Source organism: Pristis pectinata, chromosome 8 (assembly GCF_009764475.1).
Source record: "Pristis pectinata isolate sPriPec2 chromosome 8, sPriPec2.1.pri, whole genome shotgun sequence".
In the NCBI taxonomy this organism is placed as follows: Eukaryota; Metazoa; Chordata; class Chondrichthyes; order Rhinopristiformes; family Pristidae; genus Pristis; species Pristis pectinata.
This window is the reverse complement of record NC_067412.1, coordinates 78,715,769-78,787,857: the sequence shown is the minus strand read 5'-3', so window position 1 is coordinate 78,787,857 and position 72,089 is coordinate 78,715,769. Positions and strand designations below refer to the sequence as shown.

Genomic DNA, 72,089 nt, shown 5'->3' with positions numbered 1-72,089 from the left:
CTTATGTTTGCAGCTCTAGTGGAGATGACAAAGACAGCCAGGGATGAGACTACAGAGAGACTTGCAAATAAGGATGAGAGTTTAGAAATAAGTCATTTTTTAAAATTTGGAACCAGTGTGGGTGACTAGCAGTGGGTGATAGGGGAATGGACTTCACTCAACAAAGACAGAACTTTGGATGACTTCAGATTTATGGAGAACGGGACAAGGGCATCTAGACAGGTGGAATAGCCAACTCCAGAAGTAATGGCATGAGCATGGGTTTTAGCAGATGATGAAATGGAGTTGGAAGTCATTGCAGAGGTGACAATAGATAGTATGGATATAAGGTCTAAAACTCAACTCAGCATCTAATATGACACTATGATTATGAACAGTCAGAGAGTCATGAAGACATACAATATGGAACAAGCTCTACAGCCCACCATGTCCCCACAGACTACAACAACCCACTCACATGTATCTACATTAATTCCATTCTCGTCAACTTCCCCAAGTTCAATCACTCAGACACCAATTAATGGCAATTTACAGTGGTCAATTAACCTACCAACCTGTACATCATTGAGATGTGGGAGGAAACCGAAGCACCTGTAGAAAACCCACATGGTCACAGGGAGAACAAGCAAACTCCACAAAGACAGGATCCGAGATCAGGATTGAACCATGTCTGGTGCTGCAAGGCAGCACCTCTGCTAGCTGCACCACTGCTAGCTGCACCACTGTACCTTGTTCAGTTTCAGAGAACTGAAAGAGAGAGAGAGAGAAAAAGAGACAGACAGACCGAGACAGAGACAGAGGATTAGAGTCAACTGGTAGGGAACGGAGTTGGGATGGGGGCCATAGGCAATGTCTTCAACCCTCACATCGTCTATTGGAAGGAAAGTTCTGCCCATCCAATGTCAATCATCAGAGAAACAGTCTGATAATGCAGGGTATTGGAGGATCAAGAGTTGTAACCACTCAATTAAGATAAAACATGGAAACCCCTCAAAATTTCTCTAGTGAAATTTGGGTTCTGAGAAGTAATATTAATATCTAAAGATAGCTGATTATGAAGTTTCTCTGGAAGAAAAGGTAATAGAAATTTCTCCAAGGAAGCCAACAGCCAGAATTAATAAATAGATTACATGGTGCATCATCATTACCTTCTGAATATATTTCTCCCATCAGTTCTCTTCAGGTCTTCATCCAGTTGTTTTTTGAACCCATTTATAGTGTTCAAATCAATTCCTTTTTCTGGTAATTAATTCCATGATTGAACTATCCCCAATTTCCCTTCATACTACTCAAAACCTAATTTTGAACTAACATGCTGTGGTATATGAATCCGTGAATATGGTGAAAATTATGTTTGCGTGGGTAGGATTTGTCCATTTCCTTCTATTAAGCTCATATCAACATTTCCTTTCATTGTAAACTATATCTAAATTTCTTAATCTTCCCTTCTATGTGGAATTCCTTGTACTTGGCATTGACAATTATGAGGGAGAAGTTCACAGTCAGTGGCATATGAGTAGATGAAATACAGTGGTGCTAACAGCAATGAGAGAATGATATTAAAAGCATAGAATAAATTATAGGACATAATTTAATTCAAAGATATTATGAAATTAAACAGTAAAAGATTAAGCTCAAGTGACTTAACAAAGTCTGAAGATCTAATTATTGGATTACAGTACTACTACAAATATGGACCCATCTGCTTTAAAATTTATTATTATTGCCAACAGAAAACCAAATTGTCTAGCAAAATGATTGAATCACACACAAATGGGCAATGTTGTTCACTTAACCTTTACAAAGTCTGCACACTAGTCATAAAATTAAACGGCTGAGGAAAATCAATATATTCTTCAATTGTACTCTTTATGCAAACATAGAGTCCGGGAAGGTCAACGTTTTCTACTATACCCTTAGAATATTTAGTTCAATCAATGAACTTTAATAAATATCAGTGTATTGCATGGGTTCTCTGGAATGGACTAGTCAAACAACAAAGGGTGAAGAAATAACAGTCTATCACAGGCATTGCCCTGGAATTTACTGTACAAACATGGAAAGGGCAGTTCAATATTAGAATATCAGTATGTGATGTGTTTTCTCCTATTGTTAGAAAATAATTCAATTAAACATGGAAGTACATTGTAGTTACAGACTATTCACACCATTCAGCCCCCATTTTGTGTTTACCCTTGCACCGTTATAATGAAGACCCACCATAATCCCCCTCTCTCCTGACTCTCACACACACACAAACACACGAACACACACACACACCAACACACATGGATGCGCACATGTGCCTAAGTGGCTCTGGAAGCATGGAACCTAATGCAATAAGACCATGGCTAAATCTCCACATCAGTTCCAGCTCACTTTGAGCTCTCTTATATTTCTTCATTCCCTGAGTGCCCTTCTATCTGTCTTAGAAACATAGAAACTTTTAACACAGAAGGCCATTTGGTTCATCTTGCCTGCACAGGCTCTTTGGAAGAGAAATTGCATGAAATTCAGGATCCCTGGGTTGTTTTGGCACCTGGCAAAATCACTTCCAAAATTATTTATTTTTCAGTACAGCATTTCAAATCTAAACAATTCTTCAAGTAAAATAATTCCTTTTCATCATTCTAGGTTATTTGCATTTAATATTAAATCACTGGGCAAAGAAATTCAATTATGTAACACTGTTCTTTTCCAATGTTATACATCTGGAAATTGGCCTTACCCAGAGTGTTATTTTGTAACACTCAAGAAATTCGACCAGGAACTTCCCAGAGCACTCAACTTTTGCATGCTTGATCCAGTTTCCACATCAGTAGCACAAAGGATGTTCTCATATTCCACAGAAGGCTCTTTTTGAAGAAATGCAGGGGAAGTTAGATCATATTGTACCAGCGTGATCAACACTATGTGATCCCAGGACAGCAGGTTTAAATATCACCACACAATAGTTGGACTCAGATTAAGTCCCAAACTTCTCACTGAATATTTGGGCCCACCATGTAGCACCAACCACCACTTTCCGCCTTCCCTATTATGCAACTGATCCCCTAAGGCTCAGGCCCTAATACCCTGCCCCTGCAATCCCCTGGCCCCAAAATTTAAGTCTCCCAATCCTTAAGGCTCCAGGAGATCCCAGATCCCACAATGTTTCCATTCTCCCAATCAACTGATGTTTCAGGCTTGCCCATCCTCTGACAGCCTCTGGGGGTGGGGGCGAACTTCCCAATACCTGACCATCTAACCCAGAACCAAAGGCCCCAATTTTCTGTTACTTACCTTACATATCTGAATCCCAGGCCAACCCTCCAGTCTTACACCATCTCACCAACCATCTGCTGATATGACTCTCGGGCCAAGGTCCTCAGCTGCTGGTCACAGCCCTCTCCCACACCTGGCCCCTGAAGTAAGATGTATACTTTCCACTATAGAAAATGCAACAAACTGAATTTCTAAGCAATGACCATCAACTATTGACCCACATGCCAAAGGAAATAACTTCTCAAGAACTCTTATCAAATCATCTCATCATCTTGAAAATGTTTTTTTATCCTTCTTCACTCCAGTTGTGACTTTACAATCTCTTCATATAAGTGAAGTTAACATTTTAGTGAGCCTTTCTAAAGCTTGTACATTTCTCCCAATGTACAGAGCCATGAACTTTACACAATACCCCTGATGAGGCCTAAGCAGAGCTTTATAAAGTTCTAAATGATAGCTTTACTGTTATGTATTCTTTCTTGATTTATAATACAGGCAGCCATTTGCTTTTTAACTACCTCATCAATTTGCTACACCATCTTCAAGGATTTGTACTTATGGACATTAAGATTTCTCTATTCATTTACACTTTCCAAAACCATGCCTTTTATAGAATATTGTCTGTGTATTACCACATTAAACTCTTGTTTCTACCCATTTTACCATTCTATGTCATCCTAGAGTGTTATCCTCATTCTAATACTTTGCCAAATTTCCACTATGTGCTGCTTTCTGCACCCAAGTCTAGATCATGAATAAAAATTGCAAAGCAAACTGGACATAACATTGGTTGTAGGGAACATCTTAGCAAATCACCTCCCAATCTGACTGACATCCTCCACTCCCTTTTGCATCCTACCATTGTCAATTTTGCAACTATGGCGCAACTTTCTTCCTTATTCTAGGAGCTGCCATCATCTTAGTCAGTCTCGTGTACTGCTTTGTTGAATGTCTCCCAAAAGTCTATAAAATCTACTGCATGAACCTTTTCTGTTATCTCATTGGACATGTCAGACATGAATCTCTTTTATTGTTTCTCCTTGATTAAACTGTTGTTCCAAATTAAAATTTATTTTGTCTCTGAAGTTTGTTTCCAATTCTCCAATTCTTCAACTGTTAAGTTTATTAGCATCAGGTTTTCTTTATCTTAAATCATCACCTTTATCTTAAATACCCCTAATCTATCCTGTCATGATTGTAAACATTTGTATCCTTTTACCCAATACTCTTCCAGTACTTTACCGACTGGTGCAACACAAATTATTCCAACTGAGACCTTATCAACATAAAAAGCTCACCATGACGTTGCCATTTAAGTTATTGAGATAGAATCTATAATTTTTGTCTGGTCTATTCTATTCTCTTTTTCCTACACTTTAGATTCTGCTTTTAAAGTCATGAGCAACAGTATCCAAAACCACTTTGTCCTTCCATTAAAATATAAACTTCCTCTCAGAGTATAATTATTGTCTTTTTTAACCAAAATGCTGGCTCACTCATCCTGACAGAGAATTCCATATTATAGACCATTCCCTCAACTTAAAAATAGATTTTTTGCACCTTCCTCTTATGGAGTTAACTGTGCCTTCCATTTGATTACATTCACAACATCCTTCAATTGATGGCACCAAGCATACCTGTGAAGACACCATATCTAACATGGAGTTGGAGACCTTTCAGGCATCCTAGGGTTGTGGAACATTGCACCTAGGAATGGATACCTTTTTCACTCATTTTCACACAACATACTGAAGATTTGTAGCCACAGAACTAAATGTTATATCATTGTAATGTATGTGGTTCACATAATATTGCGTGTGGGCACCTTTGAGGATTGTGTAGATGGTACCTACTTGCAACCACTCTAAAATGGTAGGTAACTAAACTAACAGTCAGGGAATCAAACCTGGGGTAATCCTAATCTGCAAAACACAGCTTCTCAATAAATAAATTTGTTTCTTTGATATAAGGTTCATTTACAACACCTAAATTAAAGCTATTGAATTGAAATACTTAAACAACCTTCACAATTTCAACATGTACCAAAACACTATATGGTAAATGAAGTATTGTTGAAGTGTAATTACTATTGTGATGTTGGAAACCCAACCCATAGCAAGTTTTCTCGGAACAACATTGTGACAGAGACTAGAAAATTAGTTTTAGTGAATTTGGTAGAGAGATGAATATTGGCCAGGACACTGTGGATACTTCCTTTATTCTTCTTCAAAATCATACCATGGGACCTTCTGCATCCTATTGTGAGGGTAACCTGGTCCTCAGTTGAAAGATTATAGATACCTCTTAGTACTGCACTAGATTTTGTATGCCTAGATTTTTGTGCTCAAGCCTCTAAGCTGAGACTTGAGTCCACAGCCTTCTGACTCGGAGGTGAAAGTCCCACCACTGAGCCATAGCAGAGACAAACAAAATAAATAAATATAGTAGAATAATAGCTGACAAGCTGAAATTGCAATCCTAAGAGGAACATTCCAAAAATGGATGAAAGCTTTGGGATCACAACAACTCCTCGGCATCTTCTTTGAAAATGATCTCCAACATTTAAATTTGGTGAGCTTATGAATGTTATTATTTATTCATAATTTCTTCATAATTTTACACTGGAATACATAGTGGCGCAAATATTATGCATGAAACTCATACTTCATTCATGGTGGCAACATTTCCAAATTATTGTTCCTACGGTGGGAACAACTGAACAATTCCTAGGTCTTTTTAAAACTAATCATGAGGTAGATACAGCTTGAAAATATAATACCATTAGAAATCATACGATCTCAAACATCTTCATAATACAACAAAAGCCAATTTCATCAATATAGGACTTACCCAAATGAGTCCGGGAGCTGCAGTCTCGTTGCTTAAGAATTTTGTCATTTCTAGTGCCATTTACAGAAAGAAAAGCATCGTTCATTCCAATAAAGATCATCTCATATCCAACTAAATGAATGTTACTCTTTGGTATTGCATATAGGATGAAAAGTGATTTTTTGTTCTCCAACTCTTCAACTTATTTCCACCCAGACCTGCTCCATGCATTTATAGGGATTGAATTTACAAGGGGTTGACCGTAAGTATGTCACTTTGATAATAAATCCACAATACGATTAAGCCTTCAACCAGTACAAATCAAATTCAGCTTCCACCTCGTTTCATACAGTGTGCATTCCTTGGCTCTGGCTGTTCACACAGGCTCCCAGCCAGACTTTCACAAGCAGCAGAAAGTAATGATCGGCCTAATTACGGTTTCCCCCAGAGGCTATGTAATTAATGTCAAAACAGATCTTCCTATAATTACTGAATAGCCATTGCTTCAACTCAAAGTTAATCTCTAAATTACATAAAACTAAAAGTATGATGTTTAAAGAATTTTGTAAAAATACTGGTGTTTTTCAATGCTCGGCTATTTGCAATTTCATAAATGCTTTGTTCTACTCTTGTCACTTTTCCTGGCTAGCACATTACAAATATCCTTTTAAGTTATCTAAACATCTTTTAAAATGTTAATGTCTACTGCCCAAACATGGAAACATCAGAAAATTTCAGGAATTTCTTAAAAAAACAACATCTTGGTGTGGTCTTCACAACCCACAACCCCCTCCCCCCAAAATAGCATGCTTGATAAACAAAGATCTGGCTTAACCTTTGGGTTTATTACTTTGACAGAGCTTTAGCGATGTTTTGGTAGCTGTTCAATTTGGATCATCGGTGTGAGTTCGCTTTCATTTTATAAAAGTGCAGCTGCAGATTTTCTACCATTAATTGCATTTGGAGATTAGGTAATTCCAGCTCACCTCATTCCAACAATGGTGAACCATTCTAATCTGCTTGTGAGGTGCAAGGTACGAGGTGAGAATGTGAATGGAGGAGGGCAATGCTAGGAGGTGTGTTCAAATCCATAACCAACACAAGAGTAAACCTTCAAAACATTGCTGGCTATACTCTAGTTATACTGCAAGTATAAATTGTATAAAAAAACAGAAATTGCTTGAAACACTCAGCGTGTCAGGCTGTATCTGTGGAAAGAGAAACAGAGTTCACGTTTCAGATCTGAGATCCTTCATCGGAAATGGGAAAGAGAGAAACCAAGTTAGTCTTCAGTAGTAGAGTCCTGATGCAGGGTTTCAACCTGAAACCTCGGCAATTCCTTTACCCCCACAGATGCTGCTCAATCCATGGAGCTCCCCCAGTAGATTGTTTGTTAGTCTTCTGTAGATTGTGTTCTGTCTACCGGAAAAGAAGCTTGGATGCGTATACATAGGGATCCTTTCCCCAGCCTGGAACTGTTTTCATATTGAGAATGCATATGGCAATCTCTACTTTTTTAATCACATTCTAAAGACTCCATGGTAAGTTTACAAAGAATGCAAAAACATTCAGCTGATTATCTAAACACTCTTCAAATCTAACTTCAGCTGCATGTTTACTGTGTACATTCTGTAATTCATGAAAATGATTGGCTCCTCCAGGTTATCTCAAAATATTTGCATTACTGCTGGAGTTAACTCACCAAACCTGACTCCAATTCTTCCATCAATGAGTTGTGATAAGCACTTTGTGTCAACACTTAAACTATAATGGGTTCAAACCAACACTGCAACTGGCAAACAAAGGCTTGCAAAATGAATCATGTTATCATTGGAACTTGCTTTATTTTTTTTATATGTCAAAACTGCATTCACAGAGACCTGGTACTGCAGAATTCTTAAATTACAGAATCACAGAAATTTACAGTACAGATAGAAGTCATTTGGCCCATTTTGTACATGGTGGCCAAAGAATAACTATTTTACTAACCTTCTTGCCGGTTCTTAGTCCCTAAACTTGAATACTATATCACTGCAAGTACTCATCCACATACATTTAAATGTGTTGATGTTTTCTTCTTCCACCAACCTTTCCAGTACTGAGATTCCCACCATTATTCTGTTGAAAAATAATTTCTCAACTCTCTCTAATGTTTTTACCAATTACATTAAATCTATGTCTCCCCAGTTATTGAACCTAAACTGTGGAAAATATGTCCTTTCTGTTCATCTTAACCCGAATACTCTGGATTTTGTGTATCTCCATTAAATCTCCCATCAGCTTCCTTTTTTAGAAATAAATCAATCTCAGCCTCAGCAATCATTCCACATATCTATAATTTGTCAGTCATGGCAACTACTTATATAAATCTCTTTTTGTACTTTCTCTGTCACATCCTTCCTGTGGTGTGCTGGCCATAACAGTATACAGTATTTTAGCTGTGACCCAACTTGTGTTTGATACATTTCTAACAAGATTTCTCTGCTGTTCTGTTCTGTACTTTAGCCAATAAAGGTATAAGTGGCATATACCTTCTTAGCCACCTTCTTAAACTTTTAAACTTTATTTATACAGCACGGTAACAGGCCCTTCTGGCCCAAAGAGCCCACGCCGCCCAATTACACCCATGTTAACCTACTAACCCGTACATCTTTGGAATGTGGGAGGAAACTGGAGCACCCAGAGGAAACCCACGCAGTCACAGGGAGAACGTACAGACTCCTACAGACGGCGGTGGGAATTGAACCCCAGTTGCCGGCGCTGTAATAATGTTACTCTAACCATTACGCTACCGTGCCACCCAAAAATAGTTCTATCTGTCCTCTTCCTGTGACGATATATCTAGGATATGAATATGTGTTTAAGAACACATCTTGTCAAGTTTTCCTTCCAAAAACGTTTCACACTGAATCATAGAGTTGTTAAAGTACAGGAGGGTGTATTAAGCCCACACCAAGTCTCCACAAGAGCAATCCAAACCAGTCCTCAGCTCTTTTCCCCTGGTCCTCATAGCAATTGCTTTCTCCCTCAAGCATCTGTCCAATTCCCCTTTGAAGGTGACAATTGAATTTCCTTCCAATATCTGCTTAATTTTTCACTGAATGTAGATATTTGTCCTTATGTCACCCTGGCTCTTTTTTCAATCACTTGAAATCTATCTTCTCTGTTTCCCACTCTTTCTGCCATTGAGAACAGTTTCTCTTCATCCACTTTAGCTTCATGATTGTGAGCACTTTTATCAAAACATCTCTCTGAAGAGAACTAATTCTAATCCATCCACATAACTGACGTCCCTCATCCCTTCTGCAATTCCATGAGATCTTCTCTGCAATCTTTCATGGGCTTCACATTCTCCCTATTGTTCAAAATTGGATCCAATACTATAGGTGCTGCCAAGGCTTCATTTATAAAGGTTCAACGTGGTTTTTGTATTCCATGCCTCAGTCTCATATGCCTTCTAATAAATTTGTCCTGCCAATTGAGGTATTTCTGTGTCTTCACCTCCTTTAGAATTGTGCCCTTTGTATTATATAGCCTTTCATAACTTTTCTTCTCTGTAAAACGTATCATTTCATGTATCTCTGTGTTTCATCTGCCATTCCATCAGCCTGTCTGAACTCTCTGGATCCATCACGACCCTCCTCACCATCTATCACTCTTCCAAGTTTTGTCTTTTCCATTTCACACCAATTATACAACATTTACATCTTTTTTGCCTACCTATATAAAAACCTCTTCATCCCACACTCTTGATTATGGGAAATAGATAACTTTAAATATGACACCTAGACTTCTGGAGGATAAAAGCTGAGTATGAGCACTGATTGATAAACAATCTCTTTGAACATTGCACAGCTCAGTTTGACAAGATGCTGCTGGAGCATTTGATCTCCTGTTGGTTACATCAGGTTACCTATATCTTCAGTTTGATGGGCTAATAAAACTTTCTCAAAAACTGATGCCTAGAAACCCAATTGACCTCCTAATTTCCTGCCTCCTCCCCATCCCAAAGAACAATTAATGTGGGCATGTATGGAATATCCTTAATTTTGTTTTATTATACAAATATAATTATAATTTTGAATTAAGTACAATCAAAGAAGCAAAATTAGGAATAGGAGATCATCAGGCAAAAGCATGATATCAATCCATTCCCATTGTTAAGTGCTCCTTTTAACTCTAAGTAACAGGTTAGTCTTTCTGTAGTACTGAACAATGTTGGGGAATGTAGGCATGTGCTTTCTTGCCTCATATGCCTTTGGGTTTCTGTATTTCTCTATTTAATCTCTTCTGTTTATCTTCTGTTAATAACTAGTTCAGAATCCAACTGAATGAAAACACTATGATGCTGGAGGAACTCAGCAGGCCAGGCAACGTCTGTGGAGAAAAACAGGCGGTCAATGTTTCAGATCAGGACACTTCTTCAGGTCCTTCAGGACCCAAAACGTTGACTGCCTGCTTTTCTCCACAGATGCTGCCTGGCCTGCTGAGTTCCTCCAGCATCATCATGTTTTCACCGAGATTCCAGCATCTGCAGTCCTTTGTTTCTCTCAGAATCCAACTGGTATTTTGCCTTGATGATTGAGAGATTATATAAATATATACTTCTCCTCTCCCTGAATCATACAATCAAATTGTTACGGCACATAGAGAGGTCAATTTGCCTTATCGAATCTGTGCTGACTCTGAATAAAGCAAGTCCATCAGCCCCTTTGTCCTGCTCTATCCCCATAGCCCTGAAACCTGCTCTGTCTCATGTACCTATTCAGTTCCTCCTGAAGACACTGATTGGTTCCATTTTCATCACCCCCACAGGCAGTGAATTCCAGTAAATCTGGCTCTCATGACCTCCTCTATCTTTCACCTCCTCTACTGTGCACTTTTTTAAGTTTATGGAGCATGAAATAAAAAGTGATATGACAGGTATACAATAAGGAAGTATTGTTTTCTCATTTTCTCCCATTCAGACAGGATTTTGATTTTTAAGTCCATAAATATACATGTTACCTGAGTAAACTTCTGACATTTCTTCTCTTGTTTTCCAAATTGATTTGATGAAAAGCTACTCTCAGTATCCTTTTGACAGCTAAACTGAAAGAATATTTTCATTAACAAACAAGAAACTTAACAAAAATAATCCTCCAGTACAGCTGATGATTTGAAAGAATATTGATACATCTTGGGAAGTTGTGTACACTGATTGATTTTGCTGTAAGGTAGGTGTCATTGAGAGTCATATAGTATGATAGCTTCAACTCTGAAAAAGCCTGCTCATCTACAGAAGAGTAGGTATGTCAAGTGAGTTTTGATGTCTCAGAAGTATAACAATTTGATTTCAAAATATATGGTAGCAGGATTAAAAGGTGTAATGGAGAAATGCCTGTTGAAGTTATTATAAACTGTAATGTAAGCAATTACAAAGTGGGATTCAATAGCATAATGAAAGCTTCAATTACATTGTAAATTATCCTTAAAAATTGAAATATAAATTGTACATCCTGTGTCTGCTTGGGTTTCCCCCGGGGCCTCCAGTTTCCTTTTGAATCTCTGCATCCCAAAGTTTTTCTGCTTGGCAGGTTAATTGTCTGCTGTAACTGGCTTTATGTAGGATGATGGAAAGAGAATTGGGGAAGTTAATGGGCATGTGAGAGAGAATAGGTTGTAGGGAAATAAGGAATGGGATCAATGGGGTTGCTCTGAGAACCAGAATAGACTCAATGGGCTGAATTACCTCCTTCGATGTTGTAAGAAAGCATGACAAATAGTCTGAGACCATGGTCAAGTGGGTGTAGACCCTGTCTTCAGGAATTATTGGAACTTGGATAAGAAGACCTTCACCTGCAGTCAGAGGCTGAAGGGGAGAAAGGGATCTCACAGAAGACCGGAAGTGGGAGGGAAATCCTCTGCGAGGATCACAGGCAGCAACTGGACACGAGGCCAAGAGGTGGGTAGAGATTGTGGCTGGCAATTGGTGAGTCAGGATGGTAATGGTTAATGGATGGAAGCTGTGGCGGTGCATCCAGAGTATACCATGGATGGTCAGAGGGGCTCTAGAACCTAAGAATCAGAGCTTCAGAGGGACCTCAGGCACTGAGAGGCCTCACAGGGTCAGAGTCAAGATCAGGGGTTGTGCTGGGGGTGGATGTGCAGAACAATGGAACAATGCCACATTGGGGAGGGAAGGGAGGGGGGTGGTGTAAGGTTCAAAGTACAAATTTACAGGGACTCAATCCAGTGCTGAGAATGATGACACAATTGTCCCAGAAGTGCCCAATGGTGGTCACTCCCAGGATAACTTATGATAGTTCTCCTGCAGCGTTCTGAATACTCCTTGCATAGTGAATGATATCATCCTCTGAAAAATTGATGTGGAAGTTGTTTCAGGCACATGAGGGTGTTTTATTTTGGGAAGACCCCAGCTCTGAAATGACTCAGAAATAGCTGTTTTCCAGGAAGGATCAATTTTCAATCTCATACATCTGAAAAACAAAACAGGTTTTTGCAGTCACATTTCTAGGCCCCTACCTTTCAGTTTTCTTATCAGTACAGCAGAAAAATCCACAAATTATTTTGTTATTTTTTTTAAAAATTGGTTTTACAACTTCTTACCCATAAGTTAACATGCAATGTGATATTTACCCTGCTATTACTGTAAAATATATCCTTGGGGTATCCCACAAACTGGATCACCACAAGGAAAGTGTTTTCCTTGTCACCTCCTTCCTGATGACTTGTTACAGAATGGGAAATCAGTGGGATACGCCAGAAAGCCTGGAGGAATAACCATAGTAATTTCAATTTGCTTTACATTTTTTGAATGACAGGTTAAGTATTCAGTTGACAACATGGTCTAGTATTTTTCTAGTTGTTTGAACAAAAGAAATTTCTTAATCATATTGCTAACCTTATCATACACAACAATCCAACAGAGTCATACTAGAGGCCAGAGATTGATAGGTCTTGAATGATTTAGATGGTACTGGCTCTGGCAGTGATTTCATTCTGCCGCCCTGCTAGGCATTCAAAGCTGTATTCAGAAGCGCCTTCAAATCCCTCTCTACCTTCCACTAAGCTCCAGATTTGATATCTATTCAATTATAATTTTCCCTTTGCAGGCCAGCAGAAAGACTTCAGCTGTGAGCAGGTTTATTAATGCTTCGTCTCTCATTAATTTGCAGGCCATCCACCTCCCACAGGTCTTATGGATTTTCTTCCAAGAGATGCAGGATTCCAATGTCCTGCTGAGGAAAGTTAGCACTTCCACAGCCCCTTGCTCTGTGCCATGGCTCTCATATACTGCTGCAGCAAGGGAGAGGCCAGGTCTGTCCCACACCCACACTCGTTGGCAATAAGCAGAGGAAATGCTGCAAACAATTTTAACAGTCAAGTTATATTAAAACAAAGTGAGGTTTTAATGTATCTTTAAACAGAAATGTGATATTCACTATATATCCAATCAGTGTCACTATAAGTGTGCATTTATCTTGTGATTCTATTGGATATGAAAGTCACATGGTACACCTGTTTTGCAACATGTAATGACATCACGAGAGGCACAGTCAGCATCATCAAGTTAAAGACTCAATGTGTCAATAGTTTGTGTTCTGCTTTGCAAAATAAAGCACATAAATGATGTCTCTCAATGCATTTGTGATGAGATTACAACATTAAATATAGGTCACTTACTTTTAAGATGTCCCCAAAACTCCATTCTTACACACAATATTGAAAAGTCTTCACACAATGTCACCCAGAGACTACACAAGGGACAGACACTGCTGATGTTGGACATATGAAATAAAATTAAAACACTGAAAATTCTCAACAAGTCCAATCGTAGAAATACTCAAAAGGTCCAGCAGTATTATTAAGAAAAGAAACATTGTTAATATTTGAAATCAATGACCTTTCATCACAACCAGGAAATGTTAAACAGATTTCACAATGTAGATGAAGTGGGGATGTGAGCAGAGAAGGAGAGGTTCGTTAGAAGATGGAAGGCAGGGAAGATTAATAGACAAAAAGGGATTAAATCTACTTAGGTTTACAGAAGCTGTAAATATTTTGCCTTATAACAAAAACTCCAGTGGAAGCATTTAATGGAATATGTTCCTCAAGTGCAAAGTTTAATATAAAAAAGATATCTTTTGATTTCACATTATTATTCAGAGTTAATGAGTGAAAGTAAAAGTTGTAGCAAATCAGGAAGCAAACAGCCACATTTGCTAGAAGCAAAGCTGAAGTTCTGCAGTGTCTGTAGTTGTAGTAATTACAGTGCCACAGAGTTGCAACATAAACAGCAGGATACGAGGCTTTGAAGGAAAGAAGTGTGCAAAATCGTGGCTGCTTTAAATTGTAGAAACTGCATCCAAGTATGAATTGGGATGTGCCTATCCAACACTTAATGTTCTTGAGTGGACTATTTCTCTCTGAACCTTTAATTATTCCTATCGCATAAATGAAGTTGACTGCATCCAAATAAATGAGAGAGATTTTCCACAAAACTCCCAATTGAAGTTAATGTAACTACCCTGATAATCATGGAAGACAGAGCAAAATATATCTAACTGTAAACTTAGATTTTCCATCTTTATAATATTTAGCTAATGGATCACATTTGTTACCAAGAAGAGGCATGATTACCAGTGCCATGTCCACTTGAAGTTCATAAAAAGCAAGCACATGTAAAATTCAATGCTATGGAGATATCTCCATGTACATAAAAGCATATTCCCAAAAAAGTTTGACACCTGATTTGTGTTGAATTAGTATTTATCAGTTGAATGAGTAATTGCAATCCTTAAAATCTTTTAGAGAAGAAATGCTGATATCCTCCGCTGATCTGACTTATTTGTGTCTCAGTTCCACATCATGTAATCAGCTCTTAACTGCTCTCTGAAGTAGCCTTGCAAGTCACACAGTTGTATCAAACCATTACAATGTAACCCTCCAGGAAGAAATGTCTTCCTGACTAACACATAACAAGGTCCAGGAGAACATGCTGTGAGACATTCTCAACTGAGAACCCACATAAAGGACCTATAGACAAGGCCACTGTGTTATACCTCCCCACCTAACCTTCTGTACAAATCTCACATGAGGACTAAACTACGGGGAATGATTTAAAAACAACAATTGAATTATGAATTACAATAGAAATCCGTGGTTTTTAAAACATTAAACAATGCATGAGATTTTAGGAACTGTATTTATAAGTTTACTGTTGATCTCTACCAACTTCTCACAACAGTTAGGTTCCAATAAACGTCACTTTAGCCCGGGGAGGTGAAAAATTAGGTTCTTGTTCCTGGCTGAAAAATAGAATAGCACCTTTCAAATGCTCAGCACACTTTGATGGGTTCTATGGCTAATGAATTAGTTGTAACAATAGGTCAAAATCAATAAAGAACTGTAAATTCTTGAAATCTGAAATAAAAATAGAAAATGTAAACAGCCACCACATCAGCCAGCATCTGTGGAGGGAGAAAGAGAGTTAAACATTTCAGTTCAAAGAGCTTCATCAGAACTTGGGAAAAGAGAGAACGAGTTCCAAGTTGCAGAGAGGGAGAGGGGAAGGATAGATAGAACAAAGGGAATGTCTCTGATAGGTTGGGACCAGGGTTGTCATGGTGATGAACCATTGCTGAAACCATCCAGTTGATAGATTAATAAGGACAGTAAGAGAGAGAGAAAGCAAACAAAGGATGTGTAAAAGGTGTGAAATGCAGCTCTGAGCTGTAGGAAATGCCCAGCAGATTAGACTGCGTCAGCAATAATATGTTGTTTACGAGATGCTTGTTTAAACAGATATCTTGACTTATTTCTCATTACACACCTGGATGCATTGATTCTGTTAAAAGCTATATATCAAGTCACTGTTGTTATGGTTTACAGTGCAAACAAGCCAGTTGCTGTACACTGATACCTAGAAGACAACATGGACTTTACAGCAACGAAAGGAGAGAACTGACAAGTAAGCTTGTAAGATAGTGAACTAAATTGAAAAGGGATTCCTTAAATTGTTTCAAATTAAATTGGGTCAGTAGCCAAAAATCCAAAACTTCAAACATGTTAAAGGAAAATTTAGAAGTAATATCAGGAAGTTCTTCATGCTAGAATGATCACTGGTGCTTATGATGTCACGGGATGTCTGATAAAATCTTGTAGCACCAAGATAAGTCAGAGAGCTGCACAGTGAGGCACCAGAAGGAAGTATAACAATGAAAAGACACACCTGCTGAAATACATGTCTGCACAGTAAAATCTCTTTGTATGAGATTGAGTGTATCAGGCATTTTCTATTCTTTGTTTAGTTTTTGCATTTGAGAGGATGTTCAGAGGCCAGTTTTTGGTGGTACACATAGTTTCTTGATGTCTCCTAACATATTTGCAATGAAATGACCTGATTAAATTCTACTTTTGTTGCTTTGGATTCAAAAGTAAATACCAGTGATTTAATGATCAGATTTCACAATTAGGAGCGTATCCGAAAGGCAATATAGTGAAGTATTCCACAGCAAATGGGGAAGAGGCATAGAAGGCAGCAAGCATCTTATGATGGTGAAGTTAAAGGAAGATGGTACAGGGCTGAGGAGAGGTAGTAGAAATGTGGAAGGAAGACTTAGCTTGACAATTATAGTGAAGTCACTTAACTTCTTCTACTGCAACCAGACCCTGGGCGACAATTCTGGAAACATTGATACATTCCATTGATATTAACTCATTTGTCTGAGTTCCCATCAAAGGGGAACAGAACCAATTTCTTGCTGATCTCATAGTTAGTGGGCCCTCCATTCCTTTCTCAAAGAATCTGGGAATCCCTGATACTGCCATGCTTACTATTTCTTCAGGAAAATCACTAACCACTATTGAGAAATGTACTTCTTTAAGAGGCTACAAGCTGCCACACTAATGAGTTCCTGCCACAGGAGTGACTTGGGATTCCTTTCAACTACATTGAGTAAGTGGCCCACTATTCCTCTGACCCCCAGTTCACCAAAGGCAATTCTTCTTTGAATTATCATTGGTTGCATTCTTGCAGTTAATTGTGCACTCACAATGGAGATGCACTAAAAACCTATCCAATAAAGCTATGAGTTCATCATCTTCCATGGTCAACAATCCAGCTTGGCCTTCACACTATTTGGTTTATTCTTCTACGATAACCTTTCACATTATAAAGGAAAGGTAAACATTATTTAAATAAAATCAGTTGACACCAGTCTTTTTTGCCTTGAAGCTTTTCGGCAGCCGTATATACAATGCAATCTACTCCTTGAACGTGAACAAAACTGATCATATACAAGAACAAAGCTCAAATTAGACAGTGTTACAATTTCCCTTCTTGTATCCTTGAGCACTGCAGTCACATTCCCTGGTGACTACATTAAAGGATCTGCCAGTAGTCAGAAACCCAACAGTGTTTACCGAGCAGTCTGGGGACCATTTCTGTTCAGTGCGCTTTGGGTGTGTTGCAAACTGCAATCGTTATTAGCTGATAAAGGCATAGAAATGTTTTTATTCATGTCTGCACTAGACATCCGCAAGTCTCTGATGCCTGAATCTGATAGAAAGTTAATGATAGTCAGGGGTTGGGTTGTTCAAAATTTATAAATGTGAAATATGAAACACTTTATAACATTCTAAAAAAAAGCTAAAAGTTAAAGAAAAATTCAGTTAGGAAGGAAATCTTTTAGAACTTCCTCATCCAAATAAAGTTGTCACAAAAGGGTGGGTCATTGAAGTAGTATAAATACATTAAATAAATAACCATCAGCTGCAAAGACAGAAGGAATAGAGGGATATAAGGCTTGGAATTACTGTCTGCAATACTTGTGGATGAGTGGCTGTCTTTTCATGTAACATTCATCTTGTCTGTTATTTTAGTGGATGCTTTTATCCAGTAAATAAAGCAGCAAAGGAATGCCATATGAAAATCATGCACTGTTCTTCGGCCCCAATCAACCCCTGTCCATTCGGCACCAAGCAGAGAAGCTTGAGTTGATTGGTTTGTCTAGTTACACTTAAAAGGCTATTTTCTGTGTCTGAAACTTCATATAAAAACTTAAGTCCAGGACTAAAAAAGAATTAATAAAAGAATTTTGTTCCTTAACAAAAATTATGTGCAAAGTGTGCTTGCATAACATAAATACTTAAGTAGGCATTTTGATTATTAACCTTTACAGCAAAACCAGGCAGTTCCTGGATTTTCACATTTGTTTAAACCTTGCTTCAAAAACGAACTACAGTTTAACATTTTTGGGAATAACAATTAATATAAACAGCAAATTAAGGGAAAACATTCCATAGTTCAATTCAACAAATGTTTCATAGAATGAAGTTATAAGGTCTGTAAATTCCCAGTCCACCCAAAGCACCATGAGGTGGGATTACCTCACCTGTATATTCCTTCTCTAGAATTCTCTCCTTCAAGGTCTAGCCTTCTCATACTCCTCTTTAAGGCATTCCTTAAAACCTCCTTTTGTCCTCAAATACCTCCTTAATTGGTTTTGTGTCAAATTTTGTTTATAATATGCTTGTGAAGTGCCCTGGGGCATTAAACTCCAAGGTTTAAAATGAAGCCAAGTTTCCAACACCTGCAAATGTGCCATGAATGTAATGAAATATTCTTCGCTTGCTTGGATGTGTACAGCAGCCACAACACACAAAGAACTTAATGCCAGCCAAGACGAAGCAGAGGGCTTGATTAGAAGCCAGTTCACTACATTGCATGCTCCTCCTAGCACCAATGCACCATGGCTGCAGTGTGTGCCATCAACAAGGAGAACTCCTGCAATGTTTTACTTTATAACATCTCCCAAATTCACCTCCATCACCTGCACAAATCCCTCCATACTACATTCTATCATCATGAAGTGGAATGTCTTGAGGTTGAGAAAGACGCTGTTTAAATTCAATACTTTCTTCCCTTTTGTTTCGCCCCACTGTGCATATTATCACACACACACTGCAGACTGCAAAGTGCAGGCTTAGCAGTAGCTATTGTGAAACCTAAACCACAGCGTGGTCTAAATAAGGCAACTTTTGGATACAATGCCATTATGAAATTTTCTAACAGCATAAAGCTCATGGACTGAAATATTGATCAAAAGTTGTCATAAATTTGCATTAAATATTATCCCAGGCACAATGGTACTTGTAGTCAGACATGGATTGTGGAAGAAGTCGGTTTGATGGGCTGTAGTACGTTCCCATTCCAGGCTTTCTTCTTTACACCATAAACAACAGACCGACATTATCCTTCATATCAAAAACCCAGTGTATGATAATATATGTTACGTGCATTTTTTGCAATTCCAGATTCATTAAAACAGCAAATGAATCTCATATGTGCACAATTACATTCTATCCTAATGATGTGCAAGTTCAGTTTCAACCCAGAAGTAAATTAAACAGCCTCTTCCCAATTCATTTTATTAACTAAAGCTTCTCTTGAAAGATTTACACAGCCGTCGGTCATTACACTCTGCTAGCATGCTGCTTTTGCACCTGATGCAGTCTTTTGTAAAGTGGATAATCTAATTTAAGTAATCCCAAGAGAGGCAAGCTCAATTTTGAGGCTGACCTTATTAAATTAGAAATGTCTATGAAGGCATTGCTGGCCAGCTGGTAGACTGTGAATTATGGACATTACTGCACAATTTACAGCATATCCATTCATTCAGAATTTACAGCTTTTCTTTTGCATAATGTATGTTTTATTGATGAAAATGCTGGGCTTCACTTATGACTTATTAGGCAAATGCACTCATTACAGAATTATTGTTTGGGCCCTGGAGAAAATGGTTGGTTCCAAAATGATGAGTTCAGCACGTGCACATTGGTGGCATGAATCACACTGGACACTGTATTCATGAGGGCATTAGCATGTACTTGCTTAAGCCATACAGTGGAGGAAGATCATAATGTCATCATCGATTTGATGCCAATGATTCCATGGTGGAGCTGAATGGTCCAGCCAACATGTAGCCTTAAACACATGGCTGAGGGTGGGTTCAGCAGCAAGGGTTTGCCTCAGTATTGCTTCTATCACCTGGGCAGTCCTTCAGCAGACCATCCTTCTGTTCTGTATCAAAATTAGTGCTGCACCATTTCACAGTCATGAGCCACGACCTTTGCTTCCACCTATAAGAGCATAAGAGAGAAGTAGTAAGCCATTCAGTTCTTCATGCCTGCACTAACATTCAATAAGATCCATTTTCCTGTATTAAATCCATACCCCTTGATTCATTAATGTCTAAAAATCTATCTATCTTTGCTTGAATATACTTATCCACCAAGTTTCCAAAGCATTCTTCAGCAATAAAATCCAAAGATTCACCATCCTCCAGATGAAGAAATATCTTCTAATCTCTGTTCTGAGTGGCAAACCCCTTACTTTGAGACTGTGATCCCAGCCAGTGAAAACATTAACCTCACTTTCTACCCATATTTTGCTTTGTTTCAATGAGGTCACTCTCATTCTTCCAAACACAAGATAGTATAGACCCTGCCTGCTTCATTGCTCCTCATATGACAAATCTGCCATCCCAGAACCAAGCATTCCCTCCAGCACAATCTATCCTTCAGATATACTGGAAGACCATAACTGTACGTTGTGGTAGCAGCACAGTTAGTGTTGCTGCCTCACTACTCCAGGGACTCAGGTTTGATCCTGACATCAGGTACTGTCTTTGCAGAGTTTGCATATTCTCTTCATGATTCCTCCGGGTGGTCTGGTTTCCTCCAACATCCCAAAGACATGCTGGTAGGTTAATTGCAACTGTAACTTGCCCTTCAGTTTCAGTTAATGAATAAAGGAAGGGGAGTTGATGGAGAGAAAATAAGTTGCAAGGGCACAGGGAAAATAGGGAAAGGTGCAATGAGAGAAATGTGATTGCTCCACTGGAAGCTGGCATGGACCCAGTGGGTGCAATGGCCTTCTTCTGTGCTATCATAAGACAAGGTAAATAAATAGTTTGATGATTTTACATTTTAAGGCGTTTCCCCAACATAAAACAGGATATACAGCCTCAGTAAGGCCCTATATAATTGGAGCAGGACATCTCTATTCTTGTACTCAAATTCTCTTGCAATAAATATATTTTTGTCTTCCGAATTGCTTGCTGTGCTTGCTTGTTAACTCTCAGTGATGTGGCAAGCAGCTAAAGAGGAGTTGCAGGAGAAGGAAGACGAGGAAGTGGAAAGGTGAAGACCAATGGCCTCACCTTTCCACTGTGCACGAAGGACTCATCCTTCCAGGCACCACATCCCCAATTCACCATTCGCCAGTGCAAATGCAAATGCTGTAACAAAATATACAGAAGTAAAATCTATAAATTATATCATGTCATATCGTGTAAAAATAAACAATTTACCATTGTAGATTCCTTGCACCTTGCCTGGTCCGAATGCTCTTATGCAATGTTATCTCATGGTTGTTGCTAAGCCAATGTGAGACCCTGCAAGCTCCTCTGCACACGCTAATCCACCAGTTACAATGACAGCAGTCTGAATTTCCTGCTTCCTCTGGATATGAAGTACATGTCCTCCTTCCCACCCCTGCCAGCTAAACCTTCAATGTGGTGATGAAATCTGCAGATCCTTCTCTGTCCATCAGAGCAAACAAACAGCAGTATCTCTCTACTTCCTCACAACAGAGAAAGAGGCCATTCAATCCATCACAGAACAAATCCATTCCAATCTCTCTCCCCATTAATTCTCCCTATAACCTATTTTCCCAACATTCCCATCAATTACCTCCAGATTCTATCACTTACCTATAGATTAGTGGCAAATTACAGTGGCCAATTAACCCATCAACCTATATGTCTTTTAGATGTTGGATGAAAACAGACCACCCAGAGGAAACCCACATGTTCACAGGGAGAATTTGCCAACTCCACACACAGGAAACTGGAAGTCGGAATTGAATCCAGATTACTGGCTCTATGAGACAGCAGCTGAACTAGCAACACCACTGTGCTGCGCCAAACTACTCAGAATTAGTACACAGAATTTCCTCGGTACTGCGGCCTGGATTGTGGAGGAACTTTCCAAAGGACAAAAAAAAATAGGGGGCTATGTGGGACAGAAGGGTTAGATAGATCTTAGAGCAGGATAAAATGTCGGCACAACATTATGGGCCAAAGGGATTGTACTGTGCTGTAGTGTTCTATGTTCTATGTTGACACTCAACAAAAAGAAATCCAAAAATTAGTAAGCATAGTGATTTATAGAATATTCATAACCAAACTCCATGTGCACTTTCTTCAAACCTATTTGCTTCCTTTTCTTGTTAAAAGCACTTGAAATATTTCATTTTCTTTTGAAAAGGATGCTCTGTAATAATAGTGCTAGTCCACTGGAGGGCAGCAATCAACTGCATCTTGGTCCTTGAAATCTGCTTCTCAGCAAATCCTCATAGAAATCTCATCGAATGGAAAACACATGACTGTCAACTGAGTAAACCTTCAAAATGTGACCAGTAAAGATGATAATTAAAATATAAAGGCAAAATGCTACAGAAGCAGGCCACCTAAACAAGGACAGAAACCACTGGACCTCCTCAGGTCAGTAGTATCTCTGGAGGAAGTAACATAGCGGACAGGTCAATGATTTCTTTTCTGAGAGAATCTGTTTCTCTTCCTGAAGATGCACCCTGACCTGTTGAGTATTTCCTGTGTTTTCCATTTTAATTCATACATAGCCTTGCATGTTATCACATTATTATCGCAGCTCAAGCTGTTATATGTGCACTATTTTTTCACTTGAATCTCTGGCCAAAACAGAATGTTTGGTGTCTGTAAAGATGTGTTGAGTAATCAGTCTGCAAGGCCAATGGATGTGCAATTGTTGGGAGATTTGGAAGGTCCAAGGCATTAGTATTGGTATTGGTCTTGGTTTATTATTGTCACTTGTACCAAGGTACAGTGAAAAGCTTGTCTTACAAATCGATCGTACAGGTCAATTCATTACACAGTGCAGTTACATTGAGTTAGTACAAAGTGCATTGAAGTAGTACAGGTAAAAACGGTAACAGTACAGAGTGAAGTGTCACAGCTACGGAGAAAGTGCAGTGCAATAAGGTGCAAGGTCACAACAAGGTAGATCGTGAGGTCATAGTCCATCTCATTGTATAAGGGAACCATTCAATAGTCTTATCACAATGGGGTAGAAGCTGTCCTTAAGTCTGGTGGTATGTGCCCTCAGGCACCTGTATCTTCTACCCGATGGAAGAGGAGAGAAGAGAGAATGTCCTGGGTGGGTGGGGTCTTTGATTATGCTGGCTGCTACACCAAGATAACAAGAGGTAAAGACAGAGTCCAAGGAGGGAAGGCTGGTGTCCGTGATGCGCTGGGCTGTGTCCACAATTCTCCGCAGCTTCTTGCGATCCTGGGCAGAGCAGTTGCCACACCAAGCCGTGATACATCCAGATAGGATGCTTTCGATGGTGCATCAGTAAAAGTTGGTGAGTTGCATTGCACACTCATGGCCTTTCCTTACTCACTCCCACGTCATACGAAACCAGAAGAGTGCATGGCTGGTGCCAGTTCCAGCAGGGTCACAGGTAAGAGTGGCTTGGGCCTGGGCTGGGGATGAGAAAGGAGGATCAGGGCCCATCAGGGTTGGGACCAGGGCCAGGTGCTGGGATTGAGAATGGGGGTTGTGATCAATGATTGCAGGGAAGAGTCAGTAGTCGAGGGGTTAATCAGGGTCTTAGTGTCTTAAAAACAGAAAATGCTGGAAACACTCAGCAGGTCAGGCAACACCTGTGGAAGGAGAAACAGTAAACATTTCAGTTCAAAGACCCTTCATCAGATTTCCAGCTTCTCCAGTTTTGTTTTTCATCTGGGATGTCATGTTGGGTGGGCATCTCAGTAGATGGAGTGTAGGTGGTTGCATGAATGTTTTGGGCAGATTGGGGTCACTTCCAATGAGGATAGGGTGGAGGACCTTATAGGAGAACTAAGGAAGTGGCTCCTTTTGAGGGGACATACCTGAGTCAGGTTCGCAGTTTTGGCCTGCTTCATCTACAGGCAGTTCCTCTTTAAGTCACACTGAAGCAGCACATACAGATGTTGGTAATCCACATGTGAATGAAAATTACAGGGATGACATCTACTGCAGTTCTCCATGCATCAGGCCCGCAGAGTACTCAGAAGGAAGCAACAGATTTTGTGAACACCTCAACTTTGAAATAACATTTGATTTTTCATTGATATTGGATCAAGAAAACACAAAAATGCAACATTTCTAAATAACAGTTCCAAAGAAGGAAAGGAAAAACCAGATATTAGAACCACAAAATTAGTTTTTTTTTATATAGGAAAGGGATGTATGAAGGTGGGAACAGGTGACCAGTACAATGCTGTCCTTGAAATTCTCTGAGCACAGAGGTACAGCTGGTGGAGCTGTTGTCCAATAGCTCCAGCAACCTGGATTCAATCCTGGTGCTGTCTGTGGGGAGTTTGCCTCTTCTTCATGAGACAATGTGGGTTTCCTCTAGGTGTTCCAGTTTCCTCCTATATGCCAATGACATACGGGTTCGTAGGTTAGTTGGCCACTGTAACTTGCCCCTTGTGTGCAGGTGAGTGTTGTGATAGTGGTAGAATCTGGGATGTGTTGATGGGAACGTGGTGAGTATAAAATGGGATTAGCGTAGAATCAGTGTAAGCAGGTGCTCAATGGTCGGCGTGGACTTGGTGGTCTGAAGGACCTGTTTCTGTGCTGTTATGACTCTCCATGGCAACTATGGCCTCACTATGGCAACTTCAGGCAAGGGCTGTTCCACCCACTTGGTGCCCACATTAAGCAGATATCAAAGATAAGCACCCAAGTCTCTTTTTCATGTTTAATACTCTTCATTTCAGATCCTCACAAGATTAGGTAGGGGATTGCAGAACCACTCCTGACTAATTGCACACTGCAGCAATGCACTCAGTAGAAGTGACACATGGCTTAAGAACTGGGAAATAAGAGAAGAGTAAAATTAGGTCATATTGAATTTTTCCCATCAAGGGTTTGTGAAAAAAAGGCGACCAAAGAAGATTAGTTTATATAAATAGATCTGAGAGATGACTGGACATATTCTTGCAGAAGAAATTATATGGCAAAAAAGAGGATGGGTGGAACTTCTGAAAATGGGTCAGTCTGGTTCAGTTTAAATGTCTTAATACAATAGGTTTGTAACTTCCTTGCTTAGAAGTCACTGAAAACAAGGTTATCAGACAAGTATTTAATGAGGCATCAACCCATTAATTAATTGTATAGTAACATAGTGGAGTGTGGAATCTAGTAAATTTAAACTTGTTTACAATAATTTCCAAGCTTTTATGTTCTTTTCCAAACCACCAATTAATCAGCTTGCTGGCAAAAATATAAACGAGAAAAGAATTAAGAATATTATGTAATACACACAGAGCCAACAGTCATACTTTATTATGATCAGTTCTTTCATCAGGCTAATTTTAACCATCTCTAATAATTTCTGCCTAATTCCAGTCCTCAGCAATGTAAAGAAAATCTGCTTTGTTTCTTACTCTTGATCACCATCTGCAGTGATTGGACCTGGGTGTCGTTGTACTAGAATCGCTGAAAGTTAACATGCAGGTAGAGCAAGTACTTAGGAGGACAAAGGGCATGACAGTCTTTACTGCAAGTGGGTTAGAGTACAAGAATACAGACGTCTTGCTCCAGTTATATAGGGCCCAGGTGAGACTGCATCTGGAATATTTTGTACAGGTCTGGTCTCCCTACTTCAGGAAGGATAAACTTGCAACAGAGGGAGTGCGGTGAAGGTTCACCAGATTCTTTCCTGGCAGGCAGTCTTGTCACATGAGAAGAGATTAAGAAGACTAGGCCCATAGTCTCTTGAGGTTAGAAGAAGGATCTCATTGATATGTCCGAAATTCTTATTGGCTCTGGCAGGGTTGGTGCACGGATGATGTTTCCCTGTTGAAAGTGTCTAGAACTAGGGGTCACCCAAAGGGTAGTGAGCCATGTTGGATATTCAATCAATAATGGCAATTTGGTTGAGTCAGCCTGACACTGGATCAATATCTGCAGACCAACACACATGTAAATGCACACAGGCTAAAAACGATTGCATGCCCGTGTACACAAACATAAAGGTTTCCAAACAGATCATCGAGAATGTAAGAAACAGAAGCATGAGTAGGCCATTCACCCTTTCATGCCTGTCCACCATTTACTAGGGTCAAGGCTGATCTTTTATCTCTGATTTACTTTCCTGTACTTCAGGACAGAGGTGAATAGTAACTTCTTCACCCAGATAGGAGTGAATCTTTGGGAAGAAGTAGACAACTGAGAACTGAGGGCAATCCAGCTTTAAATCTTAGTGAGAATGAAGGGGAAACAACAAGAACACCAGGAAACATTTCAGCGTCACATGAAAATGCTTAACTTTGTGGGAAATAAGCTGTACTGCTCCTTGACCCCAAAATCAGTCATTAAGTTCCTGGCTGGAGATTTTACTTTTACTGAAGAAGCAATCCTTCCAAAGTATTTACCTTGAGTGTAAAATCCTGACAGCTTTAAACTCTTTGTAGTTGCAGTACTAACTTGGACAAAAGTTTAATTCACTCACTGCTTATCTCCGGCCCTGCAGATGGCAGCATTCGGGTATCTGAGCTGGTCTCCATGGCAGCCCCAAAATGACGTCGTGCATTTCCACAGACATCTGCAACGGCAGGAGTAGGGAAGTTCAGGTTCACTGCATTAACAGCCTTTATCTCTAATTCTGTCCTGGTGAGGTATTACTGTAAGGTTTCTCAACAATACATGGTTTGTGTTAAAGATGTGCTTTAAGGAAAGTGGACTAATCACAAAAACGTTCAGTTCAAGCAAAAATACTTTGATGTGAAATATTATTGTTCTGTGTTTTCATTCCAGAGATTCACCAGAACTGGATGCAAATGCATCATTAATTTTTTTCTCCTTCCCACCTGTCCTCCAGGTGCTCCGGTTTTCTCCCACATTTCAAAGACGTACGGGTTAGGAAGTTGTGGGCATGCTATGTTGGCGCTGGAAGCATGGCAACACTTGTGGGCTGTCCCCAGAGCACTCTACGTAGAAGATGTATTTCACTATGTGTTTCGATGTACATGTGACTAATGAAGATGTCTTGTCTTATCTTATCCGTTGAAGAAATTGCCTCCTTCTGAGGTATAGTTCCTTCCTAAGACCTCATCACTCCTTTCCTCACGTAGCCTCAGAATGCTTCAAGCCTTCCCTTCCTACTCCTGTGCTCTACAGTTCTCACTGAGACAAATGTTGGATGTCATCTTTTCCCATCACACCCACGGCCAGCACCAGATCCCATTTCCTCATGAGGCCTTAACACTTCTGATTAGGCTAAAGAGAACTGTTTGTTAGAGCAGTTTCATCCTCATTGCTTGTACTAGGTATGGGGAGCCTGAACACCATCCTGCCCCACCAAGGAGCTGCACAGGGGACAGCCCACTGCCAGCGACAGGGAACAGCCCATTGCCAGCCATATGGGACAGCCCATTGCCAGCCACAGAGGAATGCCTGTTGCCAACTACTTTTTGGTCAATTTGCCTGGGAACATTGCAAATGTGTCTGACACATTGGATTGATCATGATCAAGGTGATTGTAGATTTATTTATATTCTCACTTTACCATTCTGTTTGATAAAATTTCACCAACCTGAAACAATAGCTATGTTCCTTCACAACAGCTGTTGAGTATTTGCAGAGTTTCAGCATTTATTTCAATTTCCAGTATCCAAAAGTATTTGCTTCCTTTGGAAGGATGTCTCATTGCTCATTCTGATAGCTCTTCCTTCAGTTCATAGCTATTAATCTTGTTCTTCCTCTGTCTACTTCAAACCAACATTACAGAAACATGGACAACAAACTATTAAAATAAATTTATTTTTTGTTAACAGGAATAAGCAATTGGAAAAACCTATGTAAAGTGATGACATTAAGGGAACTCATTTATCACTGTGGGTCACTGTCAACACTCCAGGATGTGATTGATGAAGTCCCACAAGATGGAAATGGATGTTAATTATTTAATCTGCCAAATTGTTCTATTGCAATCTGTAAAACTGCCCAACAATATAAGGTAACTTCCTTTTGGCTTCTTTTAACTTTAAATGTTCTGCGCTTTAAAATGAGTGATTACTTTCTTGAGATGTGACACATTGACAGTGGTAAGATTTTAGGTAAAGCTGTCCTTACACTGATCCTATGTCTTAGCTTCAGATTCCATAGTACAACTCCTATTGCATTGCTATGATAATTCAGTCCACAGTTTCCAGGATTTTCAACTTCACTGACAACAATAAAATCCATTCCAAATGTTGGTCATTCAGAGAAAAGAGAATTAAGTTGCTTCTTGCTAACTTCTGCTCTCTTTACCCCGCAGTGTCATTCTGCCTAGGACCAACCTCACGCTCAAGATTCATGAGGCCTCACTAGGCAATTGTAGCTGAGGTAGATTCTGCATTGCATTCCTCAATCTATTTGTACTGCTTCACAAAATAGTGTAGTTGCAATGTTTTAATGTTCACAATACCTTTTGCTGGTGGAGGAGAGGTGTTGGAACTGCATTTAAAGAATCCTTCCTACTCATTACAATGGAAGGAATGGAGGACTAACCCTGCTTTCTATCAATCCACTATAGAGAGCCTATAGTTTAGACAAAGCTGGGTGCAAGGGAGCCCAAACCTATGCACCTGATTCAAAAGAAGGAATGCCAGCCCAGAACCATTCCATTCAGAAGCAAGCTTCCTCCTGGATGTCAGTCCATTCTATTGTCTCCACAAGACAGGCCTGCATTAAATGGGGCAAATGAGATAAGAATACTTCCAAAGCATTGCTCTCCTTTATTATAAATAGAGTAGTTTCATTTGATGTAAAATTACGTTTTCTGATCTGCTTACAATTGTGCATTTATCTGTCACCCCTTCTAAGTCAGAAACAACAAAATTGCATCCATCTGTCTAGCTGCTGGCTTTTGCACTACTTCCAAGCATTTGGTTTCACAGAATGAAGTTAGTAGTAAACTGTACTAAGTTGAGGGCAGTTTAGTGCTACAGGTTTATTTCCATTAGGATCTAGACTTTGATTGCCCAAACAAAGCTGGCATACAGATAGCAGGCAGAGATGGCTTTCATTACATTCATATGGCCTGGTTCTAAAGTTAAAAGGCCAGCAATTAAACCCTTTCACCACCCAGTCTTCCCCAGCTGAGTTACAACAATAACATAATTAAAGTATGAAACTGTTAAATCTGACCAGCGTTTTAAACCAAATGCTTTGAAATTTCTCCAAATATTTAATGTGCAACATACATAGATAAATGGCCAGTGCAAAATGTAAAACAGTTCTACTCTGTGCTTGATTCTATGATGCAGGAAGGAAACAAACCCACAGCTGGTCATCTTCTATGCAGCCTAGGCATGTAGACACATACAAGTAGATTCAACAAGAAACCAAAAGGTCACATGAGTCCACAGGCAGGGACTTGCAAGTCACGTAGGGGGCCTTGTCAGGGATATTGTGGGAGGCACACAGCCTCAAGATTGTCCTTTCTAGATGGCCCATTGTTGTAACTGTCACAGGATAGAGCATATTACACAGGGATCCAAGTCCCTAAGGGCAAAGGCAGTGGTACTTGATTAAGTCAAACATAAAGAGATGTTGGACAATCATGCAAGATTACAATCCAGATGCTGGCATCTGGGGTGGAATTCCTTCTTTTGAATCAGCTGCATGGGTTTGGGCTCCCTTGCACCCAGCTTTGTCTAAACTATAGGCTCTCTATAGTGGATTGATAGAAAGCAGGCTTAGTCCTCCATTCCTTCCATTGTAATGGGTAGGAAGGATTCTTTAAATGCAGTTCCAACACCTCTCCTCCACCAGCAAAAGGTATTGTGAAGATTAAAATATTGCAACCACACTATTTTGTGAAGCAGTACAAATAGATTGAGGAATCATTATCTGTTATCTGTTTGCTGCACATAACATTCACCATTTTATTAATTGAGATTGCCGTGATAGGAAGGCATATTGATTCTGCTACATATTGATCTGTTTTAGAATGTGTATTGGAAGCAACTCAAGCACTGTCCTTTGAGGTGCAGGGTACCTAAGTAAGAAGGACTCTGCAAGTTATGGGAGAGGTAGATCCAGTCACTTCTTATGGTATTGGAATGGAGAGGTACACCAATGCTAATAGGTCACTGGAATTAAGGAATTGTGTGTTTGGCAGAATCACAGCATTAGCAGTGAAGGACCCAGGAACCAATTTTGGGATGCATTAGCCCTGCCCAAACAACCAGTCTTCAGCTCAGCTTGAGAAACACCAAGAAATGAAGAGTTCACAGGAGGATCCGGCCAGCTACAACAGAGTGGTCATGGCAGGCAAGAAACTGATGGTTATCTTTTCATTATCTGAGAAGCAGAGAGAAAATATACCTTGAGATGAGGGTATAACAGGGACAATCATCTCTTACCACAATGGCAGGTGTAGTGATCAATGTATAGTGACACACCAGCACCATTGCTGATGAAGTTTGATGATGGCCCTTCTAAAGAGAAATGTGAAGCCTGGGCTAGTAAGGGAGGTAAGCAAAGAGAGATCTTCCTAGGAGGAGATAAGGCAGAAGTTGAGTGAATAAATGCAATGGTTTTGTGTCAAAGAGATCAAAGCCAAGGATTACGGTGAAATAATGTGGCAGTGATATTCTGAGATGTGCAGTTGTTATGTGAGTGCTGTCACAAAGAATACATCTCTCAGGTCATAAAGAGAATAATGTGCAACTTTAAAAGTGCTGACTGAGCTGTGCACTTTGCTTTAGGACAGCAAGAAAAGCAAATCAGCAGTGGGGGTACTTGAGCAGCAAGTGTCCATTACTGAAGCATCTGTGGAAATGATCATAAGGTGGAAAGACAAACCTGCAGACCAAAGCATCAAGTGAGCCAGAATAGTAGAGAATAGTGAGATATCTTAAAAACTGAGATTAGTCCAGTTTCAACAGCCTAGGTTCAGAGTATCACTTAGCCAGTGATTTGGCATTTTCATAACAATGGGAGTACTTACAGTTCTCCATAGCAATATGAGTCAACCCTTTGGTTCATTTGCGTCACGACCAATGCAAGGATCCACATATCAGATCAGCATGTTCAAAGACTCAGCTGCCAGCCTTGATGAGTATGCCACCACCATCACAGACTTTATCAGCAAGTGTATGGAGGACTGTGTACCAAAGAAGACAATACAGGTGTTCCCAAACAGGAAACCATGTAAGAACCGGGAGATCCACTCCCTACTGAAGGAGAGGACTGCTGCACACAAATCCTGATCTGTACAAGAAATCGAGGTATGACCTTCGGAAAGCTATCAGGGATGCCAAGAGGCAATACCGACTCAAAATAGAGTCCCAGACCAGCCGTTAGTTATGGCAGGGCTTACATGCCATAACAGGCTACAAGACAAAGTTGGGCTGCATAGCTAACAACAGCGCATCCCTTCCTGATGAACTTAATGCATTCTATGCGCGTTTTGAACAAAAGGGAAGTGGATTGTCACCACCCACCCTGACAGCCTCCAATGCAACGGAACCTGTGATCACAGTTGAGGACGTAAGATCAGCCTTCCGGAGAGTGAACATGAGGAAAGCACCTAGCCCAGATGGTGTTCCTGGCCGTGTGCTCAGATCTTGTGCTGATCAGCTGGCAGAAGTATTTGCGGACATATTCAACCTCTCCCTGCTTCAATCTCAGGTTCCCATCTGTTTTAAGAAGACCACTATCATCCGGTACTGAAGAAAAGCAAGGTAACATGCCTCAATGACTACCGACCAGTGGCTCTGACATCCCCATCATGAAGTGCTTTGAGAGATTGGTATTGGCATGTATCATCTCCAGCCTCCCAGACAATCTTGACCCACTGCAATTCGCCTATCGCCGAAACAGGTCTACAGCGGACGCCATCTCCCTGGCCCTACACTCAGCTCTGGAGCATCTGGACAGTAAAGACACCTACGTTAGACTATTGTTTATTGACTACAGCTCTGCCTTCAATACAATAATCCCAAGCAAGCTTGTCACCAAACTCTAAGACCTAGGACTCAACACCTCCCTCTGTAACTGGATCCTTGACTTTCTAACAAACAGACTGCAATCAGTGAGGATAGGCAACAATACCTCCGGCACGATTATTCTCAACACTGGTGCCCCACAAGATTGCGTCCTTAGCCCTCTACTCTACTCCCTATACACTCATGACTGTGTGGCCAGATTCCGTTCTAACTCCATCTACAAGTTTGCAAATGATACCACGGTTGTAGGCTGTATCTCAAACAGCGATGAGTCAGAGTACAGGAAGGAGATAGAGAGCTTAGTGGAATGGTGTCATGACAACAACCCTTCCCTCAATGTCAACAAAACAAAAGAGCTGATCATTGACTTCAGGAAAGGGGGCGGTGTACATGCACCTGTCTCCATCAATGGTGCTGAGGTCGAGAGGGTTGAGAGCTTCAGGTTCCTGGGAGTGAACATCACCAACAGCCTGTCCTGGTCAAATCACGTAGATGCCACAGCCAAGGAAGCTCACTAGCACCTCTACTTCCTCAGGAGGCTAAAGAAATTTGGTTTGTCCCCTTTGACTCTCACCAATTTTTATTGATGCACCATAGAAAGCATCCTATCTGGATTGGTACAGCAACTGCTCTGCCTAGGACTGCAAGAAACTGCAGAGAGTTGTGGACACAGCCCAGCACATCACGGACACCAGCCTCCCTTCCATGGACTCTGTCTTTACGTCTTGCTGTCTTGATGAAGCAGCCAGCATAATCAAAGACCCCACCCACCCGGGTCATCTTCTCTTCTCTCCTCTTCCATCAGGTAGAAGATACAGGGGCCTGAGGGCACGTACCACCAGACTTAAGGACAGCTTCTACCCCACTGTGATAAGACTATTGAACAGTTCCCTTATACAGTGAGATGGACTATGACCTCACGATCTACCTTGTTGTGACCGTGCACCTTATTGCACTGCACTTTCTCTGTAGCTGTGACACTTTACTCTGTACTGTTATTATTTTTACCTGTACTACATCAATGGACTCTGTACTAACTCAATGTAACTGCACTGTGTAATGAATTGACCTGTACGATTGATATGCAAGACAAGTTTTTCATTGTACCTCGGTACAAGTGACAATAATAAACCAATACCAAAGACTCATAGCAAGTTTAGTTCAGGTAAGCTCGATGATGTTGCGATAAGTGACACTGCACAAGCACTGGGGACGAATATGACGTCCACAGGGCTTACCTCGCTTATAGATTTACTGAGTGGATTGACCCAAACTCAGATTGAGCTACTTGCCTTTAAGGAAGAATGTATTATGTTGTGGAAGCAAATTAAAAGTTCCCATGTCTTATTGATATCAAGATAACACACTCTGGCTAAGGTTCACCAAGAGAGCTGGTCTAGCTAAATTGGGAGCACTGGAAATAACCCGAGAGAGCCGATTAGAGGTGATGACTTTCCAACTCTAACAGGGAAATGGTTCATTGTCTGTGGTCTGGTCAAGATGTAAGATAAAATGAGAACAGAGGCATGAGGATGAGGAGTCATGAGGAATCTCAGTAGAAATGATGGTTGGATTTATGATATTTAGCAATGTAAATAATATACATAAAACAATATACAACTGTAACTGTGGTAGTAGATAATGATAACAATTGAAGGTCTGGAGGTCCTGGGTGATACACAATGGCATATTTCAATGTGGTTCAGGGAAGCAGGGAAAAGGACCCTAAGGTTCTAGGATGTGGCACTGGGGTCCTGCAAGAGGATGCCCACAAGAAGAGGAATGTCCAATACCTGCCAAGGGATGCAATCCCTTTAGTTCTCCTGTTCACTCCTGCAACAACCAGTCCTGCTCTAAATAGCACCGTATCTTCCTCCCATTCCTTTTCTATAAAATACTTTTTCAAATTAACACTGATGGTATTTTGCTGAGATTACATTAATGTAACGCACTAACATAATCTGGATAGTATTTTTGGCTCAAGAATGATACTTTAATCTTAAAATTTCACTTTGATGCCTTTATTAATGTGAATGATTGCTTTGTGAATAATTATATTAAGCAAAGAGGCTATTCCCAATTAAAGGCCACATTTCTCCCCTGCAAACCAAAACGACCACTGCACCTACCACTTCTGCAATGATAGAAAATATTGTCAAGGATTGGCATTCTGTAATTTGTGGTTTATGTAGTTGATCATTTTTGGCCAGGTGTGTTAATGAACCAGCAGGAAATGCTGAAAGTACTGTTGGGTGACTGAAAGCTAGCCCAAACAGCTTCTGATTAATTTTCCTCATCCAGGCTGTACCAGTTTATCAGCATAATTCACCTGAAAAACTGCCCCCAAGTTTTATAGAATGTAACAATGAATTGAAAGTAAGGATAACAACTGAAATAAACCACTCCAGCTATAATTACATTCAATAGCTTTGAATTGCTTGGCATTCTGCATTACACAAAACACCAAGCTTCAGAACAGTGAATTAATAGAGCAGTGTTGGGTAATCAATCTATCTAGGACATGAATCCTGAACGTAAAATAGATAAAATATAACAAAACCACTGCAAATAATGAAAGCTGAGACCTATTTCTTCACCAAACTCACATTCATTATTGAACATCCTCTGCCTTGTTAGGGGATTCCAACTGGGTCTCTGTGGGATTATAGTCAATAGGTCAGACACATGCTGTCACAGTTGAAGGAAGAGGTGCGAATCTCAAGGTCATGGTTTTTTTTAATCCATTGTGTATTTTTAAAAAACTCTCATTTGCCTTTATTTGACTCCACACCATCCCAAATGTTTTACTAAATCTCAAATTTAATTTTCTTCTCACAGTCATGTATTCTCTTTCCTCTGAGCTCCTTAAATATTCCGTATTAAAAAGCTATTTAGTGATATTATCAGAATCATACAATGATTCGTCTCAGAAGAGGCAATTTGGCCCACAGTGCCTGAGCTGGTCTTTGAAAGTCCTACCTCTTCTCCCCAGAGCTCGGCAAAAATTTTCATGTTCACTTAATGAAGATCCTCATTGATTCTGCTTCTACAGTCCTTTCAACTATTGTGTTCAGAAGCATAAAAGCTCAATGCATAAAAATATTATCAAGCTCCCTCAATAATTGGAATCTGTTAAATTTCCCCTTAACATTTTATGTTCAAAGGAGAACAATCCCATTCTTTTTAATAATTGAAACTCCAGGTCCCTGGTGCTATTCTAATGAAACTCCACTGAACCTTCTTCAAAGCCTCAATGCAATTTCCAAAATATAGTGCATTTTACAGGAAACACTAATTAAGCTGGAGCCTAAAGATTCATGAAGATTTAGCATAATCCCCATGCTTTTCTACCCTGTGCTGTTGCTTATGAAGTTAAGGATCCCACATGCTATCACCACTTCTCAAATTAACCTGTCACCTTCAAGAGTTAGTGTTGCTTCTAGCTGGTCCTTGTACCAGCTTGAAAATCAGAACAACATTATAAGTTTCTTGTGTCATTTTCTATAACCGAGAAGGAAAATTTTGCTAGCCTATGGGGAAAGAGTGGGGTGGGACGACTTGAATTATTCTTTTGAAGAAAACAGTAGGAGCAGAATGGCCTTCTTCCATGTTGATGATTCTACAATCCTTTAAATTTAATTCTAAAATATAGCAATTTGCATTTAGATGAAAGATTGAAAATAATTTGCTATATATCATTGATAAAAGATAAACATTGTTGTATTTGTTTAAAATGGGTTTGTGAGAGCTTACAATCTTACGTTGGCTTGTTTCCGTCATCCTATTTACACTGTAGTGCTTTTACCTTGGATCCTTATTCAACCCCCATTCTCCACACCCCCTTCCCAACCCCCACCATTCAAAGTTTTTTTGTAAAGCTATTTTGTTGCCAGATTAACAATATTTGATGTGTCATCTGATACTTTAGTTCTTCTCTCCAGCTCTTTGAACTATCAACTCAGAAGGGCTTAAACCATTAACTATTTCTTCGTTAGTGCATTTGGCATACTTGACTGGACCTTTGAGTCTTGTTGATGTTAAGTTTCCAGTTTTTATTCCTGTTCTGGAATTCCTCTCTATAATATCTTTTATGTTTTTCAGATGTTGACAGATTAGTTGTCTATTTTCAGCAGCTTCTGCATTTATTTGAAATCTAGCTTTTTGTTGATATCAAAAATTTTTATCCCAATGTATTTCTGACAGCGGCACTGACAATTTTACACAAGGCATAATTTTCAGGCTCCGTATGATATATTTTGCACAGTCTTGTTGACTGTTTAAATGGCCTTTGTGATGTTTAAACCACTTCCCTCCTCCTCTGGTCTGTATATTATTTCCCTGAAGGCAGACTTCCAAATAATGTGTCATGCTCTTTAAAACTTGCATTGAGTATCTTCAGAATAATTCATTGCACAATGTTTGGATGGGGGAGGCAAACTACGGAACACCATAGCAAACTCAATTCGACCTGTCACTTTTGCTGGATCAGAACAAGATTGTGGAAGAATCAAATGAGGCTTGACTTGTATGCTCAGCAACACTGCTGGTGCCTCAACCTGCCATGGTAGCTGCCAACATGTTGATTTGCAGAGAAGTCTTATTGCTTGACTCTAGGTCTGCTTTACTATCTGCAAAGTCCATTCTTTACATCTTCATTGCCAATTTGAAATCTATTAGGGGTTTATTATAGGTTATCAGGAATACAAAGTATCAGTAGGAGATATGGAGAACTGCTAAAACATGTGCATTTGGTTATTCCACTCCAACTACACTGTGCTTATGTGTGCATACATCATGAGACATCACATACTTACAAACACACCAGCAAGTACTGAGGGAAGTAGAGAGGATGGCAGATGGTAGGAACTAGCAGGCGGTTATCCAGAAGATCTTTCATTGGCCTGGTTGGGTAATTCTGATCTTCCTGACCCTACATAAGCCTTAAAAATACAAATGTCCTTACCTTTATGACAGGCTTATTTTGTAAGGACTACTAATTACTTTCCTCAGCATCTAGAGAAATCGGGAAACAGTTCTGAGGAAGGATCTGTAACCTAAAACGTTGACTGGTTTCTCTTTCCACAGATGTTGCTTAACTGGCTGAGTGTTTCCAGCATTTTTTGTTTTTGTTCCAGACACATAGGAGCTGGGATGTTATTTGCTGGATGGTCATGTACAGGGCTCCCCAGGTGTTGCTGCTTGTGGTCAAATGGTTGCAGGAGGATGCCACCAGGGTTCCACCTGCCAGTTGCCTGTCTCTCAGATGAAAAATAGGTAAAAGGCAATTGAGAGTTTCTGTGATGCTGATATTTAGATATGTTATCAAATAAAGTAAATTACTAAAAGGTCTTATGGACCCCTGAGTCACAGAGAGCAAGAGATGTTTCCCAACTGACTGCTCTGGATGGATCAGCAGTTGGGATACAGCAGCTATACTGAACTAGGATGAGGAAAAGCAACTGGTCTTTCCTCTCCTAATTGCATCTGCAGATTCCAGTTGGAACATACCCACACATGTGGGCTGCAGATGAGCTCAGAATGCTACTTGGTTTTGCTGCTCTCTAAGAATGAGGAACTGACTGACATTAAATGTTTGGGCTTATCATTATCATTAAGAACTATTGGCTGAATTCTTCACTGAGGGGTCAGCAGTGGAAAGGGTGAGCAACTTCAAGTTCCTGGACATCAACATCTCAGGGGATTTATCTTGGGCCCAACATATTGATGCGATCACAATGGAGACACACCAGTGGCTCTACTTCATTAGAAGTTTGAGGAGATTTGGTATGTCACCAAAGACTCTTGCGGATTTCTACAGATGTACAGTGGAGAGCATTCTGACTGGTTGCATCCCTGCCCGGTATGGAGGCTCCAATGCGCAGGATTGAAAGAGGCTGCAGAACCTTGTAGAGTCAGCCAGCTCCATCACGGACACAACCCTCCCCGCCATCGAGGACATCTTCAAGAGGCAGTGCCTCCAGATGTGGCATCCATCATTAAGGACCCTCACCACACAGGACATGCCCTCTTCACATTACTACCATCTGGGAAGAGGTACAGGAGCCTGAAGACCCACATTCAACATTTCAGGAACAGCTTCTTCCCCTCCACCACCAGATTTCTGAATGGTCCACGAATCGATGAACACTACCTCGTTATTCCTCTTTTGCACTATTTATTTATTTTTGTAACTTATAGTAATTTTTACGTCTTGCACTGTAATGCTGCCACAAAACAACAATTTTTCACAACATATGTCAGTGATAATAAACCTGATTCTGATTCTGATTCTGAACTGTTGGAAAGCTGATAACATCTGTGATATGCACCCTTGTATAATTTAGGACCTAAAAGGAAGGAGAGAAAATTGGGAAGAGAATTCCTTTTTTAATTACCCATCAAGATCGTACTTCTATTTGATATGAAGAAATAAAACCAACATACACAGAGAGTGTCTGGAGGAAGTGAACCTTCCTTAACAAAAGTCAAGGTAGCTTGAAATAAATAAAAGACAAATTTTCTTTAATATCTTAATCCTTTAAATTCTGATATCTTTGTGTTGCTGCTAGAACATGGTGTCAAATTTAGCTGCTTTCAAATTATGCAGAGTATTTTCCACATGCAACTTCTGTATAGACCCAGGTGATGTTTGGACAGCCACACTCTGATATCCCTGTTAAAAAAAGTAACAGTCTCCCTTAATTCCATACAAATTTAGCAATTACTTGCTTAAATATACAGGGCTAGTGTTCTATTTTTTTAAGAGATTTTTGTCATGGTAATTTGGAAATTAACTTTCAGGGGATCTTAATAATGTGCCTATTTTCAGAGTTCATTCTGTCATACTATTCATTCTCAAATGTGAGAGGTTTAGGGCCTCAATCTGTTGATTTTTATTGCATCAAGATCTCAGTTCAATTTTATTTAGGGTTGCGATAAGAAGAAATACCTTCATTCGGTGGGGGGGTTTGGTTGAGAATCATTGGAATTCTCTGGCCCAGAGGTACTTACAATGTTCACGACAGAGATAAAAGCTTTTTATAGATTACGGGAGTCAAAGGACCTGAGATTAGTGCAGGAAAGTGACGTTGAATTAGGAGATCAACCATGTCTGAAGGGCTGATTGTCCTCTTACTGCATTTATTTCTCATGTTCTTATTTTCTCTGATGCAGGAGAACTCAGCTTCTGTAGCTCATTCTTGCAACATAGATATCTGATGCCTGGTAATGAACGGCAGCTCAATGCTGTACTTTTCTCTATACAATTGCCACAGACTGAGTTGAATTAATCTACTTCTCAACACCTCCAGATTCTGCTCTGTGTTATACCCTGTTGAGTTATACCAGGTATTGTTCTAATATTTATGTTTCTTTGCCAGTCTCATGGTTTTTAGTTAATTTCATTGTCTATCTTTTGTCATTTCTCAGCCCAGCTACCCAACCTATTTAGATCCTTCTGTTCAGATGAGACATAAAACTGATACCCCATCTGCTCTCCAAGTGGGTTGAATGGTGTGAACTCTATACCAGCGCCTGGCTTGTAGAAACTGAATGTAATGATGTCTTAATTACACCATAGATTTGGCTCAGTAACATGGCAACTTGACACATTCCCCAAGGACCAGGATTGGCATCTAATACCAAGCAAACATCTGACTTCATTGCTGCCCATTAAGGAAAATTCAGTGCTATTTGATACTCCTATCGATCACTATTGCCTCCATATATTATTCCATCATGTGTTATAAGGCACAGTACAATTGTGAAAGCAATGTAAGGGGAGCATTATATAAGCTTAACCCACAGAGTCATATTTCCAAGATTTCCTGCAAATATATTATTACAGGCTACGATTTTAAGGGGTACCACATTCCTATAATGGAATTTTAAAAGTATATCTAGGCTATTATTGAGTGCAGTTTGAAGATCTCAGGTGTGTGTGGCAGGGAGTACCTAACTTATAAGACCTTTGAGAAACCTGCAGTATTTTATGAAGGAGAAAGTTTAAAGAGACGAAATTAATTCAGAAGCATACTGTGCAATTCTGTAACATTTTGTGCCCAAATCAAAAAAACTGTTTTTGACCATTGCTTTGATGCCAGTAGAAATTAATCAAAAATTGTTATCAAAAGCAGATAGTCTCAACCAAGTATCATGAAGACAGATCTAACATAAGGACTTGTAAAGGTTACACACAAGACAGGCAAAACTCAATGCAGAAAGGTACGAGGTGATAGATTTTGGTATTGATTTTGATAGACAATGCATGCTAAATGGTACAATGTTAAAGGGGTACAAGAAGGGAAAGACCTGGAGTATTTTTTTGTGATGGAAAATACTATGATTCAATGGTCATGCCGTTAGACTGAAAATGAGGAAAATGAGCTGTTCCTCCAACTTGCACTTGGAATTCTCATGGCAGTGGAGGAGGCCAAGGACTGACATATCTATGATCGTGTGGGAGGGGGAGTTGAAGTGACTGGCAACGGGGAGATGCAGATCGCAGTTACGGACGGAGCGCAGGTGTTCTGCGAAATGGTCACCTAGTCTGCATTTGGTCTCGCCAATGTAGAGGAGACCACACTTGAAGCACCGAATGCAGTAGATGATAACAGCATGAACATTGAATTCTCCTACTTTAAGTAATCCCTACATCACTCCCCCACCCCCAACACACACACACACACATACACACCCAATCATGCCTCTTCTTTTCTTCCCTTACCTAGCCTATCTCTCTTTCTTCTACCCCCCCCCCTTCCTTACCTTTGACCCATCCCCAGGTGGATCTGCTCTCCCCTCCTTCCCCACACCTGCCTATCACTATCTCTTACCTGCATCACCCCACCTCCCTTCTTTTGTCCACCTATCACTACTCTGCTTTTCCCTCCTATATATTGGGCTTCCCCTTTTCCTATCTTCAGTCCTGAAGAAGGGTCCTGACTCGAAGCGTTAACCGTCTGCTTTTCTCCACAGATGCTGCCTGGCCTGCTGAGTTCCTCCAGCATCATAGAGCTTCTCATCTAGGTTCCAGCATATGCAGTCTGTTTGTTTCTCTGGGGTTTTTTTAATATCTGGTTACCTCTGAAATAAATTCCAGTTTTCTGGAACTTCTTTCATACTGTATTCACATTCTTTCTTACAACCACATCCTCCAGGTATGAAATTGTTTATAGGATATTGATGCTTCGAAATGCCCCATGATCCCAGTGGAGGGTTATGTGTAGCTGCAACAGACAGCGTAGCCCTAATTACATCTAAAAAGAAATTAATGAGAAGTATCTAATCTGTAGAACTAGTGCTGTAATAAGATCAAGTCATACAGATCATCTGTTCAGGTCCTATTCCAAGCTGAGTTGATCAACTTTCAGCCATAGCATCAATTGAGGAGCTACGATTGACTTCACCTTGGGCTCGGGAATGGAAGATTGCCAGGCACTCCTTCCACTGCAGATTGTTATTCATTGGCTAGCTGGCAGAGGGACCAAGTTGCCCATGTGATGTGCTGACAAAGCATGGGGTGACAAAAGTATCCCAACCTCAGCACTAAGGCATTGATGGATGGTAAATCACCTCTATAGCATAAATATTCACAAAATATACATATTTATGAAATGTGTAATTATTTTGAACGGTATGTCTGAGTGGTTCAACTTGTGATAGCTCAAAGAGTAAAACAGATTGACTATTGACTACCCATCATTGTGAAAATAATTGCCATTTGCACCCTTCCCCTCCAGCCATCATCTGCACCTATCCATCATCTCCTTCAGTCTCCTTTTCTGCAAATTAATCATCGTATACAGTACATCCTTATTGAATCAAAACATTTATGCCCGTAAAAGTGTCAGTCATAGCTAATTGCTTGGCAATGCTGTCAGATATGATAAATGGTCTGTCATTCATCATATAGAGCGACTAGAAGTGCACCACATATATTATCAGCTCCAGTCAATGAAACCAGGATGCAGCACTTACGTTTGGCTAGTTCCACTGTTTTTCTCATATCCTGAGAACAGTAATCCACAAATCCTGGCTGTCACTGGGTACCTGACTATTCTTTACAAATGAGCCATAGTGGTGAATAAACACTCCAGAAAGTTTTGGATATGAATCTGTGGAATCTCCAATCTCACTCAAGGTGGTGATCAAGTTGTACAATTTGTCTCAGGCAATTGACAAAGCAATGGAGAAATAATGCTGGGAATTCTACTCCAATTTAATGTTGAGTGACCTCTACTGGAAAGGGTATACAGTCAGAAACCAAGGAAGGAGATGTTAGCATGGGATGTCAGTCACTGCTTACTGTCTAGATTCAGACATAAAGAGGCACTATGATGAGGATTCAGAAGGACATTCTAACCATAATCAGAACTTCTATCTTCAACAATGCAAAGCAGAAAATGGGGGAGGAGAGATGTAAACCACAGTGTGCTCATAAGAATGAATTTGTTGTTTATTAATGTAAAGCAATGACCATGTTTCACTGACTGTCACTGATGTTCTAGCCCTTTTAACAATATTGTAATAACGTTTGTAGGTCTATAAGATTTAAATCCCCTATGTCTGGACCATTAACTGAGGAATCTGTTCAGCTGAAGCCCCCTGTGCACTAAAGATGCAGAAAAAAACTAAATATTTCTGAAAATTTGTCACTTTAATGATTTTGCAAATGATCTGCTAGAATAGACCATTAAATCATTTTTGCAAATTTAACTTTAAAATCTGCCTGACTGCTTCCCTGATATCTCATTTAATCTGATCCAAGACTCTGACTGTGAGATTATATTGCTTTACTGACTAAATTATGATAATGATGATAACTATATACACTCATTATACGACATGCCGTTTTGTCACAAGCTTAAGACTGGCCTATTTCTCTCCAACATCTGTTCAGTGCAGAATCAGGACAGCATGAATGAATGATTTCTTACTTTAGTTCACCACTAAAGCCCATGCTGGTTTCTTGCCAACATCACTCAGTAATTTGTAGCATCCATATGTGGCACTACAAATCTTCTGGTTGTCATTGACTACAATTGTGGAAAGCCAAGACTGATGTTAAAGCTCTATGACCCCAAAAAGAATTGCAAACAGTGCTTGCATACACAACAAAACAATTTGTGTGATTTTGTTCTTCCTCTAGCCTCCCTGCTCCTCTGTATGCATGTGTTGTGATCTGGGTTCACAGGTTCTAGCCACTCAGCAGGACCTCACCCGGGTAGCCATTGTGAGCCTAAGTATTTAACTCATCCCCAGCTCAGCAACTTCATTCAACCCACGTTCTTGTATTTGCCCACTGCTTTTACTATTCTGGTCTCTATAGTAAGACCTCCTTCACCTTACTGAGCTTTTGGATAGAGATTTCAGATATTTGTATTGGTACTTTGGAGCATCATCCTTCTGCACCTTCACTTCACTACTATCATTCAAATGAGTATATGAATTAGGAGCAGGAATAGACCTTCTGAAATTCTTTAATAAGATCATAGTTGTAACTTCAACACTGCATTCCTACCATTTACCCTTTCACTCCTTTGCATATCAAATATCTATCTACCTCTGCCTTAAAAATATTCAAAGGTTCAGTTTCTACCAGCCTTTGTCTATGTGACCAGTCTATTAAATTATCCTGATTTTCTTTTTTTTTAAAAAAGAGCTCTTGAATATTTCTAACTTGGATGATATTTCCAACTCATCAACATCAAATCTGCAAAAATGTGTAATTTGTTTGGTTCAATGCCACTCAAAATTCTTACCCTTTTATTCAATATTTTGAGTTCAAATTAAAGAGGGTTTTACCCTTCACCAAGCTCGGCAGTGTCATGGTGCACTTTTTCTGGTAAATAGTATTAGTGTAAATAGGCATTTGACAGTCAGTGTAGACTTGGTGGGCCAAAGGGTCTGTTTTCATGCTGTGTGACTCTATTTGAACATGTGTGACAATGTTCACACAAAACACATTCTAGTGCCATCCCTGAATCCAACCTAGGAGTGGGACCCCTATCACAATTGTTATCCCTTCATATTCAGGGATAAAACAGCTGAGAAACTGTTGAAATCAGAAATGAGCTGCAGCCATCATGCATTTTGCACATGGGCTGCCTACTGCACTTTACCACTGTTGCTTAAATCATTTAAGCAAGTTATTGCACACAATAGAAATCAGCCTTGCAAACTTCTTTGCTCCTTTAGCTGTGCCAGAGGAAGTCAGCTGGGTTACAGATGATGATCAGAGGGAGATCCAGCACTGAGTTTGGGGTGGGGTGAGGTTGGAGTTGGAGAAGGACAAAAGGTAGGAGCACAAGGGTAGGAACACAACTGATTTGTCTCACGCCGGGGGGGGGGGGGGGGGAGGGTCGGAGAGACAGAGAGAAAAAAAACAGGGACTAGCAAGCAATGTCCACCCAACAAGTTCAAATTGCCTTTCTAATAATGGCTTTGAGATGCATTTCCAAAATACATTGCATTAATGTTGCATGAAATGAAAGCAACTTTTCTCTCAGATTCAAGGTGTTCGATATCAGCAAGGAAAGCTCTAAATGCCGACTCCAGAGTATTCATATCCCCCACTTCAACAAACACAAAATGAACTTTTAAAAAATTGCACCCTTAGGGCCAGTTGCCAAGCTAATAAATCAGAACTTGAGGAAAACAAAGAAAACATTCTTCAAGACAGGTTTTTTGCTCTATGGTTGAGTTTTATTTCCTCTGTACACAGTACTGTGTAAATCAATCATGAGGCGCAATGATAAATGGAAAAGTAACTTGACCATAAATATTTGCAGTATGACAGCTGGATATCAAAGACTTGGAATACAATTTACAAAACCAAACAAAAAATGCATTCTCCACACTTTACAGAGGCCATAGTTATGTACAGCACCATATATATACAGAGATCAAATACACCAATAAGCACATTGCCCCATTTGATGAGTGCAGCTACAATGACACCTTGATGTTTGGGTTGAAGAAATCTTTTACATGCAATAAGCTTATGAGGTTGCCTGCAGTATTCAGTGCTGGCTGAGATGACAGCTATAATGGTGTTATTGATGTGACTAACCCAAAACATCCTTAAGGCACCTCAGTACATTTATTACATATGCAAGAGAGACACCACGAAGATCTTTGTTGCTGTTGGAACATATACATGTCGTGCACAACAGGAAGCATGCATCAGTATTTATTACATCCAAGTGTGCAAGTAAGACTGGTATCAAAATAAAGTTTGTAAATGCTAGCAATTTCAGGGAAACACAGTAAACATGGAAATGCATAGGTCAGTCAGCATTTGTAAAGAGCTAAGACAGGTAAAAGCTTGTCAGAACTGGTGTAGAAATAGTCACATCTCTTCAGTTGTTGACATACCAGTTGTATATTTCCAGAATTTTGTTTAATATCATCACATTTAAATGTAAAAACAGACTCCTCCCATAGGCTTGGAACATCTTCATGCATTTTACCTCAATGTACATTCAGTAACCCCAGCAACACCCACCCCCTCAAAAATTTATCTATACTTTAATTATGTAGTGTAATGGAAAAAAATGATCAAGCTAGTTTTCAAACAAACATTTTGACCATAGCAGAGATTAAAACATTTAATGTAAACCAATGTAGGTCAAAAAGAAAGCTGTCTCATTAATATAACAAATGTCTAATAGTATCATTGATTATTGTTCAAGTCTAAAAGGTCAATCCAATGACATTTAACTTTTGTTAACCAGCTGCAAAAATTCTACAGAAAATAGAATTTGTCTGTCTCAATCCAGAGTGCAAAGTACATGTACCTGCAGATAAGTGAACATCAACTGGCAATATCAGTGCCCACAGTCTGAGAAGTTGGAAAATGTCACTGGTACATTAAGGCAATGCTCTTGCAAGATTGGTGTTGAGGCATATTGCTAGGAGAAATTACTCAGAGCCTTATTCTGCATGCCACCATTTTACACCTGAAATAATAGTGACTTCTTGATAAATGGGTGTACATGAAACAGAAGTTCTATCTACACTGTTCCAATATCCCTCATGTTAATGTACAGGAAATACATTAAAACTAATTCTGCAAAAAAATTAGGATGTAATAATTAAGGATGCCATTAAATTAGATTACATGTTATACTTGCAGTATTTCCTTGAACAAAATAAAAATTAAATCACCCTTAATTAACAGCTTCAAAGGAATTAATGTTTTATTTTTGAAATACAAGGACATTTGATATTTTATAATTTAAAGACAAAACTTGCCACAAAAAAAGTCAATAACAATTAGATTAATCATGTAATATTTGGAATAAACCATTGAAAAACTGATTAACCTTTGCATGTAGTTATGCTGTACAGTTTTGTTTCACCGACTTAGAACAAGAATTTTTTTTAGTAAATTGTTGCCCAACTCGTGCACCTTGTACAAAAAGTCAGACAGCAAAAACCCATATGCAGTGAAGAAAGTAAAATGAATAGTCTACCATTGCAATTCATGAGATGAGACTGAGGAAAAGAAATTGAATTGTCACCTGTTTATGTGGAATCTCATCTGGTTCACTTGCAAATAAAACTGTATCATCTTACAATAATACATTTAAAATTGGGAGAGCTATTGCATCATAACATGACACAATTTCTACAATTACAAGTCTTTAGGGGAAAATAAAGCAGGCAGGTGAGGCTAATCATTCAAAAGAATCAGAACAAACATGGGAATTCAAATAGCCTGCCCCTATATTACCAAGATTTACTATTTGTAATGAAGTTTGCTGCCAGAATATCACAAATCTTAAATGCAAAGCTGCAGAGAAGGGTTAACAAAAAAATGGTAATGCCAGCATATTTTTGTGATATGCCGACCTTCCCTACTGTTATATCAAGCATGAATAAATTATCTTGTTAAAAATTTTCATATACTCAAGGTGGCACAATAATTGGAACAGATAATACTGGAAGGCCTGTTTCACAAGATCCACGTCAACCCTGCCTTAATATATATATGCCATCTAATGATCAATACTCTAATATTAACAGATCGTTAACAGCTGCAGGATAGGGTCCTTTATGGAAATAAAAAGTGCTGATAACACTCAGCAGGTCAGGCAGCATCAGTGGAAAGAGAAACAGTTTAATATTTCAAGTCTGAGACCCTTCATAAAGGATCCTAGGCCCAAAATGTTATCTAACTGGTTGGGTGTTTCCTGCATTTTCTGTTTTTATTGTAGATTTCCAGCATTGAATTTTAAAAAAAATATTTTGCAAGGGTACTTTACTGGCTTTGTTAAGAGCCCAGTAGACTGGAACTCCAAATTTTTCAAGTGCAATAGGGTGAAATTATGTGCATGGCACTAATGGCAAATCCTCAATACTCTCAAAAATTTAGTTCCCTTTATTATAAGGAGGTGCCACTGATGTTAGCAGTAAATATGGGCAATTTAGCAAGTAGCCAATGCATAACTGCTACTTATTTCATTTGTAATGGTGACTGGAATTCAAGCTGTACTTTTTTTTAAAAAAGTGGTCATGTCTAGGAGGCTATTGACCAACTATTTACACTTCCCTTCTCTTTTAATTGCTACTCAATGACTTTGGGTGCTCCTGTGCATCCTCTCAATCAGGCAAATTCACCTCCAAATTAGCTACACAAAGTGATTTGGCCATATGGATAACTGATCAGAGAATACCAACATCCCAAGTTCCATACAATAACTCATCTTTGTATGCAACTTTAGGAAGTGGAGAAAATTAGAAAGCAGCTCGTGGCACCAAGGCAAACAAATGCATACAGCTTGCATCACAACATCATGGCATTTTACTCAATGCCTCAGCCAGGTTCCAAAGATAAATTAAATGATGGGGTACAAGGAGAAGATGCATAGTTTTTGTTCTTTTGAAGAGATTGGCGGATACCAACTACAATTTCTACAGGCACATTATTACCTTGTGTGTGCACTCAGGCAACAACTTCGAGATCGTACATGACACCACAGCAAAAAGATAAATCTGTCTTGGACTAATGTGCATAAATTTACAGATCAAGCAAGAGTTTTCTGTTAAGAGTCTGGAGCAGGAATCTTAGCATTTTTTCTCTTCTCTATCCGTGACTTAATAGTTGTATTAAGGTTATACAAGGAAAATTCATTTTAAATTTCTCATTTAAACATCCCTCAACTTTATAACCTTTGGCCTGGATGTGAAGCTTGAGAACAAGCAAATGAGATTTCAAGTTTCATGCTGCTGACTTGTTAAACCACTAGGACTGTATTCTTGTACAATACGACTTTTAAAAAAATCACATTCCAAATTAGGAACAAAAATTAAATCTAATATTCATTACTTCTTTTGGATCAATTTAATCAACAAATATTGCTGAGATGTGTGAGAAGTACAGGACTGCATAGCTATATTCCACGACAGTAGCACTAGATATTACACAAAGCTCAATACTACAAATCTTATAGTGTTTTCACATTATTTAAACAGTTTTATTGATAAATAATTACTTTGGTTACGGTAAAAATATTCACCAACTAAGATATGCACGGCTTTCCATCTGACATACCTCTGGTAATCATGAGGCAGGGGTGGCATGAGCGAGCTAGATGAACACTTACCCAGCAGAAATTACTGGATAACAAACAGCAGCAACAATACTTGTCCATTCAACTTTGCCTTCATAATCTTTGTTGAGTCCTGTCAATTTGGCGATCAAACCTAGGATAGTTTGCCTGTATGATTCAGAATCACATCAGGCAGGACAATGACTAAGCTAATGAGACAAATCAGAGCTTTTAGTCAGTGTCTATAAACATCAGAACTCAGACAAAAATATGAAAACTAGTGGGATTCAACGTAGAAGTGGCAAGTTGAGTCCAAAATTGGATCACTGGGAGGAACCAAGGATAATCAATACTCAGATGTTTTGTTGACTGGAAGGCTATTTGCCTTGGGATTCCAGAGAGCTAAATAAATCCCTTGCTTTCTGTGATGTTTGTTAAAGACTTGCAATTAAATGCCACATAATAAAGAAATTTGCAAACAATATATAATGATGTATAAAAATCAAAGCCTGATGGTGCATAGGAAGAGTCTAATTCCCTCAACAGGAACAACAAAAAATGTAAAAGGTAATTAGAAAACAATTAAAGTGTGGTTGAGAATAATTTCTTTTCATTGCCCCAAAGTACAGTAATGGCAGAAAAACCCACATTTAAAAAGAATTCTTGTACTAACACTTAATTTGCCAAAACTAGGGGCCAAAAGCAGGGATGGGGAGTAAAGCCAGAAAGCACTTCATTGGCCGTCATGGATTCAATGGTCTGAATGGCCTCCTTTACACAAGTTTCTAGGATTCAGATGCAAGTGCAATAATTCTTTGCTTAGAATATATTTAGCACAATTGGCAACGGTTAAACTAACCCATGGCAATTAGCATACACAGATCGTTACAGGTCTTTACAGTCAAAAACAATTATTCATAAGTATGGAGATAGACTTTTAATAGAGTCATGTATCATTTGACTGTACTATTTAAATTAGATGGTCAAGATAAAAAAATGCGAGTTTTTGTATGTATTAAGGGGAAAAAGCTCTTGTGGAAAGAAACCTGGCAGCCCTGACTCAAGAATCCATAGCTAAATAGAAATGCATTAATATCCAGTTTATTAGGTTCTGAAGTCCAGATTAATATCTACCCAGATGGATTGAGAACTCAATCTATACAAAAAAAAATTAAAATACTCAGTTTAGGTGGTTTATGCAAAACTATGCTTAAGAAATACCTTAAAAATTCTTACAGTTAATTGCAAAATAAAAGGGAACATATATGAAAAAAGTTTGAATTTCAACTTCATAACAGTCATGTTTGGTTAATTTTCAGCAATAAAAGCCATTCCCATACTTGGGCATTATTACAGCAGCATTTTACACCAAAGTAACGGAATGCTCTTAATATAAATCACTTTACCACATGAAATGTTTTAAACAAAACAAAAATCATGCAATTCACATTCTAAAAATGCTACAATTACTGCTTCACTAATACCTACTAAAAAAATTATCCAAAGCCTTTGGTGAATACAAAACAAAACATGAATTTACAAATTAGTATTATAACAAAAACCAGGCAGCATTACTCTTTCTCCAGCCATCTTCCCTCCACACAGTACATTGAAAGATTACACACCCCTGTGTAGTGTTTCTACTCCACCCTCCCTCCAGAAAGTTCCACAACAAGGACACTTTTTCCTTGAAACATAATATTATTGGCAGCTGTATAATGTCCAATAGGATCCAGGCTGTGCTTCAGACTTCATCTTATTTGAGTGGAAGGGAGACAGTACCCGAGGGATCTCTCCAGCCCCACATCCTTTCCCAGCAAGTTCAGATTCAGAATCAGAATACCTACTCAAGGATGCAATTTTACAGAACTCCTCCTCTCCCCTTTCCTTTAAGGAAACACATGCCCCTTTGCCAGTAGTGATTTCCCTTGAAGAACTACAAGAACCAGTCTGCAACACAAAATCATCATTTTGCAATGGTAGATGAGTGGGTCTAACCAATTTTCTTGAATTGTGAGGCATCTTATTCTTAATTATAGGTTCCAGATTCTGTTTACAAGTAGACTGGTTTTGAGCTGCCTGTTTAACTGAATTAGATTTACAATGTAAACTCAAACCTCCAGTCTGATTAGTGTGTAGTTTACTCATGTCCGTCTCTGAAGGGCAGAAGGAATTAAACCCTGTGTTTCTCTTATCCAAAGACCCAGGATCTTCCCTATATTTGGCGAACTGCTGCCCCGAGCAATGCAAATCATGTGCAATCGCTGGGGTTTCCAAAGAAACCATTTGACCACTTCTTTTGCCAAACCAATGACAAGCAGATCCTTTCCTGCCATCCCATTCATACGGAGGAACATCAGGAGACTGTGGGGTGCTCTTCGATGCTGCAGTGACCTTTGACAGATACAAATCAGTGAGTTCAGATTCCAAGCTGTCAGTGTCAAGGGACCTGCTCCTTCTGCTAAGTGATAATGGAGCAGGCAGAGAAGGACTTAGTTTATAAAGACTACTGTGCCGAGGAAGACTGGCAGCCCCCCAGCAAGTGCCAGGGGAAGAATTCTGGGCACAACTTGGAAACATTCTGTTGTCACAATGATAAGGATCTTTCTCTAAGTAACTGTTATCAAAGGCCTCATAAGATGCAGAGATTTCTTCGTCCATGACCATTTCACTCTGCTGGTCACATTCTTCCTCATTCTCAACGTCAACGACATCAAAAGTTACCATGGCTGGCAGAGCATGTATATCCTGTGTGAGCTGAGACCCTGATTCAGAATTCCCAAGGCTTTCAGAAAGATTGGGATAAAGTTTTCTGTTAGCTGTGAATTCAACCAAAGCCTGTGAGTAGTTGATAGCTTGTTCGAATTTCTCTTCGGTTACTCCCACTTCTCTACAGTCAGAGGAGCTCCCACTTAAGTCATCGACTACTCCATTGGCTCCTGCACTGTTCTGAACTAGTTTCTTCATACTATGATTCTCACCATTTTTTATTTGTTGTCCCCATTTACCAGAGTCTTCATTCTTGTATTCTTGTGTGAAACTTACTTCTGACATATTATTGTGAAGTTTTGTTATGCTGTAGTTCTCACACATACTCCGCTTACATATCATGTATTTATTATCAGTTTCTTTTGGACATAATCTTTGGATTTTTGTCCAATTCTGCCCATCAGCTGCCTCTGACATGTACTCAGCTTTCACCTTTCCATTTTTGTTCATACTACTTGAAACGAGTGGTTCTGTGCTCACAGCAGCTTGCTGATTTTTGGCAATAACACCGAGAGCATCTGTGCCAATTTTACTAAATTCAGTCTCAAGTAGATCACCAGAGAACTTTTCCTTTTCTCTAACAGATAAGTCTTTTATGAACGTCATTTTCCCATTTGACTCCCAACAAGTTAGCTGTTGCTGTAGGTGGGCTAATCTGATCTCATCTTCCTGAATAAAATTAAATTTCTCTTGCTCTGAAGCAATCATAATGCTTTGTTTACTTGGAATACAAGGAACATTTGTATCCACTGGCAATGAAAAGCTTAAAATGGAGGTAAGTGAGGCACCCAATGAAGGTGGCTTTGTTTCTAAAGATTGCTCATCACTTGGTGGAGAATTTATAAGACTATCATTCTGCTCAAAGAGTTCATACAAGGCATCTCCACTATAGCTATCCCTTGGAAGTCTTCCGTTTTTGCTTTCACTAATACTGTCTCCCCCTTCCTCCTCATGTCCTGGGGTGGTAGAGTCGTAATAACCTTCGTCACTATTCGGAGCCGATTCCTGATGGTCACTCTGTGGCGTCACCAGTTCACTACTATTGATTGCACTATCAGTGATCCCTTGCAAAGCACAAGGATCCGACAAGTTAATGTGCAAGGCAGAATGCTCCGCATCACTGGGTGACCTCAAACACTCACCACCATCTTCTGCTATATTCTGGCTGCTATCAAACACTGTAGCTGTCCCTGTTGCTTTCTCCCATAGCGCTTTAAGATATTCATCTTCAACTTCATCTGGAGTTGCCATTTCTTCCCCACCACCCTGATAAGTGACCAAACACGAGCTCCGTTTCCCAGCTGTTCTACTCCTCTCACCCGATACTGTACTTTCAGCAATACTATCATCATCGTGGTCAGCGATAATGTCCCCGCAGCCTGTTAGAGAATCAAAGCTCTTCAGTGAAGTCACATCACCAAAAATCAAGCTGACTTGATCAAAAGAATGCACAGATGGTGGGTCATGATCCATGCAGTTAGGTTTTACAATATCAGGCATGCTACCAAAACTGGAGTTCAGATTAGAAATAGCACCACCAGGCTTCCTATTTAATGACTTAATTTCACCTACACTGACTTTCCTTACCTCTGCACCTGATGTCTCAAACTCACTCCTCTGATTTCTCGTGGTATTCTCGATTTTGAAAGCACTTGATTCAGAGGAAGAGCCTGTACTATTTGCAGTTCCAGTTTTATCTGCCGAGTCACTTGCTCCTCTATAGTTCATTTTACATGAAGGCTTTAGGTTTAGCTCCAGCTCCACCAAACCCTTCTTAAGTTCAACCCCCACTCCTTGTTCTCCTGCTGTCGGTTGTTCTGTATGTGCAAAAACATCAGCAGCAGCAGCACTGTTACTGTCCTGTGGATCTTTCACAGAATCAACAGCTTTGTTCTTTTTGTGACGTCTGATGCTATTGAAGAGACCCCTCAGGCCCTTCTTCGACCTCCTCTCACTTGAGGGCTTGTCCGTGCTTCGTTTGTGAACAAAACATTCAGAGTTCTCCGACTCTAGAGATTCACTTTTATGGAAATCAGAATTGACACTGTTATCAAGTGCTGAGTGCTCACTTTTAGAGCCACGCAAGGTTCTTGATGCCGCAGAGCTCCAACTAGAAGAATCACTGTATCCACCCCATACAGTATCAAGTCCTTCTTTTTGGTTAATGTTCAAAGCCACTTCACTTATGCCATTGAGAGTTTTGCTTTTAGTGATTCCCTTTTTGGAGAATCCTTTTACTTGTCCTTTGTTCTTAATAGTGAAAAAGCTAGGTAGTGTGCAGATGCTCTTCCTTCCTCCAAACAGTTTAAATGCGGTTTTCTTAAGCTTCCCAGAAGACTGTTCAGTATCAGTGGCATCAGTACAGTCGTATGGTGCGAGCACAGCTGCTCCCTGGGTCTGGCTCCCTCTGGCAAGTTCCCCACGGCCAGGAGACAAAGCCTTTGTTCCAGCTGTCTCTTCACTGCTGCCAGTTTCCATGGCAACTGTGTCTATACACAGGTGCAATCAGCTGTGAATCAGATCAGTTGCACAACAATCCGCATCAACTCCACAAAGTCTGTATACCTGCACTACCACCATCATCCTACAGGAAAGAAAAAGAGAAAATTAGGTTCTAAACAAAGGCAGCAAAACTTTCTGCTTTTATGTCATTGTCTGACTACCCATTAGTCAGAGACTGTAAACATAATTTAACTTCTACGGGCAACTTCAGAGTATGGTCAAATTATTAAACAAAAAAATATCCTCAGCTGCGGTTCTCTTCTTTGGGATTTACAAATATTACAATTTAATAGAAGATCTCCAATCAATGGAAAGCACAATGGAAAGACAATGACAATTAAACATGTTAGGCAAAACAAAAAAATTCTTCCAAAAGATGCAATTTATTTTTTCCCTACCTCTGCCAAATTTCTTTTCTTTTCCCCGATAGTAGTTTCCAGCTGTTATATTCTATCATCTCACCCAAGGAACTGTTAATTATGCCTTGACATTAAATATTAAAGTGCTGTTCAACTGAGGATTCTTTATAATTGAGTGTGATCTCTATGTTCAAGCAGACATACCTTTTAATGTAACTCACCAGACAGAATCAGGAACATTGACATATTCTGCCCCAAACCACCCCACCCAAATCCCTTAAGTCTCAACTTTGCTATCTCCTGAAACTTTACAATTCAAATTTGACTTGGTTTCTGATACATTAATTTTCAACAAATAACAGAAGCCAGCAATGTTATCAGTAATTTGCAACACTACACACACAAAATGCTGGAGGAACTCAGCAGGTCAGGCAGCATCTATGGAGGGAAATAAACAGTCGACGTTTCAGGTCAAGACACTTCATCAGTGCTTAGGACATGAATTGCCAGGCCTAAATAATTGCAGCAAGATTAATTCACACCAATCCATATCAATCTAGCAAATTCATGTAATGCAAAGAACTTCAGTGTGGAGACATACAGTAAGATGCAACTGGCTGGGTTTTGGCATGGCTAGCAGCAAAATGGCACAAAATCATCCAGTGTGTTGTTAAATCAAACTCACTCCTCTTTGCTTCAAGTTGGAATTTTACAACCCAATAACAGCCAACGTTATGAACTTGCATTATTTCTTCAGCATTACTCTGCACCAAGCCCATTTCCTCAGAACAAAAAAGCAGCCCATTTCCACTCCTCCCATCACCCAAGCCCCAACACCTCCCACCTCACTGTCATCAATTCAAAAAGCCAGCATAATGTAACATTTGAGAGACTGACCTGTGAGACAGATGATAATGTTGTTCCTCTCTAACTGGCAGAGTAGTGGAAGTAATACAACACTCAAATACTTCCACAGAGACAAAGGGTGTGTCTGTACGTCTCTGTGTGTCGGCGGGGGTGGGGGGGGGGGTTGGTGGTGGAATGGGGGGGGAGCATATATTGCAGTTACCTACTTGCTCCAGTAATACCTGGTAACTATAAATACTATAATTACCCAGTGCATATCAAATTTCTAGAAGAAATGTCCAATAAACATGACACAGAAATTGATAATGGAAATGTAAACTAAATGTATGCCTTTAAACTGAAAATAGAATAACTGGATGCCCTGATCCAATTATTGCAGTCTCAGCCTTCTTCAACTGAAACTTATGCCCGGTCTAGACTCCTTGCATACAATGTCATTTAAGAATTTACCAAATAGTATAAAAAAAATTTGGAATTTTGTCTGTTAGAAGATAGTCACACTCTCATGAATTCCCTGTAAGTGGCAACACAGGTAGACAAGGTGGTGAGGAAGGCATATGGCACACTTGCCTTCATTGGATGGGGCATGGAGTACAAAAGTTGAGACATCATGTTACAGCTGTATCGGACATTGGTGAGACAACAGCTCGAATATTGAGAGTAGTTCTGGTTGCCATACTATAGGACGCTGCCAGGACTGGATGGCTTGAGTTACGAGGACAGACAGGATTGGCCAGGGCTGTTTTCCCTGGAATGAAGGAGGTGAGGAGTGACCTTACAGAGGTTTATAAGATCAAAGTCGAGTTTATTATCATATGTGCAAGTACATGTATGCACAGGTGCAATGAAAAACTTACTTGCAGCAGCATCACAGGCACATAGCATCATATAAGCAGCATTCACAAGAAAAACAAATTGTACACAATTTTTTTTCACAAGAAAGAACACAATTAGAACAAAGAAAGTCCATTTTAGTGCAAAGTGATCAAAGTTGTCACAGTGTTGCTAAACTGTAGTGATTAGGGATCTGTCGGTTGGTTCAAGAACCAAATGGTTGAAGGGAAGTAGCTGTTCTTGAACCTGGTAGTGAGAGACTTCAGGCTTCTGTACCTCCTGCCCAATGGTACTTGTGAAAAGATGGAATGGCCTGGATAGTGGGGATCTTTAATGGCAGATGTTGATTCTTGAGGCAGCACTTCCTGTAGATACTACCAATGGTGGGAAGGGATCTGCCCGTGATGTAGTGGACAGAGTCCTCTACTTTCTGCAGCTTCCTATGTTCTTGTGCATTCAAACTGCCATACCAGACCATGATGCAAGCAGTCAGGATACTTTCAGCAGTATATCTGTAAAAGTTTGTTAGAGTGTTCAGTGACAAGCTGAACCTCCTATGAAAGTAAAGATGCTGGCGCACTTTCCTTATGGTTGCATCTATGTGCTGGGCCCAGGACAGGTCATCCAATATGTTAACACCCAGGAATTTAAAGCTGCTGACTCCACTGCCGATCCCCCCCAATGTAGACTGGCACATGTTCGCCCTCCTTCTCCTTCCTGAAGTCAGCAATCAGCTCTTTAGTTTTGCTGATGTTGAGCCAGAGGTTGTTGTTGCAGCACCATTCAACCAGGAGTCCTATCTCGCTCTGGTAAGCTCACCACCTGTGATTCATCCAACAACAGTAGTGTGGTTGGCAAATTTCAAGGTGGCATTGGAGCTGTGCTTAGCCACACAGTCATGTGTGTATAGAGAGTAGAGCAGGGGACTAAACACGCAGCTTTGAGGTGCACCTGTGCTGATGATTAGCAAGGAGGAGATGTTGTTACCAATCCTCTCTGACTGAGGTCTGCTGATGAGGAAGTCAAGTATCCAGTTGCAGAGGGAGGTACAGAGGCCCAGATCTTGAAGCTTGATGATGAGTTTGGATAGATCATGAGGGGAATAGATAAGGTGGATGGTCACAGTGTTTTTCCCAGGGTGGAGTCTAAAACTAGAAGGCATAGTTTTAAAGAGAGAGGGGAAAGATTTAAAGAGGACCTGAGGGGCAAGTTTTTCCACACAGAGGGTGGTGAGTATATGGAACGAGCTGGCAGAGGATGTGGTGAAGGCGAGTACAATTACAATGTTTAAAAGACATTTAGACAGTTACGTGGAAAGGTTTAGAGGGATATGGACCAAATGCAGGCAAATGGGAGTAGCTCAGGAAGGCACCTAGGTTGGCATGGACGAGTGGGGCAAAGGGCCTGTTTCTGTGCTGTACAACCTTTTGACTCTAAATGTTCATATTGCATACACTATACTAAATGTTGCTGTAAAACCCATAATTACCAATAGATGTACATTTTTTTGAAAGTGGAAATGGTGGGACATTACTAAAGAACAATTAATAAAGAATATGTGAGCTGTGACAAATTTTAATGTTTCTGAATTCTGATCCTTTGGTAGCGAGTGCAATCATGCTACAATTCAGGACCTGGACGACATGCAGCTCATAAATAATACAAATAATTGCATCATTAAATAAATAATCTGACTGAGCACAAAGTTGATTTTTTTTTAAAGTTTTGTTGACCCCCCACCCCGGGATACAGATCCACTGCCAAAAGAAGACCTTACTAAAGCAGCTAATCATTAAGTGCAAGTATATAAACGATATGCAAACAGAGGCTGGGTAGGGAAAAAGGAGGCTGACAACATCACACGTGCAGTATCATGAGTGGTAACCATAACTGATGCGTTCCCTTTCCCTGTCTAATTATAGGAATAACACATTAACTGTCACAGAGCACAGGATGTTGCAAAAGTGCTTTTACACCGAAATGCAGTCACTGGTAAAATGTCAGAAAGACAACAAACAATTGGTCATAGCAAGTTCCCATAAACAACATGACAATGAACTGATTATCTGTTTTACTGATGTTGATTGAGCAATAGACATCAGCCAGGACACCATAACATTCTCATTCAACTTCAAAATAGTGCCTTACAATCTTTTACATTCAACTCCAAGAACAGACAAGGCCTCAGCTAAATGCAGAATGCCATCAGAATTGCACAGAAGCTAATCAGAGCATTTCATAAGGGAGATTGAAGTAGTGAAATTAAACACAAGGAGAAATGCTGCCATTTTAAAGGGGGTGAAGATAAAAAGGGCTCCAAAGTTGTGGTTTCAGAAAAGAAAATCAAAGAGTCAGTAAGTTATGATAGAAAAAAATTGCTTTCAAAAACAGGAGTGGGGAGCTATGAGAGTGGAAATGGTGTGCAGGATTTAGCTGGGATATCTATTTGAAGAAGATTGTGTGAATAAGAGGAGCCTTGGTCCCAGAGGACTGTGGCCAGCTGCAGGTCCCAATAGCTGCCATAGTGACAGCACAGAACGAACCAAGATGATCAGCTTTAGAACCATATCAGGAAATGGACTTGTCTAATAAATCATCAGGGGTCCTTTTTTCTGTAAATAAACAGGTATTAAAGGTCTTCCTAAAACTCAAAGGACTAGCATTTAGCCGATGAGGCAATGAAATGAAAATGCTAATATCAACTGTCAAGGGCATTAACAATTTATTATGGTAACAAAGTCTCTATTTCAAGATGTAATGTTTGTTGCAATTCAGTGCCCCCCTTTTTCAAATGGCATAAATGAATCAAAATGAATTTTGAGATCATTTATTAGTTTAAAACAAAATCAAACCAGCAGAGATTATTGATTACTCAGTAGTGTAGTGGTTAGCGTAATGCAAATCCGGCCACTGTCTGTAAGGAGTTTGTACGTTCTCCCCATATCTGCATGGGTTTCCTCCGGGTGCTCCTGTTTCCTCCCACATTCCAAAAGACGTACAGGTTAGGAAATTGTGGGCATACTATCTTGGCACCGGAAATGTGGCGACACTTGTGGGCTGCCCCCAGAACACTCTACACAAAAAAATATATTTCACTTGTGTTTCGATGTACGTGACTAATAAAGATATCTTAATATGCTACAAGCAACAGATGCTATTGCAAACTGAAAAAACCTTTAAACAATTGTTACGGACTCAGTGAAAGTCCCTTTAAGATAGAGAGTGTGTGTGTATGTGTGTGTGGGGCGTGCTTACGTCAATAGAAGATAAAGGACGTAATGACGTTGTTGAAGAAGTCAGAAGAAGAAGAAGAGAGAGAGAGAAGGGAGAGAGACACCAGCCTGCTTGTTTTCTCTATCGATGGATGAGAAACAATAACTGTGTTTGCCACTGAAATCCATGTATGGAAGTTGGAAGTAATCCGGTGGAGTTCACTTTGTTGCTGACCTGTAGAAGGAAACAGGTATTTGTATGTGGACGACCACGGTTCGGATGCTTTTCGGGGTGAGGAAGTCACTACCGAGTAAACACTGAAGTGTCGTTTGGGTTCCATCGTGGAACATTTGGATTTCGTATGTACTCTCTCTATGTTTTTCTACATCTACATATTATCTTCAGACAACGGTGGTTGTTGAAGAAGCCCTTGCTCATGTTTCACCTTATGGCTTGCGGAACTGAACTTTAAGAACCATTCAGGAACTGGGAGTTTTGGACTTTGTCACACACACACACGAAGAGTTTAGTTTTGGGGTTAACGTTCGAGGTTTAACATTTTTGAATTCTAACATACTAACATTTTTACTTTTATTTTACGTATTATCATAAGTAGTGATTAATAAAATAGTTTTTAACACTGAATCATGCTCAGTGTGTTTCTTTTGTTGCTGGTTTGTGACAAAATCAAGCAGAAGATCCACAATTTTTAAATATAAATTCATGGATATTATATAAAAGTAAACACTGCGGAGGGAAGGGCAGAAGTAATTAACAGAAAAAATATTACAAATCTAAAAAAAGTGAATTTTCCTACACTTATAGGCCTAAAGACATGAAAATAACCATCATAACTATCATCAGAAAATTTACAAAAAACACTCTTCCCTGCAACAAAAAACCAGGACTTAAACTTATTTTGAAGCTTTTTCACATCACTGCAGGGAGCAAAATTACCAATGGTATTTTAACAACATAAATGAGGAAAAAAATCTTGGAATCAGAGCATCTCATTTAATAAAAAATTAAAATAAAAAGAAATGTAGATGCTGGAAATGTGAAATAACAACAGAAGATGCAGGAAATACTCACATCAGGCAACAGATATGAAAAAGAAAATACTGTAATACATTTCCAGTCCAGGACACTTCGTCAGAACTGGGAAAGAGATTTCACCTTTTTTCTTCCCAAACTGAGTTACACAGCAACAATCCTTAAAACTAGCAGAAAGTAGTCAAAGCAAAAACTACAATCATTGGCTAGGGAGTATGTGATTTTGGTGTAGTACCACTCTAAAAACTGAGAGCAAAGATCTACTTTCACACTTCTCAATTTAACAACAGTGGCCTTACTGTGGTAAAGTGCCAATGATGCATAAAGATGGTCCACTGCCTACACCCTGTACCAGCGACATAAGTGCTGAATATCACATTGCCCAGTCATTTCAGGTGCCCACCACCCCCCCCAACCCACCCTTCCAAGCAGCCAATAAATGCAGAACAAGATGCATGCCTTCGTTCCAATGGCCACCAGATAGATCTATCCATAATGAACCTGGCAAGAAACATTGTAAAAGTGTCAGTAGAGCAAACCGGGAAAGGAAATCTTACAAAAGACATAGTTAAAATGAACAAGTACAGGCTGCAAGCATGTTTTCAATGGCTAACTTGACAGCAACATCAGGCCACTTATGAGGTACACCCATTCCTTATCAAAAAAAATGAAATAGTGAAGAGCGTTTTAAAATTTCAACACATTTTCTTTGCCTAGAAATCTAATAATGACCAACCTTCACTATTGGTTTGGTTTTTAATACCTCAAGCATTTTGTTTATTATTGGTTTGAATCTGGATTCTTGCATTCAAGGCATTCTTAAAATTCTGCATTTGTTTTTGCCACTGATTCAACTCAAGTCGCAGCTCAGCTATCAATTGACTAATGAACTTTCAGCTTAAAGATTGACCATAGAGTCATACAGCACGTAAAACAGGCCCTTCGGCCCAACTCATCCTTGCCGACCAAGTTGCCTAACTAAGCTAGTCCTATTTGCCGGTGATCAGCACTAGCTTCCGATTCTGAAGAAAGCCAACTTAGCACTATGTGCCAGACGTTACTATTGCTACAAGTGTTCCTACTTGTAACTGGTCTTGGCTTTGCCACCTTGTCAATGTCTTTCCAAAGTCAGTTGTGGCACCACTATCTCCAACAAGACCTGCTCCATATCCAGACAGCTACTTTTCATCAAAAGCTACTCGCTTTACAGGAGTGGTAGAAGAGGGAACAGTGTGCAAGGGGAGGTGCCAATATAGAATGAGTGGAGCCTGATGGTTTCTGATCATGAGAACAGTATGTATTAGAACTACTATATTGTTTTTCAGAAACCTTTAACATTAGGCTAAAAAAAATTGCAAATATTTTCCAAAGCAATGCACAAAAAGCTGGAGGAACTCAGCAGGTCAGGCAGCATCCATGGAGGGAAATGGACAGTCGATATTTCAAGTCAAGACCCTCCAGTATCCATTTCCCTCCACAGATGCTGCCTGACCCACCAAGTCCCTCCAGCTTTTTGTGCGTTGCTCCAGATTTCCAGCATCTGCAGTCTCGTGTCTCCAAATATTTTCCAGAGATCTTCATTTGATTGATTTTGGAGAATCACTTCTTAAAACTTAAGACACATTTAAGATAAGACAAGATATCTTTATTAGTCACATGTATATCAGAACACACAGTGAAATACATCTTTTGCATAGAGTGCTCTGGGGAGCAGCCAGCAAGTGTTGTCACGCTTCCAGCGCCAACATAGCATGCCCACAACTTCCTAACCCGTACGTCTTTGGAATGTGGGAAGAAACCGGAGTACCCCAAGTAAACCCACACAGACACAGGGAGAATGTACAAACTCCTTACAGACAGTGATTGGAATTGAACCTGGGTCACTGGCGCTGTAAAGCGTTACGCTAACCACTACACTACCGTGCCTTTTGTCATCGCCCACTCCCCCATCTTCTTTCAACTTTCCTGCAATTGTGGGTGCAAAATTTTCATTCCAACACCAGATCACTCAAAGTCTATCACTAAAATCAAGGCGTGCCAACAGGCAGGACTGTAGTAACATCAAACCCACAATCCCAGATTGCATAGAGAAACCTCACTATCAAAACAAAGGTGTTCAGTCCCCTGTGAAGATCTGCAGATGTCTAAACTGGGACAGTATCTTTACCAAATCAAGGGGATGCAGGATCTATCTGGTACAAAACATTACAGGATGATCTTGGAGCACAATGGAAAATTTAAAATTTGGTTAGCCATCCATCATAATGGGCAAGAAAATGGATTAAATGCTGCCTTGTTTCCAATTAAAACAAATAACACGTTTGAACAGAAGGAGATTGGTTTGTCATCACCCACCCTGACAGCCTACAATGCACCTGAACCCGTGGTCACCAGTGAGGATGCAAGATCAGTCTTCCGGAGAGCGAACCTGCAGGAAGCATCTGGCTCAGATGGTGTCCCTGGCCGTGTCCTCAGATATTGTGCTGATCAGCTGGCGGGTGTATTTGTAGACATATTTAACCTCTCCCTGCTTCAATCAGAGGTTCTCACCTGTTTTAAGAAGACCACAATCATCCCAGTAGCTAATAAAAACAAGGTAACATACCTTAATGACTACCGACCGGTGGCTCTGACATCCACTATCATGAAGTGCTTCGAGAGGCTGGTCATGGCACACATTAATTCCAGCCTCCTGGAAAACCTCGACCCACTGCAATTCGCCTACCGCCAAAACAGGTCTACAGTGAACGCCATCTCCCACCTGGACAGTAAAGCATCTGGACAGTAAAGACACCTACATTAGACTGTTGTTTATTGACTACAGCTCTGCCTTCAATACTATAAGTCCAAGCAAACTCATCACCAAACTCCGAGACCTGGGACTCAACTCCTCCCTCTGCTAGTGGATCCTTGACGTTCTGACCAACAGACCACGACCAGTGAGGACAGGCAGCAACACCTCCAACACAATTATTTTCAACAGTGGTGCCCCACAAGGCTGTGTCCTCAGCCCCCCTACTCTACTCCGGAGGCAGCGAAAGGGAAATTACAGGCCTATCAGTCTGACATCGGTGGTTGGAAAGTTATTGGAGTCAATCCTCAAGGACGAGGTGATGGAATACCTAGAGGTGCATGACAAGTCCAAGTCAGCATGGGTTCCTTAAGGGAAGATCCTGCCTGACCAACCTATTGGAATTTTTTGAGGTAATCTCAAGTAGGATGGACAAGGGAGAAGCAGTGGATGTTGTGTATTTGGATTTTCAAAAGGCCTTCGATAAGGTGCCGCACAAGAGGCTGCTTAATAAGATGAGTGCCCAAGGAATTACAGGAAAGATATCAAAATAGGTAGAGCATTGGCTGATAGGCAGAAAATAAAGGGATAAAGGGATCCTGTTCTGGTTGGCTGCCGGTTACTAGTGGTGTTCCGCAGGGGTCAGTATTGGGGCCACTTCTTTCTACACTGTATATCGATGATTTAGATGATGGAATAAATGGTTTTGTGGCTAAGTTTGCAGATGACACCAAGATAGGTGGAGGAGCAGGAAGTGTTGAAGAAACAGAAAGGTTGCAGAGAGACTTGGACAGTTTAGGAGAATGGGCAAAAAAATGGCAGATGAAATACAATGTTGAAAAATGTACAGTTGTACACTTTGGAAGAAATAAATGGGCAGATTATTATCTAGGTGGGGAGAAAATTCAAAATTCAGAAGTGCAAAGGGACTTGGGGATCCTCATGCAGGATACCCTAAAGGTTAACCTCCAGGTTGGGTCGGCGGTAAAGAAAGCAAAGGCTATGTTGGCATTCATTTCAAGAGGAACAGCGTATAAAAGTAAGGATGTGTTGGTGAGGCTCTATGGGGCACTGGTGAGACCTCATTTGGAGTACTGCGTGCAGTTCTGGGCCCCTTATCTTAGAAAGGATGTACTGATGTTGGAGAGGGTTCAGAGAAGATTTACGAAGATGATTCCCGGAATGAAAGGGCTGACATACAAGGAGTGTTTGTCAGCTCTTGGACTGTATTCACTGGAGTACAGAAGAATGAGCGGGGCCTTCATAGAAACATTTTGAATGTTGAAAGGACTGGACAGAGTAGATGTGGCTAAGTTGTTTCCCATGGTGGGTGAGTCCAGTACAAGAGGGCACAGTCTTAGAATTAGAGGGTACCCATTTAGAACAGAGATGCGAAGAAATTTCTTTAGCCAGAGGATTGTAGATTTATGGAATTTGTTGCCACGTACAGCTGTGGAGGCCCGATCATTGGGAGTGTTTAAGGTGGAGATTGATAGGTATCTAATTAGTCAGGGTATCAAGGAATATGGGGGAAAGGTCAGGAATTGGGGCTAGATGGGAGAATAGTTTCGCTCATGGTGAAATGGCAGAGCAAACTTGATGGGCTGAATGGCCTACTTCTGCTCCTTTGTCTTGTGGTCTCACAACTGCATGGCGAGATTCTGCTCTAACTCCATCTAAAAGTTTGCAGGTGATATTACCATAGTGGGCCGTATCTCAAATAACAATGAGTCTGAGTATAGGAAGGAGATAGAAAGCTTAATGACATGGTGTCATGACAACCACCTTTCCCTCAAAGTCAGCAAAATAAGAGAGCTGGTCATTGATTTCTGGAAAGGGGGGCGGTGCACATGCACTTTTCTACATCAGTGGTGCTGAGTTCGAGAGGGTTGAAAGCTTCAAGTTCCTTGGAGTGAACATCACCAATAGCCTGTCCTGGTCCAACCACGAAGACACCACAGCCAAGAAAGTTCACCAGTGCCTCCACTTCCTCAGGAGTCTAAAGCAATTTGACATGTCCCCTTTGACACTCACCAACTTTTATTGATGCACCACAGAAAGCATCCTATCTGGATGCATCATGGCACGGTATGGCAACTGCTCTGCCTGGGACCACAAGAAACTGCAGAGGGTTGTGGACACAGTCCAGCACATCACAGGGTCCAGCCTCCCCTCCATGGACTCTGTCTATACCTCTCACTGCCTTGGTGAAGCAGCCAGCATAATCAAAGACCCCACCCACCCAGGACATTCTCTCTTCTTCCCTCTCCCATCAGGAAGATACAGCAGCCTGAGGGCACATACCACCAGGCTCAAGGACAGCTTCTATTCCACGGTGCTAAGACTATTGAACGGTTCCCTTACACAATGAGATGGACTCTTGACCTCACAATCTACCTTGTTATGACCTTGCACCTTATTGTCTACCTGCACTGCACTTTCTCTGTAGCTGTAACATTTTACTCTGTATTTTGTTACTGTTTTTACCCTGTACTCCCTCAATGCACTGTCTAATGAACTGATCTGTATGAATGGTATGCAAGACAAGTTTCTCACTGCATCTTAGTACAAGTGACAACAATAAACCAATACATTCCAAAAAAAAAAGACAGGTAACAACCTTCATCTTCACAATTTCCTTTCTTTCCCCCCAGGTATTTGATCACTTCACCATAACTTGACAAATTCATGGCAGCAGTTTGTTAATTGTCACTGTAATTCTTAAATGTTCAAGAAATTGTTGGCCAATGATACATACAATATAGTATAGTGGTTAATAAAATGTAGTTCACAACAATGCCAGAATTACAATTTCAGCAATATTGGCACTGTCACATCCACAAATAGCTTGTCTGTATCAACGGCATTGAAGTGGAGATAGTTGAGAGCTTCAAGTTCCGAGGTGTAAATATCACCAATAACTTGACCTGGTCCAGCCACGTAGAACCATGGCCAAGAAAGCACACCAGTGTCTCTACTTGCTCAGAAGGCCGAGGAAATCTGGCATGTTCCCAGCAACCCTCACCATTTTTTTTATATACACAGATGTACCAGGGAAAGCATCCTGTCCAGATGCATCACAGCTTGGTATGGCAACTGCTCTGCCCAAGACCACAATAAATTGCAGAGTTGTGAACACAGCCCAGTCTATCACAAAAACTAGCCTCCCCTCCATTGACTCTGTCAGCACTTCCCACCGCCTCAGAAAAGCAGCCAACATAATCAGAGATTAACCCCACCCCAGTCGTTCTCTATTCCATGGGGTAGAAGGTACAAAAGCTTGAGAACACATACCACCAGGCTTAAGGATAGCTTCTATCTTGCTGTTATAAGACTCTTGAATGAACCTCTTGTAGGATAAAGATGAACTTTTGATCTCTCAATCTACCTTGTCATGGCCCTTGCACCTTTTTTGTCCACCTGCACTGCACTCTCTCTGTAACTGTAGCACTACGTGACATTCTGTTATTGTTTTCATTTTGTACTACCTTGATGTATGGAATGATTTGACTGGATGGATTGCAAACAAAGTTTCACTGTATCTCAGGACATGTGACAATAATAAATCAATTACTCTCTTTGTTATACATCTTTGCTAGCTTTAATCATGCAAATGCATTGAAACCTAGCAATCAAATGGAATACTATTAAACACTGGAACCCAAAAAATTGTACCGTTGGGGATCAATTATTAAATTTAAGCTCAATCAATGTCTCCAGAAGCAGGAAGGCAGGGCTAGATATACAGACAATAAGAAATCCATTTCTTTTAAAATAAAAGTTAGAGGAAAAAATCTTAATGACCTTTGGGTGAGGTGGATATCCAAGGTAGCATAATTACACATCTCTGGACAAAATGTGCTCAAGTCCACAAATGACCAGGTCTCACTGGACAACAGTCTTGGGTATATAAACGTAACTAGTGGCAACCCTACCCATCCCACCACTCCCCCACCTCACTCTCTCTTATTCCCCACCATTCTAAAACAAACATGATAATAGTCTTAATATTTAAATTGACCATACTTACTTACTGGGAATAGGACTTCTATAGCATAAATAATATATTGACATTCAGCATCAACCCATGTCAAGATTGACTATTAGTACCACCTACTTTGCAACAATTGCTGACGCGTAGTATTTTAAGCAATTATTTCATAACACAAAATAATTTACCAATGAGTACCCATGTTTACATCCATGATTCAAAAGATCTGGTGTTTTTTTTTGGCCATCTGGGCAACCTATTAAAGGTACCTTTCTTTACAAGTTATAATCAGAAAAATGAAAAGTGATTACCTGACCAGATTTATGAATTCACACGAGCTTTCACTCAAAACTATGGCACTATGTCCTCCCAGACAGTGGTAAGCATGTTGTTTATCAAGTCTCCTTTACTCTATTCCCTCAAAGTAGAGTTTATTGTCATGTGCACAAGTACATGTATGCACAGATGCAATGAAAAATGTACTTGCAGCAGCATCACGGGCACATATCCTATAAGCAGCATTCACAAGAAAAACAAACACAATTTTTACAAATGGAAAATTAAAAACTGTACAAATTTCAATTCCACTGTCCTCTATCATCCAGCCAAAGCTACACACCACAATATTCAACAGTTTATGCAAATAATTTATTAAAATTAACAGATTAACAAACAAGGGAAGATTTTTTTTTGGGGGGGGGGGATAATTTCTAATGAAATGAAGCACCCGCATGCAGCAACGCCATTGGCAACCAGAGAATCACGAACTTATCCTCAGATTCCAGACACTTTAAAGAATGCTTGGCCCCTCTCCAAGGTACAGCAAATACTGTCACTGGGTTTCTTTGACACACTGGCACCAAAACAACAAGCACCTCCCTCTAAGCTAAACATCCTCCCTCCAGACCCCAGGTACAATAGAAATTTTATACGTGTGCCATAATTACATAGAATTGAGTAAAATCTTGGAGGAGGCAAATGGGGAGCGAGTCCGCCTGTTGATGATACTGATGGAAACTTTCAGGAGTCGCTGGCTGCACGGATGGCAATGGTGGGTGGTGCCGAGAGAACCAGCCTGCGGTGGACTCACCTGCGGAGCGCAGACCGGCGCACCGTCTGCCGGCACGGCATCGCATTCCCAGGCGCTGCCCTGGCTCCGGGCCTGCTCCAGCCCAGCCCCGGCTGAGAAGCCCTGCACTCACATTAACACGGAGCGGCAAATGCACTCTCACCCTCACCCAGCTGGCCGTCCGTCACTCACCTCCTACCCCCCCCCCCCTAGATTCAGCTCGGCTGCTCCGCGCCGACCCCAGAGCAACTCCAAGCCACTCGGCCTCAGCCAGGCCCCATCCCTGACGACGCCCAATCCATAACTGACAGCCTTCATGGTCCAATCAGCGGCCGTAGCCGCCTGTCCATTTGGATGCTGTGGGCGGGCTTTCCGTCGACCGCAATTCCGTGCAGAGAAGGGCAATAGGGAAAGATGGTCAATGGAATTAGGTGGTGCCGATGGCGAGGGGCAAATCGGGTTAGTGCAGGCAAGGACAATAGATAAAAGAGGCAATGAAGAAGGACCAATGGTTAGTGCAGTCAAGGATAATAGAGAAAAAGAGAAGCTATGTGTCAATGTAGACGGGCAGCGGAGAGGTGGCAAAGTGGGTCAGTGCATGCACGGGAAACAGTGAGAAGCCAAACAGGGTCAGTGCAGTCAAGAAGTAGTAGTTCAGACAAAAGACATAGAGAAAGGTCAAATTGGGTCAGTGCACGTAGGGAAAATAGAGCTAAATGTGGAAACTGCAGGCCAGGGCAATGGAGAGGACTCAAACAGGGTGAACACAAACAAGAAGAAGGAGGGTCTTAGCGAAACATGCAAAGTGAGCAGATTATTTTATTAGATGGGATGTTATTAGTGAAACTTAAGAGTCTAATGATAGTAAGGGTTAATAGCGATAGGAATGGACAAGCTGGGAATGTTAGAAATGGAGTTTCACATTCAAAGAGACAAACACAGCTAGAAATTACTGGCTTAAATACTTAAAGCCAAATTGGATGGTTTGGGTGGAATATTGTAAACAAAGAAACATGTGCTATTATGTCTTCTGAGAAACATATGGGAATGTATTATTTTCTGAGATAGCAGCATCATGACAAGTATTACTACAATTTGCTTGATAAATGACCTTAAGAGCCAAAACAACTAGACTAAATGATCATACAATCAAAACTTGGTCAGGCCAGAAGATGATGCACCTACTCCCTCTACAATTGAATAATGTGGTTTGGGCTGAGAGCCAAGTCATTTCTTGTGACTAGTTTTAGGAAAAATGATATTTTTGATCTGCAGTAAAAGAAATAAAAGGTGCATTCCATAAGATATTGGAGCAGAATTAGGCCATTTGGCCCATCGAGTCTGCTCTGCCATATGGTCATGGCTAGTTTATCTTTCCCTCTCAATCCCATTTTTCTGCCTTCTCCCCATAATCTTTGACACCCTAACTGATCAAGAACCTATCAACCTCCGCTTTAAAATATACCCAATGACTTGACCTCCACAGCCATATGTGGCAATGAATTCCACAGATTTACCACCCTCTGGCTAAAGAAATTCCTCCTCATCTATGTTCTAAAGGGACATCCTTTTATTCTGAGGCTGTGCCCTCTGGTCTTCAACTCTCCCACTACTGGAAACATCCTCTCCGTGTCCACTCTATCCAGGCCTTTCAATATTCGGTAAGTTTCAATGAGATTCCCCCTCATCCTTCTGAGCTCCAGAGAGTACAAGCCCAGAGCCATCAAATGCTCCTCATACATTAACCCTTTCATCCCTGGGATCATTCTCATAAACCTCCTCTGGACCCTCTCCAACACCAGTATATCCTTCCTTAGATATGGGGCCTAAAACTGCTCACAATACTCCAAATGTGGTCTGACCAATGCCTTATAAAGCCTCAGCATTACACCCTTGCTTTTATATTCTAGTCCTCTCAAAGTTAGTAATATCGTCCTCCTCCTCCTTGCTGACAATCAACCCAGGCGCACCTCATGGATGCGTGCTTAGCCCACTGCTCTACTCTCTCTACACTCATGACCGTGTGGCTAGGCACAGCTTAAATGACATTTCTAAATTTGTCAATGACACCACTGTTGTTGGCAAAATCTCAGATGGCGATGAGGAGGCATACAGGAGTGAGATGGATTGGCTGGTTGAGTGGTGTCGCAACAACAACCTCACGCTCAACATCCGCAAGACCAAGGAATTGATTGTGGACTTCAGGAAGGGAAAGTCGGGAGAACACACACCAGTCTTCATTGAGGGGTCAGCTGTGGAAAGGGTGAGCAGCTTCAAGTTCCTGGGCGTCAACATCTCAGAGGATCTATCTTGGGCCCAACACATTAATGCAATCATGAAGAAGGCACACCAGTGGCTCTGCTTCATAAGGAGTTTGAGGAGATTTGGTATGTCACCAAAGACTCTTGCAAATTTCTACAGGCGTACAGTGGAGACCATTCTGGTTGCATCACCGCCTGGTATGGAGGCTCCAATGTGCAGGATTGAAAGAGGCTGCAGAGGGTTGTAGCCAGCTCCATCACAGACACAAACCTCCCCGCCATCGAGGACGTTTTCAAGAGGCGGTGCCTCAGGAAGAGAGCATCCATCATTAAGGACCCTCACCTCGCAGGACATGCCCTCTTCACGTTACCACCATCAGGGAGGAGGTACAGGAGCCTGAAGACTCACACTCAATGTTTCAGGAACAGCTTCTTCCCCTCTTCCAGCAGATTTCTGAATGGTCCATGAACACTACCTCATAATTCCTCTTTTGCACTATTTATTTATTTTTATAACTTATAGTAATGTTTATGTCTTTATGTATTGTACCGTAGTGCTGCCACAAAACAACAAATTTCATGACATGTCAGTGATAATGAATGATTCTGATTTTATTAATAACAACAATGATAATTAATAACAATAAAGTTAATTCATTGCTAATAAGTTTATTTATACAGAGCGAGAGGTGGAAACATGAGCAGAACTAAGAGGATACAGGAGTTGAGGCAAGAAAATCCTCAGTGGTCCTGATAAGGTGGATGTGGAGAGGATGTTCCTCTTGCTGGAGAATCTAGAACCTGGAGTCACAAATAATAAAAGATCTCCCATTTAATGCAGAGATGAGGCAAAAAGTTTTCCCTCAGAGCATTTTGATTCTTTGGAACACTCTTCTTCAATCCGATCAGCCTCACTATTATTAAGTTGCAGAGCAGACTTGAGTGGACAATGGATCTATTCCTGCTTCTAATCTGCATGCTCGTATATTGAAATGCTTGAGTTATAAAAAGAAACCGATCACAGGAAGGTTGTAAGGTGATTGAATTATGAACATTGCAACCTTTTTTCTGGAGAGAGTTAAGGGTTTGACCAAATTACTTTTTTTAAATTCATTTTTGGAATGCCAGGACATCTTATCCATCAGGTTTGAAGGGTGCCTGGATGAGTAACTGCAATACATTTGTAGATGGTACACTACTCAGTTGTAGATGGTTCAATACTTACTAACAATCAGAGATCCCCCTTGTTCAGGCTTTTTCGAGGCACTAGACAAGGTTGCCCTCTGAGTCCTTTATTATTTAATATTGCTTTGGAACCTTTGGCAATTTCTATTTGGGATTCTTCTAACATATTTGCTATTACTTGTGGAAAGGGGACTCATAAGATATTTCTTTATGCAGATGACCTGTTACTTTATATCTCTAACCCGGAGAAATCTATCCCTGCAGTATTATCACTACTTGCTCAGTTTAGTGTTTTCTCTGGTTATAGATTAAATCTTAATAAGAGTGAACTTTTCCCATTAAACATGCAAGTCCCAATTTATAGGCAATTACCATTTAGATTAGTGACTGATTACTTTTCATACTTGGGTGTTAAAATTACCAAGAAACACAAGGACTTACTTAAAGTGA

General features: G+C 40.2%; 1 protein-coding gene across 3 annotated transcripts; it reads right to left on the bottom strand.

Moving 5' to 3' along the window:
* Nucleotides 1–44,892: 44,892 nt before the first annotated feature.
* On the bottom strand, nt 44,893–68,450 carry amer1 (APC membrane recruitment protein 1). 3 transcript variants are annotated; one of them, XM_052021108.1, is made up of 4 exons: nt 68,215–68,450; nt 67,436–67,633; nt 62,948–63,119; nt 44,893–54,098 (listed from the first exon to the last, which is right to left on the bottom strand). In XM_052021108.1, the coding sequence occupies exon 4, from the start codon at nt 53,990–53,992 to the stop codon at nt 50,447–50,449; it is 3,546 nt and encodes a 1,181-aa protein (XP_051877068.1). In that variant the 5' UTR covers nt 53,993–54,098; nt 62,948–63,119; nt 67,436–67,633; nt 68,215–68,450; the 3' UTR covers nt 44,893–50,446. The 3 variants fall into 3 exon arrangements, with proteins under 3 accessions (XP_051877068.1, XP_051877066.1, XP_051877067.1); XM_052021106.1 differs by lacking the exon at nt 67,436–67,633; XM_052021107.1 differs by lacking the exons at nt 62,948–63,119; nt 67,436–67,633.
* Between the last annotated feature and the right edge of the window lie 3,639 nt (nt 68,451–72,089).

Coding starts and splice junctions, on each gene's coding strand:
- amer1 (XM_052021108.1), bottom strand. CDS start 53,992: ATGGAAACTGGCAGCAGTGAAGAGACAGCTGGAACAAAGGCTTTGTCT.